The sequence below is a fragment of the Lucilia sericata genome, unplaced genomic scaffold (genome assembly GCF_015586225.1).
Source record: "Lucilia sericata isolate MDLA Ls3-8-SP2 unplaced genomic scaffold, ASM1558622v1 Contig001883F_arrow, whole genome shotgun sequence".
NCBI classification, from domain to species: domain Eukaryota; kingdom Metazoa; phylum Arthropoda; class Insecta; order Diptera; family Calliphoridae; genus Lucilia; species Lucilia sericata.
Window position 1 is genome coordinate 2,131 of NW_023995771.1, and position 72,089 is coordinate 74,219.

Below are 72,089 nucleotides of genomic sequence, written 5' to 3' on the forward strand. Positions count from 1 at the left end.
ACTAGACAAAATTTGCATCATCTGAATCAATATAAAGCATATGTTCCACCTAAGAAATTGTTTATTTCAGTAAAGAATGTGAAGTAACGCTTGTTGTATCCCAAAATTACGCAACAATAAGCGGAATACAACTGGAAAACTATATTTTTGACAGATGAAATCAATGTCCAACATTTTCGGAACAGAAAGTTAATGATTTGTATCGCTTGAACAAAATACCGCTTGTGAATTAAAAAAAAAATCATAAAGCAAGTGTGCAACCCCTTGGTGATAGAGTAATGGTGTTGAGTATAATGTCTGTAGGATGTTTCGGAAATATGTATTATATTCCTGGAAGAACAATGGGCAATATAATTAATTAAATATTTTAAAACAGCATTTGGAAGCCAATGCAGTAAAATTAGTAATAGGAGTTGATTTTCAGTTCGTTTATGATAACAATCCAAATCGCTTATCGAAAATTTGATGTGAACGTTTACGCGACAACGTAAAAGAAGTACTTCTTACTCTTCTCAAGTCCAGGTCATAATTCCTTAGAACACATGTGAGGAATTTTGGAGAAAACATTTTTAATATACAATTTATAACAAATCAATGTTCAAAAAACGTAATTTATGCGGAATGGCGGAATTTTTACACCGAAATCGATAGTAAATCGGTCACAATCAGCGAAAAATAGTTTCTGATATGTTATCCCAAGGCGAATTTCTTTGAACTCGCTATTAACACGATGCTTACCAAATTTAAGACACGTTTAAGTTTTAAACTTTAAGAAGTAATTTACAAAAGCATAGAGTTAGAGTATTATTTAAAATTTTTGTATTTAGAAAATTTATTAGGACATTATCACCTATGATAAAATAAATTTTTTTTATATTTTAGAAAAAATTAAAAATGTACGGAGACTTATATGAGTCAGTGTATATAAGTTTTATCATTGCTTTTGTAATACATCAATATATTAGTCATATAGTACCGATAGAAGCAACAAGCAACTTGTATGTTGAACTCCCTATCCACCAGATTATTTAAACGTAAATTTAAGTTGTTCTAATCAAACTTTTATAAACCCGGTGAGTCATAGTGGGACTAAAGCCTAACTACTACTTCATAGCGCCCAGAATCCTCTAGCCTTGTTGGTCCAATCCTCTAGTTGGTGTCGCTTAATATTGACGGCCACCGGCGTTCTCTTTCCCATGAAACAGGGTTCAATCTACTTCGTAGTATTAATCTTTCTTGTGTTAGTTAGTTTAGTTAGTTAGTTAGTTAGTTAGTTAGTTAGTTAGTTAGTTAGTTAGTTTAGTTAGTTATTAGTTAGTTAGTTAGTTAGTTAGTTAGTTAGTTGTTAGTTGTTAGTTAGTTAGTTAGTTAGTTAGTTAGTTAGTTAGTTAGTTAGTTAGTTAGTTAGTTAGTTAGTTAGTTAGTTAGTTAGTTAGTTAGTTAGTTAGTTAGTTAGTTAGTTAGTTAGTTAGTTAGTTAGTTAGTTAGTTAGTTAGTTAGTTAGTTAGTTAGTTAGTTAGTTAGTAGTTAGTTAGTTAGTTAGTTAGTTAGTTAGTTAGTTAGTTAGTTAGTTAGTTAGTTAGTTAGTTAGTTAGTTAGTTAGTTAGTTAGTTAGTTAGTTAGTTAGTTAGTTAGTTAGTTAGTTAGTTAGTTAGTTAGTTAGTTAGTTAGTTAGTTAGTTAGTTAGTTAGTTAGTTAGTTAGTTAGTTAGTTAGTTAGTTAGTTAGTTAGTTAGTTAGTTAGTTAGTTAGTTAGTTAGTTAGTTAGTTAGTTAGTTAGTTAGTTAGTTAGTTAGTTAGTTAGTTAGTTAGTTAGTTAGTAGTTAGTAGTTAGTTAGTTAGTTAGTTAGTTAGTAGTTAGTTAGTTAGTTAGTTAGTTAGTTAGTTAGTTAGTTAGTTAGTTAGTTAGTTAGTAGTTAGTTAGTTAGTTAGTTAGTTAGTAGTTAGTTAGTTAGTAGTTAGTTAGTTAGTTAGTTAGTTAGTTAGTTAGTTAGTTAGTTAGTAGTTAGTTAGTTAGTTAGTTAGTAGTTAGTTAGTTAGTTAGTTAGTTAGTTAGTTAGTTAGTTAGTTAGTTAGTTAGTTAGTTAGTTAGTTAGTAGTTAGTTAGTTAGTTAGTTAGTTAGTAGTTAGTTAGTTAGTTAGTTAGTTAGTTAGTTAGTTAGTTAGTTAGTTAGTTAGTTAGTTAGTTAGTTAGTTAGTTAGTTAGTTAGTTAGTTAGTTAGTTAGTTAGTTAGTAGTTAGTTAGTTAGTTAGTTAGTTAGTTAGTAGTTAGTAGTTAGTTAGTTAGTAGTTAGTTAGGTTAGTTAGTTAGTTAGTTAGTTAGTAGTTAGTTAGTTAGTTAGTTAGTTAGTTAGTTAGTTAGTTAGTTAGTTAGTTAGTTAGTTAGTTAGTTAGTAGTTAGTAGTTAGTTAGTTAGTAGTAGTTAGTTAGTTAGTTAGTTAGTTAGTTAGTTAGTTAGTTAGTTAGTTAGTTAGTTAGTTAGTTAGTTAGTAGTTAGTTAGTTAGTTAGTTAGTTAGTTAGTTAGTTAGTTAGTTAGTAGTTAGTTAGTTAGTTAGTTAGTTAGTTAGTTAGTTAGTTAGTTAGTAGTTAGTTAGTTAGTTAGTTAGTTAGTAGTTAGTTAGTTAGTTAGTTAGTTAGTTAGTTAGTTAGTAGTTAGTAGTTAGTTAGTAGTTAGTTAGTTAGTTAGTTAGTTAGTTAGTTAGTTAGTTAGTTAGTTAGTTAGTTAGTAGTTAGTTAGTTAGTTAGTTAGTTAGTTAGTTAGTAGTTAGTTAGTTAGTTAGTAGTTAGTTAGTTAGTTAGTTAGTTAGTAGTTAGTTAGTTAGTTAGTTAGTTAGTTAGTTAGTTAGTTAGTTAGTTAGTTAGTTAGTTTTTCCTTGGGTTTACCATTCACTACTTTTCAAACACATTGCCCTTTCAAAAGTCATTTATCACAATTAGTTGGCATCACCGCTGTAAAAACATTATTCAATTTGCAGAGAGGGAGATGTAAAAACCAGTTTGAGAGTTCTAATAAACACAATGTGAGAGATGCGGCAAAATAAGAGACGTTTAAACAAATTTAAATACGGAGGCGTTTAGTAAATTTTGTTATCAGCTGAATATTATTATTTTTTACTTTTGTTGCTAATGAATGCTAGCATTTCAACTCTTTTACTAATAGTTTTGTTTTCAATATTTTTATTGTTGTAATTTACTTTCGTGTGGCATTATGTAGATTTAGCTTGTTTCTGTGTTGTTCAAATTAAGTGCTAAACAAAATTGTTTAGTTTCAAAAGAAAAAAAAAAACAATTAAGCGTTTAAATATTTAAACATTTTGATTTATAAAGTTAAGTCAAGTGTGAACAATTTTAAATCCTAATAATCACTTAGTAATTATTTAAAAATTAGTATTAACATTTTGCCATTGCAGGTGAATTTAAAATTATTTGTTTTTTATTATAAAAATGAAAACAATAAAAATGCTGTGACAAATTTTAAACGAAAAAACTTAACACAGTTTTTTTATAACTACAAGAAAGGCAGCCTAGTAAAGTAATAAAGATAACTTTAAATGTCAAATTTAAAAGAAAAAGTTTAACCTTAAAATCACAAAACTACAACAACTTAAAACATTACAACTAATCGTCACCTTTAACCTTTTCATCTCCAATCAGCCAGTGAGTGAAGTGTCCCAATACAAGCCAATCAAAATCAGCAACTAAATCAAAGTACAACATAATTTGACTAAAACGAACGCCACCGACGCACAGAAGCTCTGACGCTCCGACGCCGTTTTATGAAAAATCTTCACAAATGTCATTATTACGTCAGTTTTTTGGTACATCATCAAATTCCTGGGTACGTGCCCTTATCATATTCTGCTTAGCATGGGCACTTCTAGTGTATGTCTTTGTGACCAAACTAAATACACCGAATACATTGGAACCTGATGTCTCCTCGAAGCGTATCAATCAAGCGCTACAGATGCTGGAGGCATCGAAGCAACGTAATGCGGAATTACAACAAATGATTGATACATTGTTGAAGTGAGTATATTATTTAGTATTATTTGTTTTTATATTTGTTTTCATTGGGCAATAATATTAGTGATAAGGTTATAACTTAAAAAAAATATTTAAAACTATGCGAAACTATAAATTATTCATGTGCAGAAACTTTGTCGTTATAAAATTATGAAACATTCAGTCCTTGCTCAGCTACGAAACGTTGAATCTTCGTTGGTCTGAGCTCAACAATTTCTTAGAACATTTCAATCGAAAACTTAGTTTAATGTCAATGTCATGGCGAAAATGGTGGATGGACATAATCTTGCTGGGAATGAAAACTTTAATCCCAATAAAAAATGTCGACTAGACTAAAACAAAAGTCTTGGTTTATTCAAGAGTGCAAAATTACATTTAGATCCAGGTAAAATGCATTCATAATTTGGCTTAATAAAAAAGGTTGAATATCACTCGCTCGTAGCGTCTTTGAGCTAATTCAGTTCTAGGTCTGTTCTATTTCTGTTCTAGTTCTGTTCTAGTTCTGTTCTAGTTCTGTTCTAGTTCTGTTCTAGTTCTGTTCTAGTTCTGTTCTAGTTCTATTCTAGTTCTGTTCTAGTTTTGTTCTAGTTCTGTTCTAGTTCTGTTCTAGTTCTGTTCTAGTTCTGTTCTAGTTCTGTTCTAGTTCTGTTCTAGTTCTGTTCTAGTTCTGTTCTAGTTCTGTTCTAGTTCTGTTCTAGTTCTGTTCTAGTTCTGTTCTAGTTCTGTTCTAGTTCTGTTCTAGTTCTGTTCTAGTTCTGTTCTAGTTCTGTTCTAGTTCTGTTCTAGTTCTGTTCTAGTTCTGTTCTAATTTGTTCTAGTTCTGTTCTAGTTCTGTTCTAGTTCTGTTCTAGTTCTGTTCTAGTTCTGTTCTGTTCTAGTTCTGTTCTAGTTCTGTTCTAGTTCTGTTCTAGTTCTGTTCTAGTTCTGTTCTAGTTTGTTCTAGTTCTGTTCTAGTTCTGTTCTAGTTCTGTTTCTAGTTCTGTTCTAGTTCTGTTCTAGTTCTGTTCTGTTCTGTTCTGTTCTGTTCTAGTTCTGTTCTAGTTCTGTTCTAGTTCTGTTCTAGTTCGTTCTGTTCTAGTTCTGTTCTGTTCTAGTTCTGTTCTAGTTCTGTTCTAGTTCTGTTCTAGTTCTGTTCTAGTTCTGTTCTGTTCTAGTTCTGTTCTAGTTCTGTTCTGTTCAGTTCTGTTCTAGTTCTGTTCTAGTTCTGTTCTAGTTCTGTTCTAGTTCTGTTCTAGTTCTGTTCTAGTTCTGTTCTAGTTCTGTTCTAGTTCTGTTCTAGTTCTGTTCTAGTTCTGTTCTAGTTCTGTTCTAGTTCTGTTCTAGTTCTGTTCTAGTTCTGTTCTAGTTCTGTTCTAGTTCTAGTTCTGTTCTAGTTCTGTTCTAGTTCTGTTCTAGTTCTGTTCTAGTTCTGTTCTAGTTCTGTTCTAGTTCTGTTCTAGTTCTGTTCTAGTTCTGTTCTAGTTCTGTTCTAGTTCTGTTCTAGTTCTGTTCTAGTTCTGTTCTAGTTCTGTTCTAGTTCTGTTCTAGTTCTGTTCTAGTTCTGTTCTAGTTCTGTTCTAGTTCTGTTCTAGTTCTGTTCTAGTTCTGTTCTAGTTCTGTTCTAGTTCTGTTCTAGTTCTGTTCTAGTTCTGTTCTAGTTCTGTTCTAGTTCTGTTCTAGTTCTGTTCTAGTTCTGTTCTAGTTCTGTTCTAGTTCTGTTCTAGTTCTGTTCTAGTTCTGTTCTAGTTGTTCTAGTTCTGTTCTAGTTCTGTTCTAGTTCTGTTCTAGTTCTGTTCTAGTTCTGTTCTAGTTCTGTTCTAGTTCTGTTCTAGTTCTGTTCTAGTTCTGTTCTAGTTCTGTTCTAGTTCTGTTCTAGTTCTGTTCTAGTTCTGTTCTAGTTCTGTTCTAGTTCTGTTCTAGTTCTGTTCTAGTTCTGTTCTAGTTCTGTTCTAGTTCTGTTCTAGTTCTGTTCTAGTTCTGTTCTAGTTCTGTTCTAGTTCTGTTCTAGTTCTGTTCTAGTTCTGTTCTAGTTCTGTTCTAGTTCTGTTCTAGTTCTGTTCTAGTTCTGTTCTAGTTCTGTTCTAGTTCTGTTCTAGTTCTGTTCTAGTTCTGTTCTAGTTCTGTTCTAGTTCTGTTCTAGTTCTGTTCTAGTTCTGTTCTAGTTCTGTTTAGTTCTGTTCTAGTTCTGTTCTAGTTCTGTTCTAGTTTTTCTTTCTGTTCTAGTTCTGTTCTAGTTCTGTTCTAGTTCTGTTCTAGTTCTGTTCTAGTTGTTCTAGTTCTGTTCTAGTTCTGTTCTAGTTCTGTTCTAGTTCTGTTCTAGTTCTGTTTAGTTCTGTTCTAGTTCTGTTCTAGTTCTGTTCTAGTTCTGTTCTAGTTCTGTTCTAGTTCTGTTCTAGTTCTGTTCTAGTTCTGTTCTAGTTCTTTCTAGTTCTGTTCTAGTTCTGTTCTAGTTCTGTTCTAGTTCTGTTCTAGTTCTGGTTTAGTTCTGTTCTAGTTCTGTTCTAGTTCTGTTCTAGTTCTGTTCTAGTTCTGTTCTAGTTCTGTTCTAGTTCTGTTCTAGTTCTGTTCTAGTTCTGTTCTAGTTCTGTTCTAGTTCTGTTCTAGTTCTGTTCTAGTTCTGTTCTAGTTCTGTTCTAGTTCTGTTCTAGTTCTGTTCTAGTTCTGTTCTAGTTCTGTTCTAGTTCTGTATTAGTTCTTTTCTAGTTTTTTTCTAGTTCTGTTCTAGTTCTGTTCTAGTTCTGTTCTAGTTCTGTTCTAGTTCTGTTCTAGTTCTGTTCTAGTTCTGTTCTAGTTCTGTTCTAGTTCTGTTCTAGTCTGTTCTAGTTCTGTTCTAGAACTGTTGTTCTAGAACTGTTCTAGTTCTGTTCTAGTTCTGTTCTAGTTCTGTTCTAGTTCTGTTCTAGTTCTGTTCTAGTTCTGTTCTAGTTCTGTTCTAGTTCTGTTCTAGTTCTGTTCTAGTTCTGTTCTAGTTCTGTTCTAGTTCTGTTCTAGTTCTGTTCTAGTTCTGTTCTAGTTCTGTTCTAGTTCTGTTCTAGTGCTGTTCTAGTTCTGTTCTAGTTCTGTTCTAGTTCTGTTCTAGTTCTGTTCTAGTTCTGTTCTAGTTCTGTTCTAGTTCTGTTCTAGTTCTGTTCTAGTTCTGTTCTAGTTCTGTTCTAGTTCTGTTCTAGTTCTGTTCTAGTTTTTTCTAGTTCTGTTCTAGTTCTGTTCTAGTTCTGTTCTAGTTCTGTTTTAGTTCTGTTCTAGTTTGTTCTAGTTCTGTTCTAGTTCTGTTCTAGTTCTGCTCTAGTTCTGTTCTAGTTATGTTCTAGTTCTGTTCTAGTTCTGTTCTAATTCTGTTCTAGTTCTGTTCTAGTTCTGTTCTAATTCTGTTCTAGTTTTGTTCTAGTTCTGTTCTAGTTCAGCTCTAGTTCAGTTCTCATGTAAATGCTCAATTGTTCCGAAAAAGTACACACGCATCTAGCACTGACAATCGTTGTGATATTCACTGTTTATATTCGCCGTTATTAGCGATCTATTGTTCCTAATATTGTCAGTGTCGTAGGTCGCTTGAAGTACTTACTAAAATGTATCTGTTTATATAATGTATAATATACATTTATTTTACCTGAAGGAAGTAAAAAACTATCCAATAAACCTTATCTCAACTACATAATAATATTTAACTTTTATGTCGCTTATTATTTATAACTATTCCAAAAAATCTATATTTACTCTATTACATCCATTTTATTGTTTTTTAAACCAATTGTTAATTATGGACATAATTTTAAATAAATTTTGTAATTGCGTGTTCTAATGTACTTTTTAAAATCATGAATCATAACGAGTAAACAAAGAAATGAACATAAAACAATGACAATTGTGTATTTATGGAAAATGTAACTGTAAATGTTAATTAACCCCAAGTCAAGCTAAACGGCCTGACTGCCGACCGTTCGTTCGTTTTAACTACGGTACACTTAAGGGAAAACAGAGTATCTATCTATACAATATTTAATTATATATTGTAAAGAACACATGGGCAAATTGTTAGAAAATGGGAACACTTAATTGTTTGTGGACAGCAGAGACGCAGTTATTGCATTTAAACTGAGTGGAAGTTTTCATTTGCATTGAAGATTTTAAATGCACCTGTTAGAGGAATTAATGGAGGTTATAATTAAAACTATTACGATCCTAATAGATGGTGTTTTTAGATCTCCAAAACATGTACAATTTGTGCTGTAAACTCACCAATTTCTGGTGCCATTATGTTACTATAGACGTTTCATTTGGATATCCAATGCACAAAAAGTTTTATAGTAAAATTAAGATAACGTTTAAAGGTCATCCGATCTCTGAAGATTCCGACATTTCGGAATATCAGGGGCCTTTCAAAGAGATACCAAGGTTATGGCTTAACACTTAAGTATTGATCATCATGCTGAAAGAATGCTGAGTTCAACTTGTAGAGTATGTGAAGAGAACAGTATATTTTTTCTGTCATTGCCAGTCTTTCGTCGTCGTTGGACCCAATTATCTTGGAAACTCAAGCTTTTGTCGAAATTATGTACAATTTTTTTGGGAATTTAGGAACACTCCTATTGGGAATTGTTCCCATATCTGTTGTTGAACAGATAAGCGTTTAAGACACTTAGGTATTGGTCATTATACTTTCTCTTTCCTAGAAAAAGTTAAAGAATACTGAGAATACTTCCGACTTTCAATCCTATCCAACTTTGGTTGCTTAGGCGTTAGAAAAAGTGGTAACTCAGATCCTCAAGATCTGTAAATTTATTATTTGATCGGTTCATAGTTAAAACTTAACATTTCTAATAATATAGAGCTTCTACCCTTCCACCAAAATCCACACAACTCCTGGTTTTTGGAATTACTTAATAACATATTTACATTATAAAAACAGCTTTTGTAAACTTTTCGAACAACAACTTTTTTCACAACAAATTACACGTGTACCCAGTGGTATTTAAATATTAATGAAATTATTATCACTACTCTGTCCAGCTCAGTTAAAAATGGCATGAACAATACACAGTCAACCATTTTACATGCAGCAACAGTCAGTCATTCATTCATTCTTTAATTCATTCATCATTCAGGGAGGGTATTGTGTTCGTTCGGTTGTTGCATGTGGTTTCCTAAATGCTTGTAAAGTTTTAACAAACATATTCATCCACTCATTCATGAACATTATGCAGGTTACGCACAATTTAAAATTTTATGCACAACATTGGATACATGAGGCATCAACAAAAGATCAGTACTTTTAAACATAAAAGTTGGAGATTTGCCCAGATTTTTTTTTGTCGAGATATTTTTGCGCGTTCCTCATTGTTTTGTTCTTTAGTGTGGCATATTTATGTGCGGGTACTTACTCTCTATGCCACCGACGACTTCTATTCGTTGCACACTATATGCCTCGTTAGTTAAATGGCGTTCAACCTGGTGTCATTTCCGGCGCTTATTTATTATGTTGTTTTGTGTGTGGATTATTTATTGTAAGTTTGTTGTTCGTTGTATACTATATAAAATGTCATTGTTAAAAGAAAAACTATTCCGTGACATAAAAAAAATTATGTAAAAGTGAGTAGAATGAGTGAAAGAACTAAAAGAAGTACTCGTATTTACATGCCCTTTGTAATGAATTTCCGTATTGTTGTTGTTTGAAAATTATGAATGAATATTCAAAATGTATTACAATATCAAATGTATGGGTTCAAGAGTCCATTGTGAAGTTATTATAATGTTGGTAATTCTATAGGGTTTTCTTGAATTTCTTTGATTCTTTTGAAAATGGGTATATTAATGGTTAAAGAAGGTAAAACTATCTAAATTCCGTTAGAAATGTGATATTTTCATTATTAGGAATCATGTTTGATTATCTAATTATTTAATTTGGTTTGAAGATAAATTCTTATACATCCAGCAAGTTTTTTAATGGAAAAAGAAGCGCGTTAGCTTGACCAATTTACTGGCAGAACATATCCCACTCCCTGCGAGGTTGGTCTCCTTGAGTCTTCTTTCAAAATGCGAAGGGTTAAGCGTACTATGGATTACTTTCCATATCTTACCTTACAGCATCTGTATTCTATATTTAAGAATCTTGGTCTTATTGTTAAAGACTACTACAGACAATTACAAGGATATAAATGGTCTTATGTCCTTGGTCGTGAAAGATAAACTCTCCAATGCTAAAGTGATTACTAAAGTGACCACGACTAAACAGACCAATTCATTCTGATAGTATTGCCGATTTACCTACGTTTCCCACTTTTTATGTTGTTGGCCCTCTTTGGTATGCAAGGCTAAATCTTTATCATCAGTAATGTGCAGAATGAGACCTAGGACAGTAAGATGAACGAAAAATGCTAGCGAACTACAAACGACCTCTACTATTTACTATGATACCGATTACTGTAAATATGTGTATGAAAAACTGATGTTAACAGCTGTGTGGAGTCAGGACAACCCAAATCTAGTTCTGTTCTAGTTTTGTTCTAGTTTTTTGTTCTGTTTTCGTGCTAGTTCTGTTTCTAGTTTTGTTCTAGTTCTGTTCTAGTTCTGTTTTCTAGTGTCTGTTCTAAGTTCTGTTCTAGTTCTGTTCTAGTTCTGTCCTAGTTCTGTTCTGTTCTGTTTTCTATGTGTCTCTTCAAGTTCTGCTGTTCTAGTTCTGCTGTTCTAGTTCTGTTCTAGTTCTGTTCTAGTGCTGTTCTGTTCTGTTCTAGTTGCTCTTCTCATGTTCTGTTCTAGTTCTGTTCTAGTTCTGTTCTATTCTGTTCTAGTTTCGTTCTAGTTCTGTCTAGTTCTGTTCTAGTTCTGTTCTAGTTCTGGTTCTAGTTCTGTCTAGTTCTGTTCTAGTTCTGTTCTAGTTCTGTTCTAGTTCTGTTCTAGTTCTGTTCTAGTTCTGTTCTAGTTCTGTTCTAGTTCTGTTCTAGTTCTGTTCTAGTTCTGTTCTAGTTCTGTTCTAGTTGTTCTAGTTCTGTTCTAGTTCTGTTCTAGTTGTTCTAGTTCTGTTCTAGTTCTGTTCTAGTTCTGTTCTAGTTCTGTTCTAGTTCTGTTCTAGTTCTGTTCTAGTTCTGTAGTTCTGTTCTAGTTCTGTTCTAGTTCTGTTCTAGTTCTGTTCTAGTTCTGTTCTAGTTCTGTTCTAGTTCTGTTCTAGTTCTGTTCTAGTTCTGTTCTAGTTCTGTTCTAGTTCTGTTCTAGTTCTGTTCTAGTTCTGTTCTAGTTCTGTTCTAGTTCTGTTCTAGTTCTGTAGTTCTGTTCTAGTTCTGTTCTAGTTCTTTCTAGTTCTCTTCTAGTTCTGTTCTAGTTCTGTTCTAGTTCTGTTCTAGTTCTGTTCTAGTTCTATTCTAGTTCTGTTCTAGTTCTGTTCTAGTTCTGTTCTAGTTCTGTTCTGTTCTAGTTCTGTTCTAGTTCTGTTCTAGTTCTGTTCTAGTTCTGTTCTAGTTCTGTTCTAGTTCTGTTCCAGTTCTGTTCTAGTTCTGTTTTAGTTCTGTTCTAGTTCTGTACTAGTTCTGTACTAGTTCTAGTTCTGTACTAGTTCTAGTTCTGTTCTAGTTCTGTTCTAGTTCTGTTCTAGTTCTGTTCTAGTCTGTTCTAGTTCTAGCCTCTCTATTTTATACGATTTGTTGCAGTTTCATTTTTGTTGTTCTTAGAGTTCTGTTCTAGTTCTAGTTCTAGCCTCTCTCTTTTATACGATTTGTTGCAGTTTCATTTTTGTTGTTCTTAGATTCTGTTCTTGTTCTGTTCTAGTTCTGTTCTAGTCTGTTCTAGTTCTGTTCTAGTTCTGTTCTAGTTCTGTTCTAGTTCTGTTCTAGTTCTGTTCTAGTTCTGTTCTAGTTCTGTTCTAGTTCTGTTCTAGTTCTGGTTCTAGTTCTGTTCTAGTTCTGTTCTAGTTCTGTTCTAGTTCTGTTCTAGTTCTGTTCTAGATTCTGTTCTAGTTCTGTTCTAGTCTGTTCTAGTTCTGTTCTAGTTCTGTTCTAGTTCTGTTCTAGTTTCTGTTCTAGTTTCTGGTTCTAGTTCTGTTCTAGTTCTGTTCTGAGTTCCTTTAGATCTGTTCTAGTTTCTGTTCTAGTTCCTGTTCTAGTTCTGTTTCTAGTTCTGTTCTAGTTATCGTTCTGTTCTCGTTCTGTTTCTAGTTCTGTTCTAGTTCTGTTTCTAGTTCTGTTCTAGTTCCTAGTTCGTTCTAGTTCTGTTCTAGTTGCTTGTTCTAGTTCTGTTCTAGTTCTGTTCCTAGTTAGTTCTGTTCTAGTTCTCGTTCTAGTTCCTGTTCTAGTTCTGTTCTAGTTGCTGTTCTAGTTCGGTTCTAGTTCTGTTCTAGTTCTGTTCTAGTTCTGTTCTAGTTCTGTTCTAGTTCTGTTTCTAGTCTGTTCGTTCTGTTCTAGTTCTGTTCTAGTTTCTGTTTCTAGTTCTGTTCTAGTTCTGTTCTAGTTCTGTTCTAGTTCTGTTCTAGTTCTGTTCTAGTTCTGTTCTAGTTCTGTTCTAGTTCTGTTCTAGTTCTGTTCTAGTTCTGTTCTAGTTCGTTCTAGTTCTGTTCTAGTTCTGTTCTAGTTCTGTTCTAGTTCTGTTCTAGTTCTGTTCTAGTTCTGTTCTAGTTCTGTTCTAGTTCTGTTCTAGTTCTGTTCTAGTTCTGTTCTAGTTCTGTTCGAGTTCTGTTCTAGTTCTGTTCTAGTTCTGTTCTAGTTCTGTTCTAGTTCTGTTCTAGTTCTGTTCTAGTTCTGTTCTAGTTCTGTTCTAGTTCTGTTCTAGTTCTGTTCTAGTTCTGTTCTAGTTCTGTTCTAGTTCTGTTCTAGTTCTGTTCTAGTTCTGTTCTAGTTCTGTTCTAGTTCTGTTCTAGTTCTGTTCTAGTTCTGTTCTAGTTTGTTCGAGTTCTGTTCTAGTTCTGTTCTAGTTCTGTTCTAGTTCTGTTCTAGTTCTGTGTCTAGTTCCTGTTCTAGTTCTGTTCTAAGTTTCGGTTTAGTTCTGTTCTAGTTTTGTTCTAGTTTGGTTCTAGTTTCTGGTCTAGTTCTGTTCTACGTGCTGTGCTAGTTCTGCTGTTCTAGTTCTGTTTCTAGTTCTGTTCTAGTTCTGTTCTAGTTCTGTTCTAGTTTCTGTTCTAGGTCTGTTCTAGTTCTGTTCAAGTCTGTTCTAGTTCTGTTCTAGTTCTGTTCTAGTTCTGTTTCTAGTTCCTGTTCTAGTTCTGTTCTAGTTCTGTTCTAGTTCTGTTCCTAGTTCTGTTCTAGTTCCACTGTTCTAGTTCCTGTTCTAGTTCTGTTCTAGTTCTGTTCTAGTTCTGTTCTAGTTCAGTTCTAGTTCTCTGTTCTAGTTCTGTTCTAGTTCTGTTCTAGTTCTATTCTAGTTCTGTTCCGACAGAACTTTTACGTTACAGTTCTAGCTTTTAAACTATATCGATGTTGTCTGATTAGCTACAAATCGTTGCCGAATAGGGCGGGACGGTACCTTTCTGAAACTCCAGTTTTTCGAAAATAATTTATTTCGTATAATATAGAAATAAGCATTATTATATTATTTAAGTTAATGTTATTCTTTTCTACTCTTTTACTTCCAGCGACCATGTTGACAAACAGTCAGCCCTCAAACTCATACAAAAACTCGAGTATAATATACAAAATCCCTTAGGAGGGGAGAACAAAGTCGAATCTCCATTACCCTATGGCAGTGCCTCAAATGAACCCACAATCGAATATGAACTTTTGCGTCGGCGTATACAAAACAATATAGGCGAAATATGGAATTATTTCAGCAATGAATTGGGTAAAATACGCAAACAGGTGACCCGAGAACCGGGCACTGATATGACTGAAGAAATCAATCGTGTACTCATAATGGGAGCCGAACACAAACGTTCACTGCTGAGCGATATGGACCGTTTAAGGCAGCTAGATGGTTATGAGGCCTGGCGCCACAAAGAGGCTAAAGATTTAAGTGATTTAGTGCAAAGGCGAATACACCATTTACAAAATCCTCCAGATTGTGCGAAGGCTCGCAAGCTGGTGTGTAAATTGAATAAGGGTTGCGGTTATGGCTGTCAATTACATCATGCGGTCTATTGTTTCATAGTGGCCTATGCCACCGAAAGGACTTTGATTTTAAAATCTAGAGGTTGGCGTTATCATAAGGGTGGATGGGAAGAGGTTTTTCAACCTGTTTCTGATTCCTGTTTTGAGCTAGATGGTGCTCATGCCAATAACTGGCCGGGACGCCCAGAGACACAAGTATTAGTATTGCCAATTATAGATTCTCTAATGCCAAGACCACCCTATTTGCCTTTGGCCATACCAGAAGATTTGGCGCCTAGACTAAACGTTTACACGGTGATCCCATAGTATGGTGGGTGGGACAATTTCTAAAGTATTTATTAAGACCGCAACAGGGCACTAAAGAGTTCTTAGAATCGGGCATGGCTAAATTGGGCTGGAAGAAACCAATAGTGGGGTGAGTAGAGAAAAAATTAAAAAAAATGTATAGGAAATAATGGATTATTTTTTGTATTATATAGGGTCCACGTTCGGCGCACAGATAAAGTCGGTACCGAGGCTGCTTTCCATAGTATAGAAGAATATATGACACATGTCGAAGATTACTTTTTGACACAAGAAATCAATGGTACCACCGTACCAAGACGCATATTTTTGGCCTCCGATGATGCTCGTGTCATAGAGGAAGCACGCAAAAAATATCCTCATTACGAAATCATTGGTGATGCTGAGGTGGCACGCATGGCCGCTGTTTCAACACGCTATACAGACACTGCCTTAAATGGCATCATTTTGGACATACATTTACTATCTTTATCTGACCATTTAGTTTGTACCTTTAGCTCACAAGTCTGCCGTGTTGCATATGAAATTATGCAAACTTTGTATCCAGATGCTGCGCATCGTTTAAATCGCTGGACGATATTTACTATTATGGCGGACAAAATCCACACAATCGCCTGGTGGTCATACCACACAAGGCGCGCAATCATGATGAAATGCATATGCAGCCGGGTGATTTGGTGGGGGTTGCTGGCAACCATTGGGATGGTTTTTCAAAGGGTAAAAATACCCGCACCAATCAAGCGGGTCTATTCCCCTCCTTTAAGGTGGTGGACAAAGTGGAAACGGCTAAACTGCCCTCCTATCCAAATGTGTAGAATGTATAGCTGCTATTTTATGTTCTAGGTTTCTTTTAAAACAATTTTAGCTTAAAAATTTTTGGAAATATTTTTTCATAATTTTTTTTTTCTTAATGAAATGATATTTTAAGAAAATTTTTGTTTTTTGAAAATTTTTCTTGTAAAACTGTAGTTTTTTAAAAAAACTTATATTTAAAGCTGCTACTAAAATGTTTCCTTTTAATTTTTTATATGTACTGTAAATTCATTTTATTATTTTTATATAAATATTTAGTAAATGTAAGTGTAGTTTTAAAATAATTTTTAATTTCTCAAAACTATTTGTTTGTTTGTAATATTTTTTAGCACAAAAAATAACAATTTAATGTAAATACAAGAAAAAAAATATAAATAAATGTCCATAATTATAACAGCAATCTCAATAGGTATACAGTGCAATATATATATTTTTAATACGGCAATACTTTAAGGCTTTGCCCCAACTTTTTGCATAAAAAAACACATAATTGTAAAGTTTAACCCGCAACTCCAACACCACACCTAACCTAAACAATTTTACATTCTTTAAAAAAATCAACAACAAAAATTTATAGCACAAACTGATTTAATTTATTTAAGTTTGTAGTAACAGCATTTCTTAAAAAAACCTTTTTTAACTTTAAGTATATTTAGTTTTAATTTGAATATACATATATTTTCTCTTAAATATTTAACTTATTTATCTTAGTTATCTATTTAATTATCAATCTAAAAATTAGGGTAATATAAAACAATATTTATTTATAAACAGAAAAACTATATGTAAAGGTGTTGTCTAGTTCAGTTCTAGTTCTAGTTCAGTTCTAGTTTAGTTCTAGTTCAGTTCTAGTTCAGTTCTAGTTTCAGTTCTAGTTCAGTTCTAGTTCAGTTCTAGTTCAGTTCTAGTTCAGTTCTAGTTCAGTTCTAGTTCAGTTCTAGTTCAGATCTAGTTCAGTTCTAGTTCAGTTCTAGTTCAGTTCTAGTTCAGTTCTAGTTCAGTTCTAGTTCAGTTCTAGTTCAGTTCTAGTTCTAGTTCAGTTCTAGTTCTGTTCTAGTTCTGTTCTAGTTCTGTTCTAGTTCTGTTCTAGTTCTGTTCTTGTTCAGTTCTAGTTCTGTTCTAGTTCTGTTTAGTTCTGTTTAGTTCTGTTCTAGTTCTGTTCTAGTTCTGTTCTAGTTCTGTTCTAGTTCTGTTCTAGTTCTGTTCTAGTTCTGTTCTAGTTCTGTTCTAGTTCTGTTCTAGTTCTGTTCTAGTTCTGTTCTAGTTCTGTTCTAGTTCTGTTCTAGTTCTGTTCTAGTTCTGTTCTAGTTCTGTTCTAGTTCTGTTCTAGTTCTGTTCTAGTTCTGTTCTAGTTCTGTTCTAGTTCTGTTCTAGTTCTGTTCTAGTTGTTCTAGTTTGTTCTAGTTCTGTTCTAGTTCTGTTCTAGTTCTGTTCTAGTTCTGTTCTAGTTCTGTTCTAGTTCTGTTCTAGTTCTGTTCTAGTTCTGTTCTAGTTCTGTTCTAGTTCTGTTCTAGTTCTGTTCTAGTTCTGTTCTAGTTCTGTTCCAGTTCTGTTCTAGTTCTGTTCTAGTTCTGTTCTAGTTCTGTTCTAGTTCTGTTCTAGTTCTGTTCTAGTTCTGTTCTAGTTCTGTTCTAGTTCTGTTCTAGTTCTGTTCTAGTTCTGTTCTAGTTCTGTTCTAGTTCTGTTCTAGTTCTGTTCTAGTTCTGTTCTAGTTCTGTTCTAGTTTGTTCTAGTTCTGTTCTAGTTCTGTTCTAGTTCTGTTCTAGTTCTGTTCTAGTTCTGTTCTAGTTCTGTTCTAGTTCTGTTCTAGTTCTGTTCTAGTTCTGTTCTAGTTCTGTTCTAGTTCTGTTCTAGTTCTGTTCTAGTTCTGTTCTAGTTCTGTTCTAGTTCTGTTCTAGTTCTGTTCTAGTTCTGTTCTAGTTCTGTTCTAGTTCTGTTCTAGTTCTGTTCTAGTTCTGTTCTAGTTCTGTTCTAGTTTTCTAGTTCTGTTCTAGTTCTGTTCTAGTTCTGTTCTAGTTCTGTTCTAGTTCTGTTCTAGTTCTGTTCTAGTTCTGTTCTAGTTCAATTCTTGTTCAGTTCTAGTTCAGTTCTAGTTCAGTTCTAGTTCAGTTCTAGTTCAGTTCTAGTTCAGTTCTAGGTCAGTTCTAGTTCAGTTCTATTTCAGTTCTAGTTCAGTTCTAGTTCAGTTCTAGTTCAGTTCTAGTTCAGTTCTAGTTCAGTTCTAGTTCAGTTCTAGTTCAGTTCTAGTTCAGTTCTAGTTCAGTTCTAGTTCAGTTCTAGTTCAGTTCTAGGTTAGTTCTAGTTCAGTTCTTTCAGTTCTAGTTCAATTCTAGTTCATTTCTAGTTCAGTTCTGGTTCAGTTCTAGTTCAGTTCTAGTTCAGTTCTAGTTCAGTTCTAGTTCAGTTCTAGTTCAGTTCTAGTTCAGTTCTAGTTCAGTTCTAGTTCAGTTCTAGTTCAGTTCTAGTTCAGTTCTAGTTCAGTTCTAGTTCAGTTCTAGTTCAGTTCTAGTTCAGTTCTAGTTCAGTTCTAGTTCAGTTCTAGTTCAGTTCTAGTTCAGTTCTAGTTCAGTTCTAGTTCAGTTCTAGTTCAGTTCTAGTTCAGTTCTAGTTCAGTTCTAGTTCTGTTCTAGTTCTGTTCTAGTTCTGTTCTAGTTCTAGTTCTGTTCTAGTTCTGTTCTAGTTCTGTTCTAGTTATGTTCTAGTTATGTTCTAGTTCTGTTCTAGTTCTGTTCTAGTTCTGTTCTAGTTATGTTCTAGTTCTGTTCTAGTTCTGTTCTAGTTCTGTTCTAGTTCTGTTCTAGTTCAGTTCTAGTTCAGTTCTAGTTCAGTTCTAGTTCAGTTCTAGTTCAGTTCTAGTTCAGTTCTAGTTCAGTTCTAGTTCAGTTCTAGTTCAGTTCTAGTTCAGTTCGTTCAGTTCTTGTTCAGTTCTAGTTCAGTTCTAGTTCAGTTCTAGTTCAGTTCTAGTTCAGTTCTAGTTCAGTTCTAGTTCAGTTCTAGTTCAGTTCTAGTTCAGTTCTAGTTCAGTTCTAGTTCAGTTCTAGTTCAGTTCTAGTTCAGTTCTAGTTCAGTTCTAGTTCAGTTCTAGTTCAGTTCTAGTTCAGTTCTAGTTCAGTTCTAGTTCAGTTCTAGTTCAGTTCTAGTTCAGTTCTAGTTCAGTTCTAGTTCAGTTCTAGTTCAGTTCTAGTTCAGTTCTAGTTCAGTTCTAGTTCAGTTCTAGTTCAGTTCTAGTTCAGTTCTAGTTCAGTTCTAGTTCAGTTCTAGTTCAGTTCTAGTTCAGTTCTAGTTCAGTTCTAGTTCAGTTCTAGTTCATTTGTTCAGTTCTGTTCAGTTCTAGTTCAGTTCTAGTTCAGTTCTAGTTCAGTTCTAGTTCAGTTCTAGTTCAGTTCTAGTTCAGTTCTAGTTCAGTCTAGTTCAGTTCTAGTTCAGTTATTCAGTTCTAGTTCAGTTCTAGTTCAGTTCTAGTTCAGTTCTAGTTCAGTTCTAGTTCAGTTCTAGTTCAGTTCTAGTTCAGTTCTAGTTCAGTTCTAGTTCAGTTCTAGTTCAGTTCTAGTTCAGTTCTAGTTCAGTTCTAGTTCAGTTCTAGTTCAGTTCTAGTTCAGTTCTAGTTCAGTTCTGTTCAGTTTGTTCAGTTCTAGTTCAGTTCTAGTTCAGTTCTAGTTCAGTTCTAGTTCAGTTCTAGTCAGTTCTAGTTCAGTTCTAGTTCAGTTCTAGTTCAGTTCTAGTTCAGTTCTAGTTCAGTTCTAGTTCAGTTCTAGTTCAGTTCTAGTTCAGTTCTAGTTCAGTTCTAGTTCAGTTCTAGTTCAGTTCTAGTTCAGTTCTAGTTCAGTTCTAGTTCAGTTCTAGTTCAGTTCTAGTTCAGTTCTAGTTCAGTTCTAGTTCAGTTCTAGTTCAGTTCTAGTTCAGTTCTAGTTCAGTTCTAGTTCAGTTCTAGTTCAGTTCTAGTTCAGTTCTAGTTCAGTTCTAGTTCAGTTCTAGTTCAGTTCTAGTTCAGTTCTAGTTCAGTTCTAGTTCAGTTCTAGTTCAGTTCTAGTTCAGTTCTAGTTCAGTTCTAGTTCAGTTCTAGTTCAGTTCTAGTTCAGTTCTAGTTCAGTTCTAGTTCAGTTCTAGTTCAGTTCTGTTCAGTTCTAGTTCAGTTCTAGTTCAGTTCTAGTTCAGTTCTAGTTCAGTTCTAGTTCAGTTCTAGTTCAGTTCTAGTTCAGTTCTAGTTCAGTTCTAGTTCAGTTCTAGTTCAGTTCTAGTTCAGTTCTAGTTCAGTTCTAGTTCAGTTTTGTTAGTTCTAGTTCAGTTCTTGTTCAGTTCTAGTTCAGTTCTAGTTCAGTTCTAGTTCAGTTCTAGTTCAGTTCTAGTTCAGTTCTAGTTCAGTTCTAGTTCAGTTCTAGTTCAGTTCTAGTTCAGTTCTTTCTAGTTCAGTCTAGTTCAGTTCTAGTTCAGTTCTAGTTCAGTTCTAGTTCAGTTCTAGTTCAGTTCTAGTTCAGTTCTAGTTCAGTTCTAGTTCAGTTCTAGTTCAGTTCTAGTTCAGTTCTAGTTCAGTTCTAGTTCAGTTCTAGTTCAGTTCTAGTTCAGTTCTAGTTCAGTTCTAGTTCAGTTCTAGTTCAGTTCTAGTTCAGTTCTAGTTCAGTTCTAGTTCAGTTATAAATCAGTTCTAGTTCAGTTCTAGTTCAGTTCTAGTTCAGTTCTAGTTCAGTTCTAGTTCAGTTCTTGTCCATTTCTAGTTCAGTTAATAGTTCAGTTCTAGTTCAGTTCTAGTTCAGTTCTAGTTCAGTTCTAGTTTCAGTTCATTAGTTCAGTTCTAGTTCAGTTCTAGTTCAGTTCTAGTTCAGTTCTAGTTCAGTTCTAGTTCAGTTCGGGTGTTCAGTTCTTGTTCAGTTCTAGTTCTGTTCTAGTTCTGTTCTAGTTCTGTTCTAGTTCTGTTCTAGTTCTGTTCTAGTTCTGTTCTAGTTCTGTTCTAGTTCTGTTCTAGTTCTGTTCTAGTTCTGTACTAGTTCTGTTCTACTTCTGTTCTAGTTCAGTTCAAGTTCAGTTCAAAGTTCAGTTCAAGTTCAGTTCAAGTTCAGTTCAAGTTCAGTTCAAGTTCTGCTCTAGTTCTGTTCTAGTAGTATACTGACACATTTCACATGCAATTTATTAGTAAACTAAATTTAGTAATCCAGTTAAATATTAATGGCGTTTATCTCTGCAATCTTTGTAATCTCAAATCAAAATTTTAATATTAGTTTAAAAAACAATTGACCTTTCTTCATTTCTTTTTCTTAATTTATAAACTTTAATTTATTAATAAAAACTAAATACATATTTATATTTTTTATAGCAAGCCATTTATAGATGTAAACAGAAAAATAATATATTTAAAGATTTATTTAAAAAACATATGTTTAAAATAACACACAATGAAGGCAACAAAACCACAATAGTGTATAAATAAGAAAAAATATTTATATGTAATTAAGATTTTAGTTTTTAAAATAAGCAACACAACTAATTGTAAGTAATACAAAACACATTTAAACACACACACAAAAACACTTCTAATTATACAAAAAGTAAATATTTATTAAATTAAATTTAAGTAGACAACAAACAATTATAATAAGAAAATAAGAAACAATAAATTAAGAAAAAAAATATTAAACAAATTCGCAATATTTAAGTATGTGTGAGTGTTTGGAAAAATATACAGACTTAAATTTTAAGAATAAAACAGCAACAAGTATTTGAAATTTAAATGGTGGGTTTTATTAAAATTAAAAAAAGTTAATTACATGATTAGTTCTGTTTTAGTTCTAGTTGAGTTCTAATTCAGCGCTAATTCAGTTTCAGTTCTAGTTCAGTTCTAGTTCAGTTCTAGTTCAGTTCTAGTTCAGTTCTAGTTCAGTTCTAGTTCAGTTCTAGTTCAGTTCTAGTTCAGTTCTAGTTCAGTTCTAGTTCAGTTCTAGTTCAGTTTAGTTCAGTTCTAGTTACAGTTCTAGTTCAGTTCTAGTTCAGTTCTAGTTTCAGTTCTAGTTCAGTTCTAGTTCAGTTCTAGTTCAGTTCTAGTTCAGTTCTAGTTCAGTTCTAGTTCAGTTCTAGTTCAGTTTCTAGTTCAGTTCTAGTTCAGTTCTAGTTCAGTTCTAGTTCAGTTCTAGTTCAGTTCTAGTTCAGTTCTAGTTCAGTTCTAGTTCAGTTCTAGTTCAGTTCTAGTTCAGTTCTAGTTCAGTTCTAGTTCAGTTCTAGTTCAGTTCTAGTTCAGTTCTAGTTCAGTTCTAGTTCAGTTTCTAGTTCAGTTCTAGTTCAGTTCTAGTTCAGTTCTAGATTCAGTTCTAGTTCAGTTCTAGTTCAGTTTCTAGTCTCAGTTCTAGTTCAGTTCTAGTTCAGTTCTAGTTCAGTTCTAGTTCTAGTTCAGTTCTAGTTCCTAGTTCAGTTCTAGTTCAGTTCTAGTTCAGTTCTAGTTCAGTTCTAGTTCAGTTCTAGTTCAGTTCTAGTTCAGTTCTAGTCAGTTCTAGTTCAGTTCTAGTTCAGTTCTAGTTCAGTTCTAGTTCAGTTCTAGTTCAGTTCTAGTTCAGTTCTAGTTCAGTTCAGTTCTAGTTCAGTTCTAGTTCAGTTCTAGTTCAGTTCTAGTTCAGTTCTAGTTCATTTAGTTCAGTTCTAGTTCAGTTCTAGTTCAGTTCTAGTTCAGTTCTAGTTCAGTTCTAGTTCAGTTCTAGTTCTTCTAGTTCAGTTCTAGTTCAGTTCTAGTTCAGTTCTAGTTCAGTTCTAGTTCAGTTCTAGTTCAGTTTCTAGTTCAGTTCTAGTTCAGTTCTAGTTCAGTTCTAGTTCAGTTCTAGTTCAGTTCTAGTTCAGTTCTAGTTCAGTTCTAGTTCAGTTCTAGTTCAGTTCTAGTTCAGTTCTAGTTCAGTTCTAGTTCAGTTCTAGTTCAGTTCTAGTTCAGTTTCTAGTTCAGTTCTAGTTCAGTTCTAGTTTCAGTTCTAGTTCAGTTCTAATTCAGTTCTAGTTTCAGTTCTAGTTCAGTTCTAGTTCAGTTCTAATTCAGTTCTAGTTCAGTTCTAGTTCAGTTCTAGTTCGTTCTAGTTCAGTTCTAGTTCAGTTCTAGTTCCGTTCTAGTTCAGTCTAGTTCACTTCTAGTTCAGTTCTAGTTCAGTTCTAGTTCAGTTCTAGTTCAGTTAGTTAGTTCTAGTTCAGTTCTAGTTCAGTTCTAGTTCAGTTCTAGTTCTAGTTCTAGTTCTAGTTTAGTTCTAGTTCAGTTCTAATTCAGTTCTAGTTCAGTTCTATGTCATGCTGCTAAACACTACCAACGACTGACGGCCTTTAACAGATGTCAGAGATGTTTTAACGCCATCATGGATATTCCGTGCCAACCGCTGTTGATGGTCTAGGGAGTGTAATGCAAGCCATTCCAAAATATATCCAATATTAGATCTTTACAATAGTAGCTAATACTTAAATAATCGGATAACTTACTTCTCTAATTTTTACATTGAATTCGGAAAGATATACATTTTTACCATCATTTCGTTTTTGAGTGTAAATATGAATATTATTCATATAGTTAATGTTTTATTAATATTAATTAAAATGTTAATAGTTCGAATATTATCACATATTATTGGTAAATCAAATCGATATTTAGATATTTATTGAATTACTTATAAATAGATGTTTGAAGTCTGCTAATTGTTATTCAAAATTTTTTTTTGATGCAAACAAAATATTAATTTTTAAGTTTTCACCCATAAATGGGTGCGTGTATTAAATATTTTTATATTTTAATTAATAACAAATGACTAACAAATGTTCAATTTTAAACTTGAGGAGTACGAAATGAAATCGAATGCGACAATTAACAATTAAAATATAAAAACAATTGTAACAAATTTTTCTGATCATTATCGCCTTTTGTACCCGATTTAGTTGAAGTAGACATTGAAAACTATGTTTGTTTACGGTAAATTTACCAAACAGTTGTTAATACAGTTATTATGTTGTATGGCCAATAAAACTCCCGTTAACAATATGCAAACAAGACTGACCTTCTTTATTGTTTTTCTGTACAACTAAACTTATTTTTTTAAATTGAACGTAATAATTACATCATGTCGGCGGTCGGCAAATGGAAGACAACAACGCTCCACTTCTTCAAACTTAGTTCGAATGAGAAAATGTGGAAGAAAACTAAACAAAACATTTGTAAATTAAATATTCCAACCATATGCCTCGATGTCGTTTAAAATATTCATTCATCCAGCCATCTATTCGTGTGTTCGCCCATCCGTTAATACATCTATTGATTTCAACTATTTTAAAACAAACTCAATTGTTCGAATGTTCGAACAATTCGACCATCTTATTTCTGCAGATAATCAAATAATTTTGCAATAAAAATGCTTTGTTACACTTACAATTTCATTAACAATGTAACACAAATTTCAGTAGGCTATGGTCGATCGGGTAATGCGCTATAAGTTCTATTCTATTTATTTTTTCCAGATTTCTATAAGACTTAAGTTTTGAAGCGTAACTAGCTTACTGACTAACTAAAAAGTAAGCTAGTTAACTAACTAACTAACTAACTAACTAACTAACTAACTACTAACTAACTAACTAACTAACTAACTAACTAACTAACTACTACTAACTAACTACTAACTAACTAACTACTAACTAACTAACTAACTAACTACTAACTAACTATAACTACTAACTAACTAACTAACTAACTAACTAACTAACTAACTAACTAACTACTAACTAACTAACTAACTAACTAACTAACTACTACTAACTAACTAACTAACTAACTAACTAACTAACTAACTAACTAACTAACTAACTAACTAACTACTAACTAACTAACTAACTAACTAACTACTAACTAACTAACTAACTAACTAACTAACTAACTAACTAACTAACTAACTACTAACTAACTAACTAACTAACTACTACTAACTAACTAACTAACTAACTACTAACTAACTAACTAACTAACTAACTAACTAACTAACTACTAACTAACTAACTACTAACTAACTAACTAACTACTAACTAACTAACTAACTAACTAACTAACTAACTAACTACTAACTAACTAACTAACTAACTAACTAACTAACTAACTAACTAACTAACTAACTAACTAACTAACTAACTAACTAACTAACTAACTAACTAACTAACAACTAACTACTAACTAACTAACTAACTAACTAACTACTAACTAACTAACTAACTAACTAACTAACTAACTAACTACTAACTAACTAACTAACTAACTAACTAACTAACTAACTAACTAACTAACTAACTAACTAACTACTAACTAACTAACTAACTACTAACTAACTAACTAACTAACTAACTACTAACTAACTAACTAACTAACTAACTAACTAACTAACTAACTAACTACTAACTAACTAACTAACCTAACTACTAACTAACTAACTAACTAACTAACTAACTACTAACTAACTACTACTAACTAACTAACTAACTACTAACTAACTAACTAACTAACTAACTAACTAACTAACTAACTAACTAACTACTAACTAACTAACTAACTAACTAACTAACTAACTAACTAACTAACTAACTAACTAACTAACTAACTAACTAACTAACTAACTAACTAACTACTAACTAACTAACTAACTAACTAACTAACTAACTAACTAACTAACTAACTAACTAACTAACTAACTAACTAACTAACTAACTAACTAACTAACTAACTAACTACTAACTAACTAACTAACTAACTAACTAACTAACTAACTAACTAACTAACTACTAACTAACTAACTAACTAACTAACTAACTAACTAACTAAACTAACTAACTAACCTAACTAACTAACTAACTAACTAACTAACTAACTAACTAACTAACTAACTACTAACTAACTAACTAACTAACTAACTAACTAACTAACTAACTAACTAACTAACTAACTACTAACTAACTAACTAACTACTAACTAACTAACTAACTAACTACTAACTAACTAACTACTAACTAACTAACTAACTACTAACTAACTACTAACTAACTACTAACTAACTACTAACTAACTAACTAACTAACTAACTAACTAACTAACTAACTAACTAACTAACTAACTAACTAACTAACTAACAACTAACTAACTAACTAACTAACTAACGAACTAACTACTAACTAACTAACTAACTAACTAACTAACTAACTAACTAACTAACTAACTAACTAACTAACTAACTAACTAACTAACTAACTAACTAACTAACTAACTAACTAACTAACTAACTAACTAACTAACTAACTAACTAACTAACTAACTAACTAACTAACTACTAACTAACTAACTAACTCTAACTACTAACTAACTAACTAACTAACTAACTAACTAACTAACTAACTAACTAACTAACTAACTACTAACTAACTAACTACTACTAACTAACTAACTAACTAACTACTAACTAACTAACTAACTACTAACTAACTAAACTAACTAACTAACTAACTAACTAACTAACTAACTAACTAACTAACTAACTACTAACTAACTAACTAACTAACTAACTAACTAACTAACAACTAACTAACTACTACTAACTAACTAACTAACTAACTACTAACTACTAACTAACTACTAACTAACTACTAACTAACTAACTAACTACTAACTAACTAACTAACTAACTACTACTAACTAACTAAACTAACTAACTAACTACTAACTAACCTAACTAACTACTACTAACTAACTACTAACACTAACTAACTACTAACTAACTAACTAACTAACTAACTAACTACTAACTACTACTAACTAACTAACTAACTACTAACTCACTAACATAATACCTAACTAACTAACTAACTAACTAACTAACCACTAACTAACGAACTAACTAACTAACTAACGAACTAGACTAACTAACTAAACTAACTAACTAACTAACTAACTAACCCCGCTGTAGGGTGCCTTTCTAAAGTCCAAATACTTCATTTTCGATAGTTCGAATTTGTCTGGTAAAAACAAAAATCCATTCAATAAACCCTTATTAAATTGTTAAACATTGTTTATGTTTTTCAATATATTAAAATTGTGTTTTGTTTACTGCTGCCACTACCACTCAATAGCATGCACCAAGCTCTGAACATTTAAAACTAAATGAGCGCGTAGTTTGAAACGTTTTTAGAATTGTAAATTCATTTTAAAACGTTTTGTGGATTTTGGCGACAACAAGTGTTTCTACGTCGTTTTACGTTCGAAACGTTCAAATTGAAAAGTTTAATACTTAATGCTAAAACAAATGGAATGAAAGAAACGTCCAAATAATTCTGCCTGTGTGCGTCTATGGAATCTTAAAAAGACCTAGTAGGCAGCAGGCTGTACTGCCTCAAACTCTACGGCTTCCTTAATAAGTAGTTTCCTTTCCCTCTCTCTTACTCTATGTTTTCCTATAAATTGTGTTCGTATACCCTACTTTAAACTAAGAAACATAAGTTAATGTTCATTTTTGTTGGGTTCTTAAAAACGGGCCTATTTATCACTTATACAAGTGACAGGCTTTTTTCTCACAAAATTATAAACATTTTGGTCATGCACGCTTTTGTGTCATTTTAAGCGGGATTCCCTATATAAAACATAAATAATGAAACTGTTTATTCTATGTTTAACATTTTATGATCGAAGTTTGCTATATAAAGAACTTTTTTTAAGCAAATATAGTCAGTTTTAAAAGTAGCCACGCGGAAATGAAATGATTTATAAAATTACTTCACTTAAGAAAATTAACTATTTATAGCTAATAGTGGCAAGTTACTGACGCCATTTATAAACTTATGTTGGCCATATATTTTTGGGACAATGACGTAAGTCATGGCATTAGAAGAAAAGATGAATCGTCATCATTGAGAATTGCTTCCTTAAAGTAATTCCTTTTATCAAATCCTCGCATATTTATTCGTAGGAGCAATTGAATCAAAACCTGTAGGTTCTCATTAATTAATGTACTTAGATTTATGAGGAACTACTTAGGAAGATCTTCAACCCTTTAATTCTCACATTCGACAAATTCTTTTGAAAGCACGATAGAGACTGCACGGGAGGAGCTACATAGCTACAATTTACCAGTTTGTTTGGTATTGAAAATGAGCAATATCGGTTCACTATTACACTTAGACCTAACTGCACCCAGAAAATATGTATATTATATTGTATGGAGGGCAGCGGACAATAATTCACCCTACTCCTACATAAATTCCCCTTTAATGCTTATAACTGGATATAGTGACGAAATTTGACACAAACAAATTTTATAAAAACCAAAATCTCTCAACCAAATTTGATAAGGATCCTTTCAGGAGCATATAAGGCACTCTTTCGAAAATGACTCAATGAATTAAAGAGGAGTTACTAATTTCTTAAAATACATAAATAATTTTCTGTAGAGCTCACATATTGTAGATTTGGGTCCATAATTGAGTTCAACTGATATTGAAAGCCTTATTCCGAAAATGACTCTGATGTCTAATAATAAAATTCAGTTCATATTATATAAATAGGAAGACCTAGTCCATAACTAACTCGGTCCACAATTGAATCCAGCTGATATTAGTTAGTTAGTTAGTTAGTTAGTTAGTTAGTTAGTTAGTTAGTTAGTTAGTTAGTTAGTTAGTTAGTTAGTTAGTTAGTTAGTTAGTTAGTTAGTTAGTTAGTTAGTTAGTTAGTTAGTTAGTTAGTTAGTTAGTTAGTTAGTTAGTTAGTTAGTTAGTTAGTTAGTTAGTTAGTTAGTTAGTTAGTTTGGATTTACTAGATTTAGATTTACTAGATTTCTAAATATCTCCCTATCTGCAGATGTATAATAAGGCTGTACTCAGATCCTTGGCTATCTTGTCTTATTTCATGATGAGCGACCTTAATAGTACTTTTAGTAGTCGTTCTTTACCGATTACTTACTATAACTTCCCTTTACATTATTAAATGCATATTTCAAATGTTATCATTTGTCTGTCTCTACAGTAGTTTTCCAATATTTTAAATAATTGTAATGAATTTATAATGTGTTTGGCAGTGAAAGTGTTCAATTAAATTCCATATTTCGGGGGAATTGTTTGTTGTACATTTAAATTGATTTGTAGTCAGTCAATAAGTTTGTAAGTTCACGCACATATGTCATTTTGCTACGTATTTTTTAGCTTTTACCAAATTTAAAAGAAAATAATTGTTATGTAATTGCAATTTTGGTTATAATGTTTGCGAACGTGATAAAATTAGATTGAATCATTGGAATTAGAAAATATATTTACAGATGGTAGGCGGCTTGTATAGTTGACCTTCATATTTAAGAAATATTTTCATTGGATGATGATAGGCATATATCTGTCCATTTTGCACTACGAAGGAAAGAACAAATTTTGCCCGCATTGTGCGGTCCTTTGGCCTACCGATCAACAATTGGATGTGTTCTTGAGGAATGATAGCAACAGAGTTCTTTTATTTTCCTGTACTTTATCGAATAGGTGTAAAATAGGCTCAAGAGTTTCGGTACGATTCGCTGTTTGGTCGGACTATAGAGGTAAGGGTGGAAGTACACAACACGTGTTGTATTCGACAACGCGTTATAGGCTTCTGTCAAAAAAAGTTGGAATAGTGTATTTTCATTTAGGAAGTTACACACTGTAGTTTGTAGCGCATCTACCGCGAAAAGTTCAGCAATTTTCAACTTTTGACGCGTTGGCAGCTGATCAGCGTTGTATTTTGTTTTGTGTAGAATTAGAGTAAACTATAATGACAAAAATTCACCAACCAATGAAAGATCAGAGAGATAGAAGTATTTCTTACATCATTACCAAAAAACGGCTTTCTGAAGAATGTTGAAGAGGATGTTTCATTAAGTCATAGTAAGTCAATTACACAATACTCCATAGAAAAAATCGGATTCTTTCTCAATATCTGAGACAAAGAGGATCAGTTCTCCTGAGAAGTTGAAAACTGAGAATAAACCGAAGAAGAAAAAGATCTATACTTCACTCAAAGGAATCTTAAGTCAGAATCCTGCGAGTAATCAACTTGGAAAGTAAGGGTGTCTTAAAAGAAGCCCAGACAGTGAAAAAGGAAAAGAGCCGTCAAAGTTGGCGATATCTGCTATGCATATACGATGCCGTTAATCCTACAGAAAAAATTCCAACACACAAGCAGAATAAGGTAGGAGATCTGGTCAAGAACAACACCACGCAATCGCTTCAAAGGGCAAACTCATCTCAACAATGTGCTGCTTTCCTGAAGAACTTGCTGGAAAGTATCCGCTTTCCCTGCGATAGCGCTAAGGTGCGATTGGCATCGAACAGAACTCCAGGGCTAGTCTTGGCAAGAACAAAAGTAGAAATTTTTTCGCCTGAAAGCGAAAGGAGGTAACCACTAACTCGCTAGAAGACATTGCAGTTGTCCATTTCAAAATTGGGAAAAATTAGAATAGCTACTACGTCAAGTCCCGAAAAGGAGACCGAAATACTTCTGACGGTGCCCTCACGGTTAATATGCTACAGACTAGACTATAGACTAGACTATACACTAGACTATATAATAGACTATAGACTAGACTATAGACTAGACTCTAGACTATAGACTAGACTATAGACTAGACTATAGACTAGACTATAGACTAGACTATAGACTAGACTATAGACTAGACTATAGACTAGACTATAGACTAGACTATAGACTAGACTATAGACTAGACTATAGACTAGACTAGACTAGACTATAGACTAGACTATAGACTAGACTATAGACTAGACTATAGACTAGACTATAGACTAGACTATAGACTAGACTATAGACTAGACTATAGACTAGACTATAGACTAGACTATAGACTAGACTATAGACTAGACTATAGACTAGACTATAGACTAGACTATAGACTAGACTATAGACTAGACTATAGACTAGACTATAGACTAGACTATAGACTAGACTATAGACTAGACTATAGACTAGACTATAGACTAGACTATAGACTAGACTATAGACTAGACTATAGACTAGACTATAGACTAGACTATAGACTAGACTATAGACTAGACTATAGACTATAGACTAGACTATAGACTAGACTATAGACTAGACTATAGACTAGACTATAGACTAGACTATAGACTAGACTATAGACTAGACTATAGACTAGACTATGGACTAGACTATAGACTAGACTATAGACTAGACTATAGACTAGACTATAGACTAGACTATAGACTAGACTATAGACTAGACTATAGACTAGACTATGGACTAGACTATAGACTAGACTATAGACTAGACTATAGACTAGACTATAGACTAGACTATAGACTAGACTAGACTATAGGCTAGACTATAGACTAGACTAGACTATAGGCTAGACTATAGACTAGACTAGACTATAGACTAGACTATAGACTAGACTATAGACTAGACTATAGACTAGACTATAGACTAGACTATAGACCCAGAATATATGTATATTATATTGTATGGAGGGCAGCGGACATAATTCACCCTACTCCTACATAAATTCCCCTTTAATGCTTATAACTGGATATAGTGACGAAATTTGACACAAACAAATTTTATAAAAACCAAAATCTCTCAACCAAATTTGATAAGGATCCTTTCAGGAGCATATAAGGCACTCTTTCGAAAATGACTCAATGAATTAAAGAGGAGTTACTAATTTCTTAAAATACATAAATAATTTTCTGTAGAGCTCACATATTGTAGATTTGGGTCCATAATTGAGTTCAACTGATATTGAAAGCCTTATTCCGAAAATGACTCTGATGTCTAATAATAAAATTCAGTTCATATTATATAAATAGGAAGACCTAGTCCATAACTAACTCGGTCCACAATTGAATCCAGCTGATATTAGTTAGTTAGTTAGTTAGTTAGTTAGTTAGTTAGTTAGTTAGTTAGTTAGTTAGTTAGTTAGTTAGTTAGTTAGTTAGTTAGTTAGTTAGTTAGTTAGTTAGTTAGTTAGTTAGTTAGTTAGTTTGGATTTACTAGATTTAGATTTACTAGATTTCTAAATATCTCCCTATCTGCAGATGTATAATAAGGCTGTACTCAGATCCTTGGCTATCTTGTCTTATTTCATGATGAGCGACCTTAATAGTACTTTTAGTAGTCGTTCTTTACCGATTACTTACTATAACTTCCCTTTACATTATTAAATGCATATTTCAAATGTTATCATTTGTCTGTCTCTACAGTAGTTTTCCAATATTTTAAATAATTGTAATGAATTTATAATGTGTTTGGCAGTGAAAGTGTTCAATTAAATTCCATATTTCGGGGGAATTGTTTGTTGTACATTTAAATTGATTTGTAGTCAGTCAATAAGTTTGTAAGTTCACGCACATATGTCATTTTGCTACGTATTTTTTAGCTTTTACCAAATTTAAAAGAAAATAATTGTTATGTAATTGCAATTTTGGTTATAATGTTTGCGAACGTGATAAAATTAGATTGAATCATTGGAATTAGAAAATATATTTACAGATGGTAGGCGGCTTGTATAGTTGACCTTCATATTTAAGAAATATTTTCATTGGATGATGATAGGCATATATCTGTCCATTTTGCACTACGAAGGAAAGAACAAATTTTGCCCGCATTGTGCGGTCCTTTGGCCTACCGATCAACAATTGGATGTGTTCTTGAGGAATGATAGCAACAGAGTTCTTTTATTTTCCTGTACTTTATCGAATAGGTGTAAAATAGGCTCAAGAGTTTCGGTACGATTCGCTGTTTGGTCGGACTATAGAGGTAAGGGTGGAAGTACACAACACGTGTTGTATTCGACAACGCGTTATAGGCTTCTGTCAAAAAAAGTTGGAATAGTGTATTTTCATTTAGGAAGTTACACACTGTAGTTTGTAGCGCATCTACCGCGAAAAGTTCAGCAATTTTCAACTTTTGACGCGTTGGCAGCTGATCAGCGTTGTATTTTGTTTTGTGTAGAATTAGAGTAAACTATAATGACAAAAATTCACCAACCAATGAAAGATCAGAGAGATAGAAGTATTTCTTACATCATTACCAAAAAACGGCTTTCTGAAGAATGTTGAAGAGGATGTTTCATTAAGTCATAGTAAGTCAATTACACAATACTCCATAGAAAAAATCGGATTCTTTCTCAATATCTGAGACAAAGAGGATCAGTTCTCCTGAGAAGTTGAAAACTGAGAATAAACCGAAGAAGAAAAAGATCTATACTTCACTCAAAGGAATCTTAAGTCAGAATCCTGCGAGTAATCAACTTGGAAAGTAAGGGTGTCTTAAAAGAAGCCCAGACAGTGAAAAAGGAAAAGAGCCGTCAAAGTTGGCGATATCTGCTATGCATATACGATGCCGTTAATCCTACAGAAAAAATTCCAACACACAAGCAGAATAAGGTAGGAGATCTGGTCAAGAACAACACCACGCAATCGCTTCAAAGGGCAAACTCATCTCAACAATGTGCTGCTTTCCTGAAGAACTTGCTGGAAAGTATCCGCTTTCCCTGCGATAGCGCTAAGGTGCGATTGGCATCGAACAGAACTCCAGGGCTAGTCTTGGCAAGAACAAAAGTAGAAATTTTTTCGCCTGAAAGCGAAAGGAGGTAACCACTAACTCGCTAGAAGACATTGCAGTTGTCCATTTCAAAATTGGGAAAAATTAGAATAGCTACTACGTCAAGTCCCGAAAAGGAGACCGAAATACTTCTGACGGTGCCCTCACGGTTAATATGCTACAGACTAGACTATAGACTAGACTATACACTAGACTATATAATAGACTATAGACTAGACTATATACTAGACTATAGACTAGACTATAGACTAGACTATAGACTAGACTATAGACTAGACTATAGACTAGACTATAGACTAGACTATAGACTAGACTATAGACTAGACTATAGACTAGACTACAGACTAGACTACAGAGTAGACTATAGACTAGACTATAGACTAGACTATAGACTAGACTATAGACTAGACTATAGACTAGACTATAGACTAGACTATAGACTAGACTATAGACTAGACTATAGACTAGACTATAGACTAGACTATAGACTAGACCTATAGACTAGACTATAGACTAGACTATAGACTAGACTATAGACTAGACTATAGACTAGACTATAGACTAGACTATAGACTAGACTATAGACTAGACTATAGACTAGACTATAGACTAGACTATAGACTATACTATAGACTAGACTATAGACTAGACAATAGACTAGACTATAGACTAGACTATACACTAGACAATAGACTAGACTATAGACTAGACTATAGACTAGACTATAGACTAGACTATAGACTAGACTATAGACTAGACTATAGACTAGACTATAGACTAGACTATAGACTAGACTATAGACTAGACTATAGACTAGACTATAGACTAGACTATAGACTAGACTATAGACTAGACTATAGACTAGACTATAGACTAGACTATAGACTAGACTATGGACTAGACTATAGACTAGACTATAGACTAGACTATAGACTAGACTATAGACTAGACTATAGACTAGACTATAGACTAGACTATAGACTAGACTATGGACTAGACTATAGACTAGACTATAGACTAGACTATAGACTAGACTATAGACTAGACTATAGACTAGACTAGACTATAGGCTAGACTATAGACTAGACTAGACTATAGGCTAGACTATAGACTAGACTAGACTATAGACTAGACTATAGACTAGACTATAGACTAGACTATAGACTAGACTATAGACTAGACTATAGACTAGACTATAGACTAGACTATAGACTAGACTATTGACTAGACTATAGACTAGACTATAGACTAGACTATAGACTAGACTATAGACTAGACTATAGACTAGACTATAGACTAGACTATAGACTAGACTACAGACTAGACTATAGACTAGACTATAGACTAGACTATAGACTAGACTATAGACTAGACTATAGACTAGACTATAGACTAGACTATAGACTAGACTATGGACTAGACTATAGACTAGACTATAGACTAGACTATAGACTAGACTATAGACTAGACTATAGACTAGACTATAGACTAGACTATAGACTAGACTATAGACTAGACTATAGACTAGACTATAGACTAGACTATAGACTAGACTATAGACTAGACTATAGACTAGACTATAGACTAGACTATAGACTAGACTATAGACTAGACTATAGACTAGACTATAGACTAGACTATAGACTAGACTATAGACTAGACTATAGACTAGACTATAGACTAGACTATAGGCTAGACTATAGACTAGACTAGACTAGACTAGACTAGACTATAGACTAGACTATAGACTAGACTATAGACTAGACTATAGACTAGACTATAGACTAGACTATAGACTAGACTATAGACTAGACTATAGACTGGACTATAGACTAGACTATAGACTAGACTATAGACTAGACTATAGACTAGACTATAGACTAGACTATAGACTAGACTATAGACTAGACTATAGACTAGATTATAGACTAGATTATAGACTAGATTATAGACTAGACTATAGACTAGACTAGACTATAGACTAGACTATAGACTAGACTATAGACTAGACTATAGACTAGACTATAGAGTAGACTATAGACTAGACTATAGACTAGACTATAGACTAGACTATAGACTAGACTATAGACTAGACTATAACTAGACTATAGACTAGACTATAGATTAGACTATAGACTAGACTATAGACTAGACTATAGACTAGACTATAGACTAGACTATAGACTAGACTATAGACTAGACTATAGACTAGACTATAGACTAGACTATAGACTAAGACTATAGACTAGACTATAGACTAGACTAGACTATAGACTAGACTATAGACTAGACTTAGACTAGACTATAGACTAGACTATAGACTAGACTATAGACTAGACTATAGACTGGACTATAGACTAGACTATAGACTAGACTATAGACTAGACTATAGACTAGACTATAGACTAGACTATAGACTAGATTATAGACTAGACTATAGACTAGACTATAGACTAGACTATAGACTAGACTATAGACTAGACTATAGACTAGACTATAGACTAGACTATAGACTATACTAGACTATAGACTAGACTATAGACTAGACTATAGACTAGACTATAGACTAGACTATAGACTAGACTATAGACTAGACTATAGACTAGACTATAGACTAGACTATAGACTAGACTAATAGACTAGACTAGACTAGACTATAGACTAGACTATAGACTAGACTATAGACTAGACTATAGACTAGACTATAGACTAGACTATAGACTAGATTATAGACTAGACTATAGACTAGATTATAGAATAGACTATAGACTACATTATAGACTAGATTATAGACTAGATTATAGACTAGACTATAGAGTAGACTATAGACTAGACTATAGACTAGACTATAGACTAGACTAGACTAGACTATAGACTATAGACTAAGACTATAGACTAGACTATAGACTAGACTATAGACTAGAATATAGACTAGACTATAGACACTAGACTAGAACCTACTAGACTATAGACTACTAGACTAGACTATAGACTAGACTATAGACTAGACTATAGACTAGACTATAGACTAGACTATAGACTAGACTATAGACTAGACTATAGACTAGACTATAGACTAGACTATAGACTAGACTATAGACTAGACTATAGACTAGACTATAGACTAGACTATAGACTAGACTATAGACTAGACTATAGACTAGACTATAGACTAGACTATAGACTAGACTATAGACTAGACTATAGACTAGACTATAGACTAGACTATAGACTAGACTATAGACTAGACTATAGACTAGACTATAGACTAGACTATAGACTAGACTATAGACTACACTATAGACTAGACTATAGACTAGACTATAGACTAGACTATAGACTAGACTATAGACTAGACTATAGACTAGACTATAGACTAGACTATAGACTAGACTATAGACTAGACTATAGACTAGACTATAGACTAGACTATAGACTAGACTATAGAGTAGACTATAGAGTAGACTATAGACTAGACTATAGACTAGACTATAGACTAGACTATAGACTAGACTATAGACTAGACTATAGAATAGACTAGACTATAGACTAGACTATAGACTAGACTATAGACTACTAGACTAGACTATAGACTAGACTATAGACTAGACTATAGACTAGACTATAGACTACACTATAGACTAGACTATAGACTAGACTATAGACTAGACTATAGACTAGACTATAGACTACACTATAGACTAGACTATAGACTACACTATAGACTAGACTATAGACTAGACTATAGACTAGACTATAGACTACACTATAGACTATAGACTAGACTATAGAGTAGACTATAGACTAGACTATAGACTAGACTATAGACTAGACTATAGACTAAACTATAGACTACACTATAGATTACACTATAGACTAGACTATAGACTAGACTATAGACTAGACTATAGACTAGACTATAGACTAGACTATAGACTAGACTATAGACTAGACTATAGACTAGACTATTGACTAGACTATAGACTAGACTATAGACTAGACTATAGACTACACTATAGACTAGACTATAGACTAGACTATAGACTAGACTATAGACTATAGACTACTATAGACTAGACTATAGACTACACTATAGACTACGACTATAGACTAGCTTAGACTAGACTATAGACTAAACTATAGACTAGAACTATAGACTAGACTATAGACTAGACTATAGACTAGACTATAGACTAGACTATAGACTAGACTATAGACTAGACTATAGACTAGACCTATAGACTAGACTATAGACTAGACTATAGACTAGACTATAGACTAGACTATAGACTAGACTATAGACTAGACTATAGACTAGACTATAGACTAGACCTATATACTAGACTATAGACTAGACTATAGACTAGACTATAGACTAGACTATAGACTAGACTAATAAGACTAGAACTATAACTAGACTATAGACTAGACTATAGACTAGACTATAGACTAGACTATAGACTAGACTATAGACTAGACTATAGACTAGACTATAGACTAGACTATAGACTAGACTATAGACTAGACTATAGACTAGACTATAGACTAGACTATAGACTAGACTATAGACTAGACTATAGACTAGACTATAGACTAGACTATAGACTAGACTATAGACTAGACTATAGACTAGACTATAGACTAGACTATAGACTAGACTATAGACTAGACTATAGACTAGACTATAGACTAGACTATAGACTAGACTATAGACTAGACTATAGACTAGACTATAGACTAGACTATAGACTAGACTATAGACAGACTATAGACTAGACTATAGACTAGACTATAGACTAGACTATAGACTAGACTATAGACTAGACTATAGACTAGACTATAGACTAGACTATAGACTAGACTATAGACTAGACTATAGACTAGACTATAGACTAGACTATAGACTAGACTATAGACTAGACTATAGACTAGACTATAGATAGACTAGACTATAGACTAGACTAGACTAGACTATAGACTAGACTATAGACTAGACTATAGACTAGACTATAGACTAGACTATAGACTAGACTATAGACTAGACATAGACTAGACTATAGACTAGACTATAGACTAGACTTTTAAAACTATAGACTAGACATTAGACTGGACTATAGACTAGTTGATTGAAAAATGAAGAGTATATCATAACATAAATTATTCGCTTGTCAGAAGGAAAATGTTTAAGATCAAATCTAGAGTTGAGTCAGATGTGGTTTAAGGTCACTAAATCAGACATTTTCTGCAACAAACTGATGATTTTGAAGAGCAAAAAAACCATTAAAATGATCATAACAAAGCAATGACATATTTATGTTATTTTGCAAAATGTTTGTAAAACGATCGTGCCAATGTGATCTACAAACATTAAAATGATCTATTGATATGACTCATTTACTATTTCCCAATCGCCTTAAAATGCAGCTAATGATCATGACATCTTTTGTAAGTGTTAAACAATAACAACACCTCGCTCAAAAGTAATGATATGTAATACATGTAATGTTTTATGATAGATATAACTGATGATCAAAAACTCACTTCTCACGCTATTCATAGCCAATATATAATTTTAGATTTGACATATGGCCAAAATGGGGGGAAAACACAACCTACCACAAATATAAATTAAAAACTTAAATGTATAATTTGATATATGAAATACAACATAATTGGAATGAAACGCTATAAAATTTTATACATAAAATCAATTAAAAATCATAAAATATTAAAGTAACGGCAGGAATATTAATGACGAAGAGGAGGGTTTATGGTGAGAAAGAAAGAGAGAGCTTATGAGGTGAAGATCATTTAAAACTTTGTGAGAGTAAAAGGGTAGAAGCTAGAAAAGTACAGTGCGTAAGTTGAAGCATTATTTGTTTAAAAACGTGTGGAGAATTTTAATTATTTTTGAAAATTAAAGAAAAATACAAGACACAAAATATTTTCTGGTATTTAATTATTCAAAGAGAGTGAAACCGAATTATTTTTTTTTATTTGGTTTCAGTTATCAATTATTTATGCAAAAAATGCATTTAAACAGCGGCTTATAAAATCAAATTTTGGAGTGAATAAATTTGGAATTAAATATGCGCGCCCAATAGTATTAAATAAACAAAAAATAATTGCAAAATAGTTGTATTATATCAGTTTAACTACGTTTTAAACGATAGTGGGGGATTATTAAACACACACGTAGTGAGAGAGTTAAAAAAAAAAAACGAGAGAGAGAGAGAGCGAGCGAGAAATCATCACTTAGACCTCAGTTATAATGGTCAATCACTGATGTTTTACGAAAGACATCCGCTTTATAAATACACCATAAACCAAGGAAGTCCATTTCATTGTGCAAACAACAACTGACGGGTTGACATTAAACTCACTACCCAGTTTTGTCAGCCAACTACGGTTTTGAACTACGATTACATAACTTGGATTAAATACATTAAAAAGAAATAAATAAAAAGAAGAAAACAAAAAAAAAAAAAGAAAAAATGAAAGTGTTTACCTTGACTTTGCTGGCCGTTTTGCTAGTGGGAGCCTCGAGTGCGGCCAAAATAAGACGTGGCGAAAAACGTGCTGCTTTAGAAGAAACCAAACCCACAGAAACAGAAGATGCTACGAAAGCGGAAATATCTGAAGCCGATACCGATAAAAAGGAGAAAGAGGTTCATAAGAGAGGCATTTTCCATCATGGTGGTGCTTTAGCGGCTCCCGTTAGTTTATGGCCTAAAACTTATGCTGCTCATTATGGCTATGGTTTACGTTTGCCTGCCTCCTCTGGCTTTTCAGTAGCTCCTTTGGCTGCTGCTTCAGGTCATTCGTATGGTCCCGCTGTTTTGAAATATAACTCCGGTTTCCATTATAAAACTTTGGCTGCTCCTTCTGTTTTCTCCGGTGTATCCAGTTTAGGTGGTGTTTCTGGTTTAAGTGCCGCTTTTCCCACCTACGCCAGTCTAAGTCCTGCTGTAGCTCATGTTCTTCAAGCTGCCACCGCTCAGCCTTTTATCATTAGACCCGGTGGTGCTGTTGTTCAGTCCTACAGTGTTACTTATCCTCATCATAAAGCTGCTGTAGCTGTAAAACCTGTTCATGCTTTTGCTTCGGTAGCTCCTGTACAACCTGCCGTTGCCGTGCAACCTGCTGTTCAACATGTTCAACCTGCCGTAGCTGCTGTACAACCTGTTCACACTTTCCAAACTGTAACACAACATCTGCATCCTGTACAACCTGTCCAACCCGTACAACCTGTAGCTGCTGTCCAACCTGTTCAACCCGTGGCCGCTGTACAACCAGTCCATCACTTGCAACCCGTTCAGCCAGTGCAACATTTGCACCCGGTACCACCGGTTCAATCTGTTGTTCAAGTACAACATTTTAAACCACCCGTACATTACGATGTCACTCAACAATTTCCTTCATTTTTCCAGACCTCCTTTGTACAACCCGCCCCAGTTCCTGCCCTGCCCCAAAATCCTGCTGTAGCCTTTAGTCCCGCTCAACCTAACTTCCCTAATATTCCCACTTTCCCTAATCCTGCTGCTTTCCCTACTATACCCTCAGTGCCCGCTACTCCCGCCCAGCCTGCAGTACCAGCTGTTCCTGCTACTCCTACTATTCCCACCATTCCCTCTATTCCCAATTTCCCTCAACCCCAGGTACCCACCAACGGTTTCTTCCCCGTTAATGTACAACCTCCTTTGCAGCAACAGCCCCCCGCCTTTAACGGCGTCCATCCTCAGGCCCAATTCCCTGGTTTTGGTCCCATTGCTGGTAACAATCCTGATGTGGGTAGTGCCGAAGCCGCTCCACAAATTCCCGTACAACCTGAACCCAGTCCCGAGCCAGAATTGCCCACACCACAACCCCAGCCTACTCAACAGCCTTGGAAGCCTGTTTTGTATCAACCTCCCACTGTTGAGAGTCATGTGAATCGTCCTTCTCACACATTGTTGCCTCCTTATGGTAACTCTCCTGCTGAAGGTAAGAGCATGATTTTTATGTCTAACACTAATACACTTACAGTTTTAAACTCTCTTTTACATTACATTTACTCTAAAACAGATCTAAAAAGCTTTAGACTTAAAGCTTTAAAGACTAACAAACTTTTTATTTCTAGGTAAACATATTTAAAGGATTTCTTTGAAGGAATGGGTTCCTTCCTAATTAAGGAAATTTTTAAAAATTGAAAAGCTTATCAAAAGTTTCTAGATCAAAAACATTGGTTTTCTTAAAATTCAAATGCTTTTGTTTGACAAAGAAGCTTTTGGAAAGCTATTTAAAATTTGATCTTCAAAACTCTGATTGAGTTGTAATTTAGCAGATCTCTCAGCATCACATTTAAAGCTTAAAAACAGTTTAAAATAGCTATTTTTTAAAACCGCAAGCTTTATTGTATGAATGGACTAATTCCACTTCTAATGTTCTTGAATCAGTACCGCTGGATATCCTAAGTCGAAAGTTTTTGTTAAGGCGATGAGCTTTTGAATTTAAACTTTTAATTTTAATTAATCGCTTTTAAGTCGAAAGCTTTATATTGTCGATCATTACAATTTCTTCAGATTGATTCTTTTGGAGAAAAACTTACAGAATGTTTCCTAAATTTAAACTTAACACCATTTTCAAAGCTCAAAAATAGTGCAAAAAGCTTATTTGGTTGTTCATTTCAATTTCTTCAGATTGATTCTTTTGAAGAAAAACTTATGAAAAGTTTCTTTCTAATTAAGTTCCAGCTTGCCAGAATCTGAAAAATATGGGTGCATTTGTTGATGAGAATTGGAAGCTTTCCTGACATTTTTTACAGAAAAATGTTTGACAATTTCTCTGTTTGAGCACCAGATTTGTAGATTTGCCAACATTAGCTCTAAAGCTTAAAAATATCATCGGTTTTCCTTAAAGTTCGGAGCTTTCTTGATGTTTGTTCTCGTGAAGTAAAATTTATGAAAATTTCTTTCAAATTTGAACTTTAAAGCTGCGATTAAGAACCAGTTTAGAAGATATCGTAGCATCAATGGGATTTAATGGAACTTCAAGAGCGACAATCCTTCATTTCCTTTGATAGCGCATTACAGACATAATCAACCACACAAACGCAAAATCTCACATTTTAATACTTCTTACACCTTTAAATTTCCTGAAACTTTTACACTTCCTCAGACATTTCCCACACCTCAAACCTATACCTACTCAACCTCTTTCCTTAACCAATCCTATATTAATTCCTCTAAAAAACAGCTTAATTCAAACACACCTTTCTGTTCCTTAATCCCATCGCTTACTCCTCTAGGTTACCTTCCTCCCGCTCCCTCTTCACAAAATGGTAAACTCCAACAGGAATACACCATCGATAGCAGTCTATTCGATAATCTCTCCGATGCTGATATTCAAAATATCTTTGCCCAGGCCAGTTTAGCTGCTCATCGTGATCATCATCATCATACAGTGCACAACTATCACACTCGTTTCTAGATCAACGAGTTCGTTGAAAGGCGAAAGCAGTTCATTAATATAACGAATTTTTTCATAAATTTATATTCGTAGAAAGTTAAGTAGGAAAGTTCTCAGTGTTTTTGTAGAGCTTATAAATTCAAAAACGAAACTTAAAGGCCAAAGTATTTTTAAGTTAGTAATTCAGGAATATGTTTGTGTGTGTTTTCTACTTGAAAGCCACCAATTTGCAGTGTATACTTTAAGGCTTAAATTTTAGTTATTAATTAGAATATTGTATTTTGTATGTAGTTAATATTTATTACAAATTTTTTATTGTTTCTTAAATTGTAAGAATAAAACAGAAAATATAATATTGAAAAATATAAAATTTGCGAGGGAGAATATTTATTCTATTAAGGGAGATATAGTAGTATAAACAAGCTACTCCGAATGTTAAAGTTCCAGTTTAGTCCAGACTATAGACTATTCTAGAGTCCAGATATAGACTATTCTATAGTCCAGACTATAGACTATTCTATAGTTCAGACTATAGACTATTCTATAGTCCAGACTATAGACTATTCTATAGTCCAGACTATAGACTATTCTATAGTCCAGACTATAGACTATTCTATAGTCCAGACTATAGACTATTCTATAGTCCAGACTATAGACTATTCTATAGTCCAGACTATAGACTATTCTCTAGTCCAGACTATAGACTATTCTATAGTCCAGACTATAGACTATTCTATAGTCCAGATTATAAACTATTCTATAGTCCAGATTATAAACTATTCTATAGTCCAGACTATAGACTATTTAAAAGACCAGACTATATACCATTATATAACCCAGACTATAGACTAGTCCATAGTCCAGACTATTTACTATTCTATAGTCCAGAATATAAACTATACTATAATCCAGACTATAGGCTATTCTATAGTCTAGACTATACTACAGTCCAGACTACACTATAGTCCAAACTATAGAATATACTATAGTCCAGACTATGGTCTATAGTCCAGACTATAAACTATACTATAGTCCAGATTATAGACTATTCTATAGTCCAGACTATAGACTATTCTATAGTCCAGACTATTAACTATTCCATAGTCCAGTCTAAAGACTATTTTATAGTCCAGAGTATAGACAATTCTATAGTCTAGATCTTAGACTATTTTATAGTCCAGATCACGGACTATTCTATAGTCCAGACCACTGACTATTCTATAGACTATTCTATAGTCCAGACTATTGACTATTCTATAGTCCAGACTATTGACTATTCTATAGTCCAGACTATAGACTATTCTATAGTCCAGACTATAGACTATTCCATAGTCCAGACCATAGACTATTCTTTAGTCCAGACTATAGAATATTCTATAGTCCAGAGTATAAACTATTCTATAGTCCAGACTATAGACTTTTCTATAGTCCATACTATAGGCTATTCTATAGTCCAGACTATAGACTATTCTATACTCCAGACTATGGACTATTCTATAGTCCAGACTATAGACTATTTTATAGTCCAGACTATAGACTATTCTAGAGTCCAGACTATGGATTATTCTATAGTTCAGACTATAGACTATTCTAGAGTCCAGACTATAGACTATTCTATAGTCCAGACTATAGACTATTCTATAGTCCAGACTATAGACTATTCTATAGTCCAGACTATAAACTATTCTATAGTCCAGACTATAGACTATTCTATAGTCCAGACTATAGACTATTCTATAGTCCAGACTATAGACTATTCTATAGTCCAGACTATAGACTATTCTATAGTCCAGACTATAGACTATTCTATAGTCCAAACTATAGACTAATCTATAGTCCAAACTATTGATTATTCTATAGTCCAGACTATAGACTATTCTATAGTCCAGACTATAGACTATTCTATAGTCCAGACTATAGACTATTCTATAGTCCAGACTATAGACTATTCTATAGTCCAGACTATAGACTATTCTAGAGTCCAGACTATAGACTATTCTATAGTCCAGACTATAGACTATTCTAGAGTCCAGACTATAGACTATTCTATAGTCCAGACTATAGACTATTCTATAGTCCAGACTATAGACTATTCTATAGTCCAGACTATAGACTATTCTATAGTCCAGACTATAGACTATTCTATAGTCCAGACTATAGACTATTCTATAGTCCAGACTATAGACTATTCTATAGTCCAGACTATAGACTATTCTATAGTCCAGACTATAGACTATTCTATAGTCCAGACTATAGACTATTCTATAGTCCAGACTATAGACTATTCTATAGTCCAGACTATAGACTATTCTATAGTCCAGACTATAGACTATAGTCCAGACTATAGACTATTCTATAGTCCAGACTATAGACTATTCTATAGTCCAGACTATAGACTATTCTATAGTCCAGACTATAGACTATTCTATAGTCCAGACTATAGACTATTCTATAGTCCAGACTATAGACTATTCTATAGTCCAGACTATAGACTATTCTATAGTCCAGACTATAGACTATTCTATAGTCCAGACTATAGACTATTCTATAGTCCAGACTATAGACTATTCTATAGTCCAGACTATAGACTATTCTATAGTCCAGACTATAGACTATTCTATAGTCCAGACTATAGACTATTCTATAGTCCAGACTATAGACTATTCTATAGTCCAGACTATAGACTTTTCTATAGTCCAGACTATAGACTATTCTATAGTCCAGACTATAGACTATTCTATAGTCCAGACTATAGACTATTCTATAGTCCAGACTATAGACTATTCTATAGTCCAGACTATAGACTATTCTATAGTCCAGACTATAGACTATTCTATAGTCCAGACTATAGACTATTCTATAGTCCAGACTATAGACTATTCTATAGTCCAGACTATAGACTATTCTATAGTCCAGACTATAGACTATTCTATAGTCCAGACTATAGACTATTCTATAGTCCAGACTATAGACTATTCTATAGTCCAGACTATGGACTATTCTATATTCCAGACTATAGACTATTCTATATTTCAGACTATAGACTATTCTATAGTCCAGACTATGGACTATTCTATAGTCCAGACTATAGACTATTCTATAGTCCACACTATAGACTATTCTATAGTCCAGACTATAGACTATTCTATAGTCCACACTATAGACTATTCTATAGTCCAGACTATAGACTATTCTATAGTCCAGACTATGGACTATTCTATAGTCCAGACTATGGACTATTCTATAGTCCAGACTATGGACTATTCTATAGTCCAGACTATGGACTATTCTATAGTCCAGACTATAGATTATGTTATAGTCCAGACTTTAGACTATTTAATAGTCCAGACTGAAGGCTATTCTATAGTTCAGCCTATATACTATTCCATATTTCAGACTATAGACTATTCTATAGTCCATACTATAGACTATTCTATGCTCCAGACTATAGACAATAGTCCAGACTATAGACTATTCTATAGTCCAGACTATAGACTATTCTATAGTCCAGACTATAGACTATTCTATAGTCCAGACTATAGAATATTCTTTAGTCCAGACTATGGACTATTCTATATTCCAGACTATAGACTATTCTATATTTCAGACTATAGACTATTCTATAGTCCAGACTATGGACTATTCTATAGTCCAGACTATAGACTATTCTATAGTCCACACTATAGACTATTCTATAGTCCAGACTATAGACTATTCTATAGTCCACACTATATACTATTCTATAGTCCAGACTATAGACTATTCTATAGTCCAGACTATGGACTATTCTATAGTCCAGAGCATGGACTATTCTATAGTCCAGAGTATGGACTATTCTATAGTCCAGACTATGGACTATTCTATAGTCCAGACTATGGACTATTCTATAGTCCAGACTATAGATTATGTTATAGTCCAGACTTTAGACTATTTAATAGTCCAGACTGAAGGCTATTCTATAGTTCAGCCTATATACTATTCCATATTTCAGACTATAGACTATTCTATAGTCCATACTATAGACTATTCTATGCTCCAGACTATAGACAATTATATCAACTGTTCGTACCACGCTTTAATGGCTATTTAGTACCAAAATGTGTACGTATTCTATTACCCATCACTAATAACTAAAGCACAAAACAATGTTAGCGCCAATAGTTGAAAGCTTTTCCTGGCAAAAACACGCGGAAAAAGCTTTTCATTCATAAATTCGTTCACAAAAACTTCCGGTGATTGTAAATAGAGTAAATGTGTGTGTGTGTGTGTGTTGTTAACACACACATTTAAAGATTACACTTGTTGCCAATACTTAGATTTTGGGGGGCATTATTTACGCTAAAGTTCTGAAACATTTACTATGTTTAAAGCATTTTTAAGAATTCAAGTATCCAATCATCTTCAGTTGCGGTTGTAAGGTCGTTGATAACGGACGTGTTATAACGGTTAAATAAATTATTTAAAAAGTAAAGAAGTTTATTGTGATAAATCAATTTACGAAAGCTAACGTGCGATTATATTCTTATAGGTGTTTGTTTTAAATTTGACATTTTTTATGAAGTGTTAAGAAAAAAGAAATGATAAAAAATTGTTGGGATATAAAGCTATGATTCTACTCCCACAGTTGAATGTAAAATTTGCAAATAAAGTTGTTGCTATAGAAAGAATGTTGCATATTTAAGTTAATCTAGCAAAAAATACATAAATTGTTGCAAATTGTCTGGAAATTTTCTAATTAAAGAGAAGAAAATTAAAATTTAAAGAAAAGAATTTTTTTTAATTTAAAGAAAAGAAAATTTTTTAAAATTAAAAAAGTGTTTTTGATGAATTCAAGAAGATTTAGTATTGTAACTTTATAAAAGTATTAAATAAAAAAATTCAAAATCTAATTTTGAAAATTAAAAATTTACATCTGTAAATATTTCTAATAATATTTGAAATATTGTTTAATTAACATAATAAATAAATTAAAAAAAAAAATTAAATATGAAATAAAGAGTAATTTTTAAAAATATTTTTAAAATAGTAAAATAATTTAAAGCATTTCAAGAGTGTGAAAAAGTGCTTATAACCAAAAAGATAGCAATAAATATTTAAAAATTATTGAGACAATTTCGCAATTTATTAAATAAATTTTTAAAAAAAAATGTAAGTGAAAAAGTTTATATTTATAACTAAACAAAAGAAAAGTGGAATAAATTTGCTGATGACTTATACAAAAGGTAGGTGTTATGGTATTGATTATAAATTCTGATCCAAAAGTTAACAAAGTTCAACTCTTTGCTACCTTCTACTAAACATATTTGAGGAATATAGAAACAAAAGCAGCTATCTCCACTTTTTTGTATTAATATTTTTCGATATACAAATATTTCATCAGATATTTAATTTAATATTTTTAAGAAATTATTTAAAATATTTTTTATTTAAATAAATTTATTTGAAATTTATGCGGATCAAAGAACACTTCATGGTCAAATTTATGGCACATAAATAAAATTTCTTTAAATAGTATACTTTAAGATCTCTTTTTTGTGGTTTTGTTAAGAAAAGATATCCCAATTAAATTATGCCTTTAGACACAAAAAATAATTATTTAGTGCCCCATATAAGTATTTTTCTATTTATACCTTACAGCAGCACAATGGGGAGGATTCGATAAAGTCTCTATAATTTTAAAAATATCTTTCTATAGTCTGGACTGTAGAATAATCTATAGTCTTGACTATAGAGTAGTCCAAAGTCAGGATTATAGAATAGTCGATAGTCTGAACGGTGAAATAATCCATGGTCGATGGACTATAGAATAATCCAAAGTCTGGGCTATGGAACAGTCTATAATAGTTTGGACTATAGAATTGTCTATAGACTGGACTATGGAATAGTCTATAGTCTAGACCATAGAATAGTCTATAGTCTGGACTATAGAATAGTTTATTGTCTGGACTATAGATTGGTCTATTGTCTGGAATATAGAATAGTCTATAGTCTGGACTATAGAATAGTTTATAGTCTGGACTATAGAATATACTATAGTCTGGACTAGAGAATAGTCTATAGTCTTGACTGTAGAATAGTCTATAGTCTGGACTATAGATTAGTCTATTGTCTGGAATATAGAATTGTCTATAGTTTGTCTATAGATTAGTCTATAGTCTGGACTATTGATTAGTCTTTAGTCTGGAATATAGATTACTCTATATAGACTATAGAATAGTCTATAGAATGAACTATAGAATAGTCTATAGTCTGGACTAGAAAATAATCTATAGTCCGGATTATAGAATGGTATATAGTCTGGAATATAAAATAGTTTATAGTTTGGACTATACAACAGTCTACAGCCTGGACTTTAGAATAGTTTAGTCTGGACTATAGAATAGTCTATTGTCAGGACTATAGAATTATCTATAGAATAACTATAGGCTAATATATGTATGGTCTGGACTATAGAAAAGTCTATAATCTGGACTATAGAATAGCTTATAGTCTGTACTATAGATTACACAGTGAGACAAAATAAACGAAAATTGAAATACCTGGGAAGTGATACTATTTTTCTGAAAGGTGGATCCGAGTAGAACAAGAATATGTCTTTGAAATTTTCCAAACACCTCCAAAATCTTGAGTTACGGGTAAAAAACCGGTTTTTCGTACATTTAAGTCAGCAACATTGTTGAATCTGAACCGATTTTAGGTTTCTCCACGGATTTAGAAAGCAGAAACTGAGGCCTTTATAATAACATATATAACGTTTAAGTTACCTGGAGAGATATGTATGAATTTCATCAGCAAACCTATTTTTTAATTTAATTTTGCACCGTTGTCCAAGTTTGGAGATGTTTTTTGAAAGTAGTTCATATAAGAACCGTACTATTTATTAATTGATTAGAAACACATGTTTATTCATGAGTAAAACGCAACTTTGGTTTTAAAAATCTGTTTGCAATTGACGACGTTATTGATTTTTTTCTTAATACAAAATTTTTCCAAAACTAATTTTCCGAAAGATGCTTCATATGGGGGTAGGGCTAAATATGGGCCGATCCGCATACAATTTGGTGGATGGATTAGTTAGTTAGTTAGTTTGAAAGGAGGATGTATATACATCAAATCCGAAGAAATACACCTAGGCCTCTATCGGGCCTGTTGTGCGCTCCTTAACCAGTGCCTTAGGTGGGAATCGAACCCACCACCTCCGGTCTACCAGACTAGAACACTAACCACTAACCTACCGGAGGCCATGGATGGATGGATTAAGATTTATATAAAATTTATTTATGCTACATTTCATCGTGATACTGATGTAATTACGAGAATTATGGAATTAAAGTCGCTTGCTTAAGGAGGATTTGCATGGGGACTGGGGTCAAATAAGGTCCAAACAATGCAAAAATCGGTATAAATGAGTTTGCTGTAATCTTTAGTAATACTGCCGATTCATTAGACAATATGGTCTTATTTGACCCTAGTCCCCATACAAACCCTCCTTCAGAAAATGACTTGAATTCCATAATTTTCCTCTTAATATTAATATTACGATGAAATTCAGCATAAATAACTTTTATATAAACATAAATCCTTCCACCAAATTTTTGGAGGATCGGCCCATATTTAACCCTATCCCCCATATAAAGCATCTTTCAGAAAATTAGTTTTTGAAAAATTTTGTATTAAGAAAAAAATCAATAACGTCGTCAATTGCTAACGGATTTTTAAAAACAAAGTTGCGTTTTTTTCGTGAATAGACATAGATTTCTAATCGATTAATAAATAATACTGATCCTATATAAAATGCCTTCGAAAAACATCTCCAAACTTGGACAACGGTGCAAAATTAAATTAAAAAATATGTTTGCTGATGAAATTCATACATATCTCTCCAGGTAACTTAAACGTTATATGTATATGTTATTATAAAGGTCTCAGCTTCTGCTTTTTTTACCAGTAACTCAAAATTTTGAGGTGTTTGGAAAATCTTAAAAACATATTCTTGTTCTTCTTGTTCTTGTTCTTTCAGAAAAATAGTATCACTTCCCAGGTATTTATTTTTGTCGCATAGTGTTATTCTATAGACTCTATATATAGACTCTATTGTCTGGACAATAGAATAGTCTATAGTCTGGACTATAGAACAGTTTATAGTCTGGACTACAAAACAGTCTATAGTCTGGACTATAGAACAGTCTATAGTTTGCACCATAGAACAGTCTATAGTCTGGACTATAGAATTATCCATAGTCAGGACTATAGAATAGAATAGTCTATAGTCTGGACTATAGAATAGTCTATTGTCTGGAGTATAGAATAGTCTATTGTCTGGACTATAGCCTGGACTATAGAATAGTCTATAGTTCGGACTATAGAACAGTCTATAGTTCGGACTATAGAACGGTCTATAGTTTGCACCATAGAACAGTCTATAGTCTGGACTATAGAATAGTCTATAGTCTGGACTATAGAATAGTCTATAGTCTGGACTATAGAATAGTTTATAGTCTGGACTATAGAATAGTCTATAGTCTGGACTATAGAATAGTCTATAGTCTGGACTGTAGAATAGTCTATAGTCTGGACTGTAGAATAGTCTATAGTCTGGACTGTAGAATAGTCTATTGTCTGGACTACAGAATTGTCCATTGTCTGGACTGTAGAGGAGTCAGTAGTCTGGACTATAGAATAATCTATTGTCTGGACTATAGAAGAGCCTATAGCCCTGAATATAGAATAGTTCATAGTCTGAATTATAGAATATTCTATAAGTCTGGACTATAGAATAGTCTATAGTCTGTACTATAGAATTGTCTATGGTCTGGATTACAGAATATTCTATAGTCTGGACTATAGAATAGTCTATAGTCTGTACTATAGAATAATCTATTGTCTGGATTACAGAATAGTCTATAGTCTGGACTATAGAATAGTCTATAGTCTGTACTAGAATAATCTATAGTCTAGAATATAAAGAAGTCCGCAGTCTGGTCGACATAATAGTGTATAATGTGGACTGTAGAATAGTTTATTGGACGACCTATAAAATATTATATAGTCTGAACTATGGAATGGTCTCCAGTCTGGTCTTTGGAATATGTTAAAGTCTGGTCTATGGAATATTGTATAAGATGTACTATAGAATAGTTGATATTCTTTAACGTGTTCTTGTAGGGTATCATATGGTCGTTTATTATCGCTTTTTGTAATTTTTGAACCAACATTTGTTTATACAATTTGTAAAAAAATGGGAAAAATTGTTTATTTTAAGTACTTGTATGTTTATAAAAAAAAAACATTTGTTATGGTCATAATAATTTAGTTGTTTATAAAAATTATTAATTTTTGTTTGTTTTAAGTTTTTTTAGTTAATTATGAAATAAATTTATGACGGTCCAATTTAAAGGAGCGGTTAGATAATGAAAAAATTGTTGGCCTTTGAGCAATATAAATATATTATAGAACTGATGAAAAGAGTTCTTTTGCTAAAATATAATGAATTTTAAATTAAAATACTTATTGTATACCCTTTTGTGATTTTAGGTCAAAATGTTTGAAATTTGATATTTGATATTTCATTCCGCCTTTTGTATGTTTAGTAAAAACTTAACATATTGACTTAGGAATAGCATAATAAGGGGTTTAAGCCATTCTATTTAATATATGAAAATATTGACGTATTTAATTGACCCATATTTTATTACAATAAAAAACAATTATTTGCCATTTTCTTTACATAATAGGACCCCGAAAAACTTCATATAAATTTAAAGATATATTGACATTATCAAATTTTTAATAAATTTTCTTTCAAACTTGATTGATTTTTTGAAACTTTTTTTAAAATTTCTTTAGTTAAACAAACGATCACTGAAGATCAATTTGATGTTCGTGTTAAAATAACATGTTTTCTAAAGCATTCCAATAGACCGCATTGTTTATAATATTTTCTAAAATTTTTAAATAATTTTGAATATTTTTTTACAAACAATCATAAAATGCTTATATTTTCGCTAATTTTATTGTAATTTGAAAATAAAATATTACGCAAAACTAAACTAAATATTTCAACAATATTTTAGTTTAAACAAATGAACACCATTAGGCCGTAAGAACTACAAAAGCAGATGGCTTTAATTTTCAAAATATTATTTAACATCATGCCACTATTTTTAAATAATTTATTAAAATTTATCAAAAATGCATTTTGCATCGAACAGTATCTAGAGATAGCACATGTATTAACAAATTCTTATTAGATCACCCACATGCTAACTTACAAAATTACTTAAAATACCACACTTGTCTAGAGTATATATGGCGAAAAAAATATCAAAGAATTTTAAAAGTGTAGTAGCAAAATATTTTCAATACAGATTATACGTGATCTAAATAGATAAATATTTGAAACACTTAAAATCGCAGTAATACAATTTTTAAACTAAAATCTTATGTTTAGTTTTATACTTAAGAGTTCAATGTACGAGAATGATACAGTTATCGAATAAACTGAAATACTTAATCTATTACGCAAAACATAAATATAACTGCGGGATATGCAAAAAAATATTTTTTATGAAAATATTTGTTTGGATTAAACTTCAGGTGAGGGGAACATATAAAATTTTAAAAAATGTTAGTGGTATTAACTTTAAATGTAGGATTTATACATAAAGAGTATCCTACAGTCGCAACCATAAATAGAAATATCTATAAAATAGTCTATAGAATAGTCTATAGTCTGGACAATAGAATTGTCTATAATCTGGACTATAAAATAGTCTATAGACTGGACCATAAAATAATCTATACACTGGGCTATTGAATAGACTATAGTCTGGACTATAGAATAGTTCGTAGTCTGGATTATAGAATAGTCTATAGTCTGGACTATAGAATAGTCTATAGTCTGCATTATAGAATAGTCTATAGTCTGGCCTAAAGAATAGTTCATAGTCTGGGCTATACAATAGTCTATAGTCTGCACGAAAGAATAGTTTATAGTCTGGGCTATACACTAGTCTATAGTCTGGCCTATAGAATAGTCTACAATATGGACTATAGAATAGTCTATAGTCTTGAATATAGAATAGTCTATAGTTTGGACTATAGAATAGTCTATAGTATGGACTACAGAATAGTCCATAGTCTGGACTATAGAATAGTCTATAGTGTGGACTATAAAATAGTCTTTATTTTGGACTATAGAATAGTTTATACTCTGGACTATAGAATAGTCTATACTTTGGAAAATAGAATAGTCTATTGTTTGGACTATAGAATAGTCTATTGTCTGGACTATAGAATAGTCTATTGTCTGGACTATAGAATAGTCTATTGTCTGCACTACAGAATAGTCTATAGTCTGGAATATTAAAAAGTCTATTGTCTGGACTATAGAATAGTCTATAGTCTGGAGTATAGTCTACAGTCTGGAGTATAGAATAGTATGGACTATAGAATAATCTATAGTCTGGAGTATAGAATAATCTATAGTCTGGAGTATAGAATGGTCTATAGTTAAAATTGTCTATAGTCTGGACTATAGAATAGTCTGTAGTCTGTTTATAGTCGCCACTATAGAATAGTCTATAGTTTGGACTACAGAACAGTCTATAGTCTGGACTATAGAATAGTCTATTGTCTGAACTATAAAATAGTCTATAGTTTGGACTATAGAATAGTCTATAGTGTGGACTAAAGAATAGTCTATAGTCTGGTCTATAGAACAGTCTATAGTTTGGACTATAGAACTGTTTGGAACTAGTCTGGATTATATAATAGTCTATAGTCTGGACTATAGAATAGTCTATATTTTCGACTGTAGAATAGTCTGTAGTCTGGACTATAGAATTGTCTATAGTCTGGACTATAGAACGGTCTATAGTCTGGACTATAGAACGGTCTATATTCTGGACTATAGAACGGTCTATAGTCTGGATTATAGAACAGTCTATAGTCGTGACTATAGAACAGTCTATTGTCTGGACTATAGAACAGTCTGATCTACAGTCTCAGCTATAGTCTGGACCATATAATAGTCTATAGACTGGACTATATAATAGTCTATAGCCTGAGCTATAGAATAGTCTATAGTCTGGTCTGTAGAATAGTATCTAGTCTGGACCCTATAGTCTGGACTATGGAACAGTCTATTGTCTGGACTATAGAACAGTTTATAGTGTGGATTATAGAACTGTTTATAGTGTGGACTGTAGAATATTCTATAAGCAGGACTATAGAATGGTCTATAGTCTAGACTATAGAACAGTCTATAGTCCGAGCTATAGAACAGTCTATAGTCTGTACTATAGAACAGTCTATAGTCTGTACAATAGAATAGTCTATTGTCTGGAACAGTCTATAGTCCGAACTATAGAACAGTCTATAGTCTGTACTATAAAACAGTTCATAATCTTGACTATAGAATAGTCCATAATCTGGACTATAGAATAGTCTATAGTCTGGACTATAGAACAGTTTATAGTCTGAACTTGAGAATAGTCTATAGTCTGAAATATGGAACAGTCTGTACTACATAACAGTCTATAGTCTGGACTATAGAACAGTCTATAGTCTGGACTATAGAACAGTCTATAGTCTGGACTATAGAACAGTCTATAGTCTGGACTATAGAACAGTCTATAGTCTGGACTATAGAACAGTCTATAGTCTGGACTATAGAACAGTCTATAGTCTGGACTATAGAACAGTCTATAGTCTGGACTATAGAACAGTCTATAGTCTGGACTATAGAACAGTCTATAGTCTGTACTATAGAACAGTCTATAGTCTGGACTATAATAGGGGCTATAGACCAGTTCGTTATCTGGTCTATAGAATAGTCTACATTTCTAAGGTCGGGTGTATTTTGATTGTTGGCGCCATTAGAAAAAGCTTTTCTGCATAATAAAACATTAAAAAGCTTTTCATTCATAAATTTATCGATAGAAAACTTCCGGTTATAATAAATTGTTTAAGTGGGTGCATGAGAGCCGCAAAGTATACACAAATACAAACAACCAAAAGTAACAACTGTTTGACTAGTGACTAGGGGGCGTTAATCTAAATAAAGTTCTGAAACATTTTTGTGTCTTTGTAAAACAAAACATCCTCAGTTGCCGGTATAAGTTCATAGAAAACGGACGTGTTTTAACGGCAATAGGAAATTCATTACTCGCGCAGTTGTTTTTTAAGTGTTTTTGTATTTTTGACGAAATAATTAATACAGACAATTAAAAGATTATAGTGACGGTGAAAAGAAAGTTTGAAATTTTTATAAATTTAAAATTTTTGGATTTAAGTGAAAACAGCAGAGAAAATATAATTATTTGGAGATTTTTTTTTAATTTTGTGAAAATTAAATTTTTATAAATATCTAAAAACTAAATTTTCTTTAAGAAAAAAATATTGTTAATTTTAGTGAAAACACTTTAACAACTACGTACAAGTTTCTTTAAACAAATCAATAGTAATTTAAAAAAAAATATATTTAAATTTAAAAAATATTGCCTTTTTAAATAAAAATAAATTTGGCCTTAATTATGCAATAATTTAACAAATTACTATTTATTTATAATTAAAACATAAAGAAAAATTTAAATAAATTTTGCCGTTGATTTATACAAAAGGTAGGTGTTGTGTATTGATCATTAAATTTTTTAAAAAACAAACAAATTCCAAATTTGTTTCTTTGTTTTCAAATTGAATTTTAAGAATTTTTTAATTCATTTGAAAAAAAGTATTTAAAAAACAGTTTATGGGTAATAAATTAACAATAATAAATCAATAATTAAATAAATTTTTATGCAAACAAAAAGTGTAAGATCCAGTTCAAATTATGAAGGATCAAAGTGCAAATTTTTAATGAAATTTATGGAGTTTGAAGTGTTAGATTGGTTATAAAAGCTTCCAAATCTAAACAAACCAAATGAGCCGATAACTGATCTTCAATTAAATTATTTAATACTACAATATTCACACATTTTTTATAAAATTTTTTAAAACAAATTTGTTTATACAAAAAGTGTAAATTTGTGGAAAATGTTTCTTAAGCATTTATGCCTAAAAAATAAATTCTTATTATAATGATTAAAATTTTTAAGAATTTAAAATGTTTTCTTTAAACAAAGGAGTTGAAAGATATTACTTATTTAATATGCAAAAAATTAGCATAAATTTAATTATAATATAAAAATGTTTATTTATAATATAAAAATTATACTAGTTATACCCAGTGTGCTACGCTACCCTCATCGTAATGGAATCAAATATACATATATTTATATTTTTTATGTTTAGGTTCAATATTGAAAATCAAGAAAAAGACCTCCTTCAACAAGGACTCTATAAACTTGATTTTATGATTATTGTCTCAATATTACAGAAAATTCAAAATATAGGAGTTGAAGAACAAAAAACGGTACCAGAATGTCCAGACTGGACAGTCTGAACTAAACATTAGTCTACAGTCTTGACTATAGAATAGTCTAGACTATTAAAAAGTCTATAGTTTGGACTGTAGAATACTCTACAGTCTTGACTATAAAATAGTCTGCAGTTTTCTCTGTATAGGGACAATCTGAACTAAACATTAGCCTACAGTCTATATTCTGAACTATACAATAGTCTATAGTCCCGACTATAGAATAGTCTATAGTGCCGACTATAGAACAGTCTATAGTCTGGACTATAGAACAGTCTATATTCTGGACTATAGAATAGTCCATAGTCTGGACTACAGAATAGTCTAAAGTCTGGACTATAGAATAGTTTATAGTCTGGATTATAGAATAGTCTATAGTCTGGATTATAGAATAGTCTATAATCTGGACTATAGAATAGTCTATAGTCTGGACTATAGAATAGTCAATATTCTGGACTATAGAATAGTCTATAGTCTGGACCACAGAGCAGTCTAAAAACTGAATTATCAAATAGCCTATAATATGGATTATAGAATAGTCTATAGATTTGACCATAGAATAGTCTAAAGTCTGGACTGTAGAATATTCTATAGTTCAGTCTGACATATAGAATAGACTGAAGTTTGTACTATGGATTAGTCTACAGTAATGAATATTCTACAGTCTGGACCATAGAATAGTCTACACTTTGGGCTATATAATAGTCGACAGTCTTGACTATAGAATAGTCTATAATCTGGACTATAGAATAGTCTACAGTCTGGACTATATAATAGTACATAATCAGAACTAAAGAATAGTCTACAGTCTTGATAGAATAGTCTATAGTCGGGACTATATAATAGTGTATAGTCGGGGCTATAGAATAGTCTACAGTCGAGACTATAATATAGTCTGTAGTCGAGTCTATAGAATAGTCTATAGTCGGGACTATAGAATAGTCTATAGTCGGGACTATAGAATAGTCTATAGTCGGGACTATAGAAAAGTTTATAGTCGGGACTATAGAAAAGTCTATAGTCGGGACTATAGAAAAGTCTATAGTCGGGACTATAGAAAAGTCTATAGTCGGGACTATTGAAAAGTCTATAGTCGCGACTATAGAAAAGTCTATAGTCGGGACTATAGAAAAGTCTATAGTCGGGACTATAGAAAAGTCTATAGTCGGGACTATAGAAAAGTCTATAGTCGCGACTATAGAAAAGTCTATAGTCGGGACTATAGAATAGTCTCTAGTTGGGACTATAGAATAGTCTATAGTCGGGACTAAAGAATAGTCTATAGTCGGGACTATAGAATAGTCTATAGTCGGGACTATAGAATAGTCTATAGTCGGGACTATAGAATAGTCTATAGTCGGGACTATAGAATAGTCTGTAGTCGGGACTATAGAATAGTCTATAGTCGGGACTATAGAATAGTCTACAGTCGAGACTATAATATGGTCTGTAGTCGAGTCTATAGAATAGTCTATAGTCGGGACTATAGAATAGTCTATAGTCGGGACTATAGAATAGTCTATAGCCGGGACTATAGAATAGTCTTTAGTCGGGACTATAGAATAGTCTTTAGTCGGGACTATAGAATAGTCTATAGTTGGGACTATAGAATAGTGTATAGTCGGGGCTATAGAATAGTCTACAGAAGTCTATAGAATAGTCTATAGTCGGGACTATAGAAAAGTCTATAGTCGGGACTATAGAAAAGTCTATAGCCGGGACTATAGAATAGTCTCTAGTTGGGACTATAGAATAGTCTATAGTCGGGACTAAAGAATAGTCTATAGTCGGGACTATAGAATAGTCTTTAGTCGGAACTATAGAATAGTCTATAGTCGGGACTATAGAATAGTCTATAGTCGGGACTATAGAATAGTCTATAGTCGGGACTATAGAATAGTCTATAGTCGGGACTATAGAATAGTCTTTAGTCGGGACTATAGAATAGTCTTTAGTCGGGACTATAGAATAGTCTATAGTTGGGACTATAGAATAGTGTATAGTCGGGGCTATAGAATAGTCTACAGTCGAGACTATGATATAGTCTGTAGTCGAGTCTATTGAATAGTCTATAGTCGGGACTATACAATAGTCTATAGTCGGGACTATAGAATAGTCTATAGTAGGGAATATAGAATAGTCTATAGTCTGGACTATAGAAAAGTCTATAGTCGGGACTATAGAAATGTCTATAGTCGGGACTATAGAAAAGTCTATAGTCTGGACTATAGAATAGTCTCTACTTGGGACTATAGAATAGTCTATAGTCGGGAATATAGAATATACTCCAGTTGGGACTATAGAAAAGTCTATAGTCGGGACTATAGAATAGTCCCTAGTTGGGACTATAGAATGGTCTATAGTCGGGACTAAAGAATAGTTTATAGGTGGGATTATAGAATAGTCTATAGTCGGGACTATAGAATAGTCTATAGTCGGGACTATGGAATAGTCTATAGTCGGGACTATAGAATAGTCTATAGTCGGGACTATAGAATAGTCTATAGTCGGAACTATAGAATAGTGTATAGTCGGGGCTATAGAATAGTCTACAGTCGAGACTATAATATAGTCTGTAGTCGAGTCTATAGAATAGTCTATAGTCGGGACTATAGAATAGACAACAGTAGGGACTATAGAATAGTCTATAGTCGGGACTATAGAAAAGTCTATAGTCGGGACTATAGAAAAGTATATAGTCGGGACTATAGAATAGTCTGTAGTCGGGACTATAGAATAGTCTGTAGTTGGGACTATAGAATAGTCTATAGTTGGGACTAAAGTATAGTCTATAGTCGGGACTATAGAATAGTCTATAGTCGGGACTATAAAGTAGTCTACAGTCGGGACTATAGAATAGTCTATTGTTGGTACTATAGAATAGTCTATAGTCGGGACTATAGAATAGTCTGTAGTCTGGACTATAGAAAAGTCTATAGTCGGGACTATAGAATAGTCAATAGTGTGGTCTATTGAGTAGAGTTAAAAGCACTCCGTTTTGACAGCACGACTCCACTCGTCAGATGTAGTGTTACATAGTAGTTGATCCCGCTTTGTGGCTTAGATTGGATATAAAGTGACTACCAAGGAAATTGTTTCTCTTAGCGGCTAGTGCAAGGTATTTAAAGAGAAGATGGGAGATCGTCTCTTCTTTTTCCCTGTCTGAGATATTATTCATTGAAGGGGAGTTTAAGCCGACTTGCGTGTCTGCCTTGTATGCAGTGTTTAGTTATTGCTGCTGTCAACCTTGATATATATCATTTACTTGTAGCCTTAACAGGACAGAATCTGAGGATATTTCTTTTGATATTTTAGCACTGTCTTTAAAGATTCTGGTGGTGTATTCGCTTGATAGGTTACCCCTATACAAATCGCGGCTAGAAGTAACTCTTACTTTAAAAACCGACTTTGAAAGTCCATGTTTGAGGTAATATAATGGGATGATTGGTTCAAGATTGAACTGGACTATAGAATAGTTTGTAGTGGGTACTATAGAGCAGTATAATATAATAGTTTATCTATATGTAGATCTGACTAGTGTATGGTCCAACCTAAGGAATGGTCTTTGGTAGGTTTAATGTATATGGATTTCCAAACAATAAGGATTGAATTACACCAAAAAGTTACTATGTTACTTAGTTTACTGTGCGGCGATACATTATTATTTATTCACCACAATTCTTTACATCATTGACAATATTGGCGCCAATAAGGAGACACATCTCTGTAGTCAGATAAGCATAAGAAAAAACTATTCATTCATAAATTTGTCGAATTTAAACTTCCGGTGGAAATAAATAACTTACTATGTGTGGGTGTAGTTTATGGAAGAAGTTGGAAACAAAGATTATAAAACAACAATGTGGGCTTTAAAGAAGTTAAAGTTGTAAAACATTGTTATTTATACTGGAACCCAACCTCCTTTATCCTTAAAAATGGACGTTGAATTTGTGTAAATGTGAATGTTTGTTATAACAAGGTGTACGTGCGTTTTAGCATGTTGGTATAGAAATTGTTGCAAGTTGTTTAAACAAATATTAATTCTTTTATTAAGTGCCATTAAAAAAAGTAAATAATGAAAAGTATAAAGGTAATATTTGTTGCTATGATTCTACTCCCACAGTTTCAATTTGAAATTCATAAATATAATGATTTCTACTGAATGAATGAAATGTTTGCTTTGTAGAAAGAAAACATAAATTGTTGCAAATTGTTTGGAAATTTTAATTGCTGCTAAATTTAATAGCAGGGAAAATTTTTTATAAATGTAAAATAAAAAAAAAGTTATTTATAATTTAAATAAACAAATGAAAAGAAATGGAATTAAATTTTTTTAATAATAAATTTAAACAAATCAAATAATTGTTTTTTATATAAATTTCAAAAAAAGAAACTATTCAAAGAATTCCAAGAGTGTGTGTGTTTTTTTTTGGACTAAAATAAATAAAAAATATTTTTATACTGAAAAAAGTGTGTTAATCACAAAAATAATAAATTAAATAATTGTTTATACCAAAGAATTGAAAATCATTTTTGGGCAACTACAAGTAGGTACTAATTTATTTATTTTATGGTTTTTCAAATCAATAAAAAAATTGAGAATTTTTTAAAATTATTTAAATATTTTATTTATTTATATTTAAATTTACAGTCAATTTATACAAATGTTTAAGCACAAACTTTTGTGGAATATTTTATTGGTCCTAGAATTGTAATTAATTAAATATTTTAATGGGTTTGACACTAATATATTTTAAATGTAATTAATTAAAATTTATATTAAAATTGTTTCAATTTATGTACATAATTTGTTGGTTAAAAAAACTTTATAATAACGAAAATTAACATATTTATTGCCACAGTACTCGGATAATGAAAAAAATTATCAAAAAAAAAAACAAACTTTTTTTCATAAATTTTTGTTTAAAATACATTTTTTATATCTAAAACAATTTTGTTTTGAGTGTAGAAAGAAAAAAAGCTTTCGTTATACTTTAGAACTATAAAACTAATATTGAAAGCAGATTAAATTAAAGAAAGCATTTCAAAACTTTTTAGAAACCAGTACATGTGATTTAAATCTATACTGATAGACCGTGTTCTACACTACTAACTTATATACGAAAGTTCTTATAACCCTAAAACTTAGAAAGCTTTATATTTCCCTTAGAAAAGCTTTTTAAGGCAATAATTTTACAGTCTCTATAACTAGAAAGCTTGACTTTTTTTAAAGTATAAATGTAGTGTTTTCAAATATTTATTTGTCTTAAAACTGTACAAAAAGTTTTTACTAAAAAGCTTTTTAACTTAAATCTTTAAAAAAACTGGATGTAAATTTTTGCCTTTAAAGCTTTACAAAAGCACCTTGAGACATAAATGCTATTTTGTAAATCTAATGCTATAGAAATACTTATTTAGTTAAGAAAAGCTTTACAAATAAGCATTGTAAATAAAAAGCTTTGTCATAAATATTTTACTTTAAAACTTATTTTTACCTTTTTCTTTAAAGCTTTAAAAAAATCATGCTATTTGGCCAATTCTTATGTTATCAAAATACTTATTTAGTTAAAAATGTCCTTAAAAGCTTTACAAATAAGCTTGTTAATTAAAAAATCTTATTGTGTAAATCTTATGTTTTCAAATACTTATTTAGTTAAGAATTTCCTTAAAAGCTTTAGTTAGTTAGTTAGTTAGTTTGAAAGTTTCAAATCCGAAGAAATACACCTAGGCCTCTATCGGGCCTGTTGTGCGCTCCTTAACCAGCGCCTCAAGTGGGAATCGAACTCACCACCTTCGGTCTACCACTTTTAAGTAAAGCTTTATTTCAAAGATTTTGTTATAAAGCTTTTACTTAAAAGTTTTTTTTTTAAGAATCTCATGAGTACATAACTTTATTTACAAGATTTTGCCATAAAGCTTTTACTTAAAACCTTTTTTACAAAACTGTTTTTCTGAGAAAGCTGTTTTATTTTTTTGGAATAAAAATAGCTTTATTATAAATATTTTTTTACTTCAAAACTTTTTAAATAAAAATTTTTTCTATAAAGCTTTATTTAAACGATTTTTTTTATAAAGCTTTTACTTAAAAGTTTTTTTTATATAATATAAAAGATTTTATCATAAAGCTTTTTTTTATAATTTTTTTTTTCTGAAAAAGCTTTTTTATAAAACTGTTTTTCTAAAAAAGCTGTTTTACTTAAAATAATTAATAGACTTAAACTATTTTTATAAAAGCTTTTGATGTTTAATATTTGAAATCTTAATACTAAAGGCCTTGTAAAAAGCTTTATTATAAATCTTTTTTACTGCAAAAAAAAAAAAGAAATTAAATAAATATTGCGATTTTTTATATATACACGGTAACTTAAAAGCTTTTATAGAAACGTTCTATTAAAGGCAGTTTTATTTAGAAACTTTAAGCTTTATGATAAATCTTTACTTTAAAGTTTTTTGAATAAAATTCGTGATTAAAAATAGCTTTATTATAAATATGTTTTACTTCAAAAAAAATTTTGTTATAAAGCTTTTCTATACAAGATTTTTTTTTGTAAAAGCCTTATTTAAAAGATTTCATAAAGCCTTATTAAAAAAAAAGCTTTTAATTTTTTTAAAACTGTTTTTCTGAAAAAGCTGTTACTTTTTACTAAAAGCCTTGATAAAAAGCTTTGTTATAAATCTTGTTTACTACAAAAATGTTTTAATTAAAGCTTTTAATTAAAATAGCGATTACTTTTACTGTTTAATCACCTTAAAAGCTTTCTAAAGTCAGTTTTGTTTAAAAAATATTTTATAAAGCTTTATCATAAATCTTTAATTTAAAACTTTATCATAAATCTTAAAACTTTCTCTTTTTTCTTAAACCTAAAAAGGTTTAGGTGAAAGAGCTTGAATTAATTTTTTTTTAAAGCTTTTACATATTTTATGTATATTTTATTGACTAAAAAGCCTTTGTAAATCTTTACAAAGCATTTATAAAAAAGTTTGTCTTAAAGGCAGTTTTATTCAAAAGATCTTAAAAAGCTTTATCACAAATCATTACTTTGAAGCTTTTTGAATAAAACTCGTGAATAAGAAGTAGATTTATTATTGCTTTGTTATAAGAGCTGAAAAGCTTTTACTTAATTAATACTATTTTTTTAAGCTTTTAAAATTTTATGTTTACTAAAAATCCTTTGGTAAAGCTCATGTAAAACCTCTTTTATTTACACGTTTTTAAGCTTTACAGAAGATTTTATTGACTTAAAAGTTTCAGAAAACTTTTTTAAGATATTTTTACCTAAAAGCTTTTAATAATTTTTATAAAACTTAACATTTTTTAAGTAGTTAACGTGATTAATATTTTTTCTAAATACAAAGGCAGTTTTATTTAAAGGCTTTTTTAAAAATATATTAAAAATTTTTTTCACAGCTGCTGATATTCAAGTTATGGATTGGCGGGGTTTACGACAGTATATTAGGTTTACGTCCTTGTGAGATATACCATCTTGCCTTGTAATTTAGATTTATTTTAAGCTTTTAGATTTAGATTTGCTTAAGGAAGCCTATGACGTAGTAGTAACAAACAGCAAATGACCCATATTGTATTACAAACATTCAATTATTTTGCTATTTTTAGTTATAATGATTTCAGTGAGTATACAAATCATTAAAGCTCAATCGTAATTTGATATAATTTATAGTTTGAGAACAATCATTAGTTATGCACAAAAGTAAGGGAAATCAAAATCAAAAGATGACTTGTTTTTTGATGTTTTATAAACAGAAATGATTGATAAACATATCCTGTGTTTAACTAGTTATTTGAGATGAATTAAACATTTTCTTAAGCAGTAATTATAGAATTAAAAAAAAATATATATTAAAAATACAATTCACATAATTTAGAGTTTTTTCAAATTTTCTAAATCAGTTTATTTACTTTAGCATTTATTAAAAGCTTATATTTCTGTCAGTTAAAAAATATTTAAAAATCATACTATTAGTTTAGAATTTTAATTGTTTATCTATTTAATACACAAACTGTTATTTTTAAAATCATTTAATAGCAAGTATTTTGTTTATATTTTCATCTCATATTTTAAGAAATTTTCTAAATAAATTTGTTTTCACTAAATTACTTAAAACTAAACAAATTTTTTCTATTTTTAAATTTCAGATTTTCAACGCCTGTTTTTTTTTTAATACAAATAAAAACAAAACCAGATGGCTTAATAAAAGTATAATTTATTTTACTTTAAACCACCAACTCAATTAAAATGATATAAAAAAACACAAATTGAACAAGTATCTAGATACATTACAAATTTATTACGACACCAACAACAACACTTTACCGCAGTACATAAATTATATCTGAGGCCTCCTCCAGCAGTTGTGTTGAGAAAAAAAAATATATTGAAAACCTATCTATTCAATTTGTACGTGATCTAAATGTTTAAATATTTAAAACATTTCTTCTTATTCCCATTCTGTTTAATACAAAATTCTAAATTAAATTTGTAAAAATTGCAATGTACATTTACATTGATGTTGTAGAGTGAAGTAATAAAATTACAAAACAATTAATTGATTACTGGAGAGAAAGGGACGAGTATTAACGGGACATGCAAAGATTTGGGAAAATATTTGTTTCGATAAAGGATATACGGAAATCATGGGGTGAGTACAAACATATATTTTAACTAACTAACTAACTAACTAACTAACTAACTAACTAACTAACTAACTACTAACTAACTAACTAACTAACTAACTAACTACTAACTAACTAACTACTAACTAACTAACTAACTAACTAACTAACTAACTAACTAACTAACTAACTAACTAACTAACTAACTAACTAACTACTAACTAACTAACTAACTAACTAACTAACTAACTAACTAACTAACTACTAACTAACTAACTAACTAACTAACTACTAACTAACTAACTAACTAACTAACTAACACTAACTAACTAACTAACTAACTAACTAACTAACTAACTAACTAACTAACTAACTAACTAACTAACTAACTAACTAACTAACTAACTAACTAACTAACTAACTAACTAACTACTAACTAACTAACTAACTAACTAACTAACTAACTAACTAACTACTAACTAACTAACTAACTAACTAACTACTAACTAACTAACTAACTAACTAACTAACTAACTAACTAACTAACTAACTAACTAACTAACTAACTAACTAACTAACTAACTAACTAACTAACTACGAACTAACTAACTAACTAACTAACTAACTAACTAACTAACTAACTAACTAACTACTACTAACTAACTAACTAACTAACTAACTAACTAACTAACTAACTAACTAACTAACTAACTAACTAACTAACTAACTAACTACTAACTAACTAACTAACTAACTAACTAACTAACTAACTAACTAACTAACTAACTAACTAACTAACTAACTAACTACTAACTAACTAACTAACTAACTAACTAACTAACTAACTAACTAACTAACTAACTAACTAACTAACTAACTAACTAACTAACTAACTAACTAACTAACTAACTAACTAACTAACTAACTAACTACTAACTAACTAACTAACTAACTAACTAACTAACTAACTAACTACTAACTAACTAACTAACTAACTAACTAACTACTAACTAACTAACTAACTAACTAACTAACTAACTAACTAACTAACTAACTAACTAACTAACTACTAACTAACTAACTAACTACCTAACTAACTAACTACCTAACTAACTAACTAACTAACTAACTAACTATAACTAACTAACTAACTAACTAACTACTAACTACTACTAACTAACTAACTACTAACTAACTAACTAACTAACTAACTAACTAACTAACTAACTAACTAACTAACTAACTAACTAACTAACTAACTACTAACTAACTAACTAACTAACTAACTACTAACTAACTAACTAACTAACTAACTAACTAACTAACTAACTAACTAACTACTAACTAACTAACTAACTAACTAACTAACTACTAACTAACTAACTAACTAACTACTAACTAACTAACTAACTAACTAACTAACTAACTAACTAACTAACTAACTAACTAACTAGCTAACTAACTAACTAACTAACTAACTAACTACTAACTAACTAACTAACTAACTAACTAACACTAACTATACTAACTACTAACTAACTAACTAACTACTAACTAACTAACTAACTAACTAATTAACTAACTAACTAATGTATGTATGTATACTACAACTAATCGGAAGAACTGCACTTTCATTAAAAAAATGTTCACTGAATGTATTACTTTTCAATGTTCAGATACTCACTTTCCTTGGCATAATTCCTGAGAATTTTCCATTCAGTCACTTCCAAGATACTTGGATCTAACTTCGACGAATGCCTGATGGTGGCAATGACAGTACTCCAGAGTTTTACTGCCACCTCCACATGCTCTACATTCTGAATCCGCACGTACACATGTGCTCGTAATGTCCGCTCAGAATACGTACCATCATACTAACTTCAGACTTGCTCATTTTGAGAAGATTTCTAGTTTTGCTCTAGTCAGGGCCATCCCCTAGGATCTTTGTGGTTTTACCTACCGTTTCATTATTCCAAGAGGCCTTATGGGATTCTCTCATCAACAATTTTTATTTAGCTTTTGTTGCGTCGAATGGTTTTGAGTTTGTCAGATTTATTACCTCGAGCTCCCCTCCTATTACATTCGCCCTTTCGTTGCCGACTACCCCCAAGTGGCATGGTACCCATATGATGTAAACCTTACCTCTAGGAGAGTATTCAGTTAAGGCTTTCTAACAATACAATACGGTCTTAGATTTAATTCTAATCGCCCTAATTGCCTTCTGGCAATCCAATTTATGCATCCGGTTATTGCTTCTGCGGGGAAGCTTGTGTTCTGATTAGGCCAGGCCCACTTTGTCCTCCAATTGAAAGCCATCCGTGTAGCAACGGATTCTAAAGGGTATTGCCTATAATTTTTCGCTTGACCATGACATTTTATGTGGTATCAGTGTTTCAAAGTTTCCGACATATTCTGTGTCTGGTATGCCATCAGGCACGTCTGGTATGCCATGCAGTCACATACATTGATGACGGATAGTACAACTGCTTTTGGTCAGTGCGCCTAAAGTTATGAGGCATTCGGCAGTAAGTGCGGTCTGATATCTTATATGTATATGTTTCAATAGGTGGACTATCTAGAAACGTGTCCATGCCATTAGTACTACTACTAGGTCAAGTAGTACTCATGGAAGTACTTATACTCAAGCATCATGAACGCTGAACATTTAGTAGTAGTTTAATATTACACTTTTTGTCTAAAGAAATCCATCAGATTAAGTACTCTTTTATAAAACCAATGTGTCATAATAGGACTAAGGTCCCATTTTATGCCTATGATTCTTCTACATAGCGACCAGAACCGATGTGCCTTGTTGATCCTACCCTGTATGTGGTGTCTCCATTTCAAATTCCGGTCAAGAATTACACCTAAGTACGTACCTCTGTCCTTACCGGTAATCCGGATTTTTAACATACTCTCTGGTGTAGAGTATCATATGGTCGGCAATGACTGACTATACTTTATTACTTGTTATTTATATGTTTGTTTTTGGTGTATAAAATAAATGTTATTGAAATGGAAAATCTACCAAAAGACAACAATAACAGAAAATTATATTTAAATAGATTAAAAACAGTAAAAAGTCATAAATCTTTATTGAAATTGCAACAAAAGAGAAAATAAAATTTAATTATTTACAGTTAAATTTTTACTACTATATACAGTAAAGAAGATTTTTAATTATAAATAACAGTGATTAGTTGAAAGGAAATAAAAGAAAATTAAATTATTTTTAAGAAAATATCATTAAAAAGTTCCTTCTTTTCCATGAAAATGAAAGTTTCGGCAATCACTGCTGAAAGCTTTTAAGAAGCACTTGATTCCAGCATTTCGTACTTGTTTCTAGCAAAACCGTACTTAACGAACTGTAAGAATTTCAATACGAATTTATTGATTCTTTTTTGACTCTTCGTGGGTTCTCTCCGATAGATTTTGAAATGAACCTAACAATTTGTCATTAAATCATTAGAGTAACCTGATCATATTAAGGCCTTCTAAGTTCAGATATGATATGATTAAACATTCAAAACATCACTACTTCATTTTATTTCTCTTAGCTATAGCATTCCTCTTCAGCATTCTTCTTACACAAACCCCAACAAATTGTCACACATTAAGCTTACACCAAGATGACATTATTATATTACCCGATGAACCAGATGCTACCTGTCCCATGGGTTATTTCCATTGCAACACAACATTACAGTGTGTATCGCAACGTTTGAATTGTGATGGTTCAGCTGATTGTGATGATGCCTCCGATGAATGGAATTGTGTAAATGACATAGATGCAATATTTTGGGATCATTTGTTTCGCAAACAACCATATGGACGACATGATGATATACCCATAGGCACATGTTGTAAGTGAAGTGAAATAAAATACAAAAAAAAATATTTGACATTTTTTAATCTCGTTTTTTATATAGATTGGCCAGCAAATAATTTGAGTTGTGCCTGTCGTGGCAATGAAATTTTATGTCGCAATCAACAATTAACTGCCATACCGGCAAATTTGCCCTACAATGATGTGGCCATGCTGTAAGTTATAGTATTTTTAGTTTTTTTCCCCATTGTAATTTGTTTACTATAATATTAATGTTTATCTTTGTTGTTGTTGTTTTTCACTGTATATTTGCAACACCCCCCATAGTTTTTAATATCTGCTCTGATTTCATTTTTAATTGCAGCGATTTAACGGGCAATAATTTTACACATTTAAGTGAGAATTTTTTGGATAATCTACCAATGACCGAGGAATTGTAAGTAAATATTAAGGTGAATAATAAAATATTAAAATTTTTCATTAATTTTCCTTTAAACACATTTTTTTTTTAAATATTTGCATCTTTTTTATTCAAACACAATTTTTAAATATTTTTTGTTTTAGGGTATTAAAACTTTGTTCCATCACTACTATGGATTCTCATGCCTTCAGACAACTCTCGACAGTGCCGGTTAAAACATTGTAAGTATTATGACTACCAAGTTGAAAACTTTCATTACAGGCTATAGACTAGATTATGGTCCATATGAAGGACTGTAGACTGTACTATATTCTAGTGTATACACAACACTATAAAAAAGACTATTGACCAGATCATAGAGTAGACTATAAACTAGACTATGGACTAGTGTATAGTCCAGACAATAGACTAAGCTATAGTCCAGACTAAGACTAGACTATAGTCTAGAATAAGTCTAGACTATAGCCCTGACTGTATACCAGATTCTAGAGAAGACTCTACTAATCAGCCTTTAGACTAGATCCTAGTCCAGACTATAGACTAGTGTCCAGATAATAGACCAGATTATATTCCTGACTATAGACCAGATTATTGTACAGATTTTTGGCTAGACTGTAGTTAGCCCTATAGAGCTTACTATATTCCAGACTATAGACCAAACTATATATTATAGACTAGACTATTGTCTAGACTGGATTATAGTCCAGAATATAGAATGGAATGTATTCCAGATCAAAGACTAAACTCTATTGCAAATCATAGATTAAACTATATTTCAGACTATAGTCCAGACTATAGACTACACTCTAGTACATATAACAAACTGGGCTATATTCCAGAGTATAGACTAGACTATAGTCCAGACTATAGACTAGACTATAGTCAGGACTATAGACTAGACTATAGTCAGGACTATAGACTAGACTATGGTCCAGACTATAGACTTAACGACAGCCTAAACTATAGTTCAGATTATAGGCTAAAGTATAGTCCCGACAATAGACTTGACAATAGTTCAGAGTATGGAATACACTATAGTCCAGACTATAGACTACACTATAGTCCAGACTATAGACTACACTATAGTTCAGACTATAGACTACACTATAGTACATATAATAGAATGGGCTATATTCAAGACTATAAACTAGACAATAGTCCAGACCATGGACTAGACTACAGTCCAGACTATAGACAAGACTATAGCGCAGACTATGGACTAGACTATAGTCCAGACTATAGACTAGACTATAGTCCAGACTATAGACTAGACTATAGCCCAGACTGTAGACTGGACTATAGTCCAGACTATAGACATGACATGTCTAGACTGATTAGTTACTTACTTAGTTAGGTAGTTAGTTAGTTAGTTAGTAGTTAGTTAGTTAGTTAGTTAGTTAGTTATTTAGTTAGTTAGTTAGTTAGTTAGTTAGTTAGTAGTTAGTTAGTTAGTTAGTTAGTTAGTTAGTTAGTTAGTTAGTTAGTTAGTTAGTTAGTTAGTTAGTTAGTTAGTTAGTTAGTTAGTTAGTTAGTTAGTTAGTTAGTTAGTTAGTTAGTTAGTTAGTTAGTTAGTTAGTTAGTTAGTTAGTTAGTTAGTTAGTTAGTTAGTTAGTTAGTTAGTTAGTTAGTTAGTTAGTTAGTTAGTTAGTTAGTTAGTAGTTAGTTAGTTAGTTAGTTAGTTAGTTAGTAGTTAGTTAGTTAGTTAGTTAGTTAGTTAGTTAGTTAGTTAGTTAGTTAGTTAGTTAGTTAGTTAGTTAGTTAGTTAGTAGTTAGTTAGTAGTTAGTTAGTTAGTTAGTAGTTAGTTAGTTAGTTAGTTAGTTAGTTAGTTAGTTAGTTAGTTAGTTAGTTAGTTAGTTAGTTAGTTAGTTAGTTAGTTAGTTAGTTAGTTAGTTAGTTAGTTAGTTAGTTAGTTAGTTAGTTAGTTAGTTAGTTAGTTAGTTAGTTAGTTAGTTAGTTAGTTAGTTAGTAGTTAGTAGTTAGTTAGTTAGTTAGTTAGTTAGTTAGTTAGTTAGTTAGTTAGTTAGTTAGTAGTTAGTTAGTTAGTTAGTTAGTTAGTTAGTTAGTTAGTTAGTTAGTTAGTTAGTTAGTTAGTTAGTTAGTTAGTTAGTTAGTTAGTTAGTTAGTTAGTTAGTTAGTTAGTTAGTTAGTTAGTTAGTTAGTTAGTTAGTTAGTTGTTAGTTAGTTAGTTAGTTAGTTAGTTAGTTAGTTAGTTAGTTAGTTAGTTAGTTAGTTAGTAGTTTTTTTTTAGTTAGTTAGTTAGTTAGTAGTTAGTTAGTTAGTTAGTAGTAGTTAGTTAGTTAGTTAGTTAGTTAGTTAGTTAGTAGTTAGTTAGTTAGTAGTTTAGTTAGTTAGTTAGTAGTTAGTTAGTTAGTAGTTAGTTAGTTAGTTCGTTAGTTAGTTAGTTAGTTAGTTAGGTTAGTTAGTAGTTAGTTAGTTGGTAGTTAGTTAGTAGTTAGTTAGTTAGTTAGTTAGTTAGAGTTAGTTAGTTAGTTAGTTAGTTAGTTAGTTAGTTATTAGTTAGTTAGTTTAGTTTAGTTAGTTAGTTAGAGTTTAGTTAGTTAGTTAGTTAGTTAGTTAGTTAGTTAGTAGGTTAGTTAGTTAGTTAGTTAGTTAGTTAGTTAGTTAGGT

The 72,089-nt window shown here is 31.8% G+C and overlaps 3 protein-coding genes across 3 annotated transcripts in view; all 3 read left to right on the forward strand.

The window, feature by feature from the left end:
• The first annotated feature begins 3,410 nt into the window (after positions 1-3,410).
• On the forward strand, positions 3,411-15,278 carry LOC119612949 (alpha-(1,6)-fucosyltransferase). The gene is given in 5 exon segments (XM_037968843.1): positions 3,411-4,026; positions 13,550-14,298; positions 14,301-14,436; positions 14,501-14,880; positions 14,883-15,278. Coding segments are annotated over 5 exon segments (1,755 nt in total). The 5' UTR covers positions 3,411-3,793; the 3' UTR covers positions 15,140-15,278.
• A 23,783-nt stretch (positions 15,279-39,061) lies between these two features.
• Positions 39,062-42,322, forward strand: LOC119612950 (vegetative cell wall protein gp1). The gene is made up of 2 exons (XM_037968844.1): positions 39,062-40,701; positions 42,005-42,322. The coding sequence occupies exons 1-2, from the start codon at positions 39,213-39,215 to the stop codon at positions 42,184-42,186; spliced, it is 1,671 nt and encodes a 556-aa protein (XP_037824772.1). The 5' UTR covers positions 39,062-39,212; the 3' UTR covers positions 42,187-42,322.
• Positions 42,323-64,816: 22,494 nt separating this feature from the next.
• Positions 64,817-72,089, forward strand: part of LOC119612947 (relaxin receptor 2) — a 17,920-nt gene continuing 10,647 nt past the window's right edge. The window contains exons 1-5 of the mRNA XM_037968842.1: positions 64,817-65,239; positions 68,771-69,076; positions 69,143-69,254; positions 69,404-69,475; positions 69,604-69,681. Of these exons, the coding sequence (XP_037824770.1) occupies positions 65,185-65,239; positions 68,771-69,076; positions 69,143-69,254; positions 69,404-69,475; positions 69,604-69,681 (623 nt within the window). The 5' untranslated portion in view covers positions 64,817-65,184. The remainder of the gene's footprint in view (positions 65,240-68,770; positions 69,077-69,142; positions 69,255-69,403; positions 69,476-69,603; positions 69,682-72,089) is intronic.

Coding starts and splice junctions, on each gene's coding strand:
- LOC119612950 (XM_037968844.1), top strand. CDS start 39,213: ATGAAAGTGTTTACCTTGACTTTGCTGGCCGTTTTGCTAGTGGGAGCC. Junction 40,702..42,004: donor TGGTAACTCTCCTGCTGAAG/GTAAGAGCATGA, acceptor TTACTCCTCTAG/GTTACCTTCCTCCCGCTCCC.